Genomic DNA, 72089 nt, shown 5'->3' with positions numbered 1-72089 from the left:
AAAAAAAATGCTTTTCCTCAACATTTGGATGGTTCCTCTGAGCCCCATGTATCTTCTTCACATGATGGCAATAATTCGGGTCTCACAAGTTAAGGGTAGGGTAACCCAGCTTGGGGAGGTTAAATTTGAGGAAAGTTATTTGTTCCATCAAATGGGGTGTTAGTTGTGCACGGTGTGGATTAAGGATGTTCCCAGTAATAGAGAAAACTCTCTCACTTTGCACACTGGTTGGAGGACAGGATAGTAGTTTCTGGGCAACCAGGCAAAGACCAGGCCACACACTTTTCTTACCATCCCAATAGGTCAAAGGGTCCTCTGTAGGAAGCAAAGGGGCTTCATATAGGTAGGCCCTGACCATTTCAGAGGCACTGCTCTCCTCTCGATTACCTGCTGCTTGACCTGCATCCACCAGATTGTCAAGTGCCTCTACCCAACATGCACATGCTCCACTCAGTTGTTTTTGAGTGATGGTGTCAGGCCTTGAAATAGCAGTCATTGCAGGTGAATGTTCCAAATCGGCCTCATTCAGCATACCTCTTTGTTGCTGCAAATTATGGACTCTTTCAATGAGTTTTTCTTTCCAGTAGGAAAGGCTGTTGTCTCTGAGTGCCAGTTTACCTTTGATCCTGGGATCACACAGGGTAGCCAGCATGAGTTCAGGGCTTTTGCGGACACGGTCATTTAGCCGATCTTTTAAATTGTCTCGTAGCTTTCTGATGAAAGACGCTACATCGGCATGAAGTGGGCTGCCACAAACCGGCTCACTGCTTTCTAGGAATGATCGCATCTTATCAATGAGATAGGTAAACAAGGGTATGACCTGTCCTAGGCTGGCATTGCTCTGACTCAAGTTTTCCGTCACATTGCGAAAAGGTTTTAAGACAGAAACAAGCTGGCCAATTATACACCAGTCATCACGTCCCAGTGTGGAATCAATCCCAATGCTATGGTGAGATGATATATTGTGGATGGCTGTCTTTTGCTCCAAAATGCGTTCCAGCATTTCCAGGGTATAGTTCCACCGGGTGCTGACATCTTGTTTCAGGCGATGTATGGGGAGCCCTGATTGTTCTTGCTCCTCCCTCAACAGTTGACTAGCAACTACACTGCGGTGGAAATGCCCTGCAATTTTCCTGCAAAGGTCCAAAATGTGAGCAATCTTGTTGTTTTTCTCCACTGGGATTGCACCCTTGACCACTAAATGCAGTATGTGTGCAGAACAGCGCACACCGACAAAAGATCCATCTTGGAGTGCTTTGACCATGTTTGAACCTCCGTCTGTCACTATGAACCCAACAGAAACATTGGTGTCTGCCTGCTCTCCAAACCAATTGGCCAACATCGCTCTAATTGCCCGCAATATGTTGGCAGAGCTGTGTCTATCATCGCGGACTTCTGTGTGCAGCAGGTAAGCTTGATAACCCTGCTGGTCTTGAGCTGCAGACCTGCTTCCTGATGAAGTTTGAGCTCTTGCAGTAGTGCCACCACCAACAGGCACAGTGGCCTGCCACCAGTGTGCAGTCAAAGACAGGAAAGCATGTTGACCGCTGGGAGCTGTCCACAAATCAGTGGTCAAATGTATTGTCTGACCCTCAGCTTTGGCCATTTTTTCCTTTAGTAATGCAGCACACGAATGGTACAGTGCTGGAACAATCTTTCTGCTGAAAGTTGTTCGTGCAGGAATAACGTATCGTGGAGCAACGGCATGCATCAGCTGTTTAAATGGCTCCCCTTCAATCATGCGAAAAGAGGCTCCTCCAACAGCAATGAATTGGCCAATGAGGCGGGTGATCTTGTTGGCCTGCTGTTTTGACATGCCCTTGGAGCTAAAGCCAACAAAACTATCTAGGGTGGGCTGATAATGTCCTTGGGAGGATGAGGAGCCTGATTGGGCCTGCAGTGGAACTACTGCATGTGGACGGTTTGTCCTAATTGAACCCTCTCTATGGGCTGTGCTCTGAGTCTGTGGTGTGGCTGAGGAGGTACCACCAGTACAGTCAGAGTCTGTTATGCTGCTTCCTGCTCTACCATCTTTTTCTGCCTCTGCCCGCAGTAAAGTAGAACTGTGGTGATTTCTGAGATGCAGGTTCATACCAGCGTTGGTTAAATGTCCCAACTTTTTACCCCTGCTGACTTGCTTCCCACACAACTTGCACTTTGCAAAGAACCCGCCTTCCACTGTTTGGAAGTATTTCCACACATTGCTGCGGCGGGATGCAGCCCCTTTACCCTGATCACTAGTAGTAGTATGGGCTGATATAGCTGCAGCAGGTAGCACACCAGTGGTGGAAGCTGTTGCAGGGGTGCTGGGGAGGTCAGTGTTATCATCACAGGATTCTTCCTCTATAATAACAGAGGGAGAAGGGGAGTTAGCAGCAGATGAAAAAAGTGGACTGCTACCTGTCCTACTCCTCACAGAATATTCCTCTTGCACGTGCTCTACGTCATGCTGCAACTCTTGTGGGGTAAGAGTGTATAAAACGTCTGCAGTGGTTGGGGAAAGAGGAGCATCACATTCAGAATCATTCTCTTGGGACAATGATATAAAAGTCTCGCACTCTGTCTCTGCTGCTGTCTTCCTCAATTGCTTGTTTGGGGAGCTGGGCAGTGTCACTGGCTGTGTGATTGGTGGTTGTGAGTGTACAGGCAACGCCACTTGTTTTACACTAGGTTTCTTGCCTATCCCATAAAAATAAGAAGCCATGACACCTGTAGAAGCAGAAGGAAGCACTGCACTGGCAGTGGAAGCTGCAGCAGATGGTGGTCTGGCAGGAAAACTCATAGTAGAACTGGTGGTGGTGGTGGTGGCACCCACTGTTGTGGACAGCATGTTTGTGGTGGCAGAAGTGTCAGAGACACTAGTAGCAGAGACCTTGCCACTTCTTTTAGCAAGGCGTCCACCGCGACCGCGTCCACGACCACTACCTCTACCTGCCTTCGCGTTTCCAGAACGGTACATTGCTATTTCTGTATATATATTATATACTAGTACTCGTTTGAACAGAAACAGGTGGACTGGTGATAGCGATCACAGTGATGATGATCAGACAGGTAACACAAGTCTAATAGATCCCCACACAACACAGGCAGCCTCTGAGGCTATAGCAGCAACACTAGAATCACTAAGCTTCTCACACTAACACTATAGCATCAGATTTTTAGGAAAAAGCTAAGTTCAACTGTAGCTTGCTTCACTATTGTTCTGCTGCTGTGCTTATGCTTGATTGCTGAATGATTCAGGAACACAAACGGACTAGCTAAGATTGACTGTCTTCTGAAATAATTCAGTGTGTCTGTCTCTCTCTGCTAGCAAATCGTAAGTGAATGTAAGTTGGCTGTACACGTGTTCTGTTAGTTTACTGCTCCTCCTCTCTGGTTACAATCAGCCAATAACATTCATCATCATCATTATTTTGTTTTTATTTTACTTCCCCCACCCAATTCCAGTATCGTTTCTCTCTGTCGATTCTGTTCTCTCTATGTCGAATATTTACTCTCTGTCGAAGCTTTTCTATATAATAGGACTAATAGAGGTAAACGAAACTTAGGCACATTCGACCACAGGTTCAATTGACAACATATGGAGTCACGTCGAATCTCCTAAGGTAATAGAGGTAAACGAAACTTAGGCACATTCGACCACAGGTTCAATAGACAACATATGGAGTCACGTCGAATCTCCTAAGGTAATAGAGGTAAACGAAACTTAGGCACATTCGACCACAGGTTCAATAGACATATGGAGTCACGTCGAATCTCCTATTCAATATCGAACGGTCACTTCGAATCTCCTATTCTATATCGAACTGTTGTAACAACGAAAACGAAAAAAAGCATTTATTTATGTCGGATCTTTCGTTTTTCGGAATCTGCACTTTCGTTATCGTTTGTCAAAACGAAAACGAAAATACCTGAAATTCGGACGAAAATGCATTCGGACGAAAACGAATGCACATGTCTACTAATATCCCAGTACACACCTGACCAGTCAGTATGCTGTTGGATCTCTAAACCCAGACCCAGGACTGGGGATTTCATCCCACCCGGATCGCTACGAAATCTCCAGGTCCCAAAGTGGACTTTAGTAAACAATGAGGAAATTAAAAAGCCAGTTTCCTCCCAAATAAACAACTCCCCTGGAGCCCCTCAACCAGCCTTGTTGAGAACCCTGCATCCTTCTGCTGGTGGGGTAACATACTACCAAACTCCTTATTGAAACCTTTGGTCTGCAACCGCTTTACCACCTCGGTGCTACGTCCTCACCGTATACAGGTTGAGAACCAAGAGGAGTATGAAGTACAATCCATTGTTGACTCCCGTAGGTTCTGTGGGCACATACAATACCTGGTGCATTTGAAGGGGTACAGTCCAAAGGAACGCTCTCTGGTCTCATCCTAAGATGTACATGCCCCTGACCTCCTCCGTGATTTCCATAGATGTTTTCCCCTCAAGCCCGGTGGTCCTCCGAGGAAGAGGGGTCATTGAGGAGAGGTACTGTCAGGACTGGGCTCAGCCCTTCCTTCTCTGAGCTGGCCACTCAGCTGTCGGCTAATTGCCAGCTCCTTTCTCTCCACAGTGACTCAGCTGCTCGTCAGTCCTGCCTACTTAAAGCCATCCAGTTCACTTCATCTCTGCCTTCGCCTTTGGTCACATCTCAGAGACTTTTCTCCTGCGTTCCTGTTGAAGACTTGCTCGGCTGATGTCCCTTCTGGCTCCTGTACTACTACGTTGATCTCTGGCTCTCTGACATTGGCATTGGCTGACTACCCAATCTGGTTACTGAACTCTGGCTATGTATTGGCTATGCTTACTCTGTTATTATTATTAAACAAGTGTACTTCTGTCTCGCTCTGATTCATGGTTTCTGACAATCTCCTTGCAAGTAGGAATTGCAAGGCTTACTCACGAATGTTTAGTAACATTTATGGCAGAGGTTACAGCTATCACTAATGCCAGACCTTCATTCATTCATCAATTTCAAGTGGCTCTGAAGATCCCGTAGTTCTCACACATGTTACTCACGCAAAAGATTGGTCTTGTTGGTGGTCCAGCTGCAGAGTTTACTGAAAAGGAGTTTTGTGCACACGTTAAAACCCAACCTTAAACCTGGTGATGTGCTCATGAAAGATTTTCAGACACCATGGAATATGTGGCCTTTAGGTCTGATCACCAAAGTGCTGCCAAGCAAAGATAATTGTGTCTGTAAGGTCGATGTCAAGATCTTCCAACAGAATGAGGTTAAAGTATTTTTAAGACCAGTGACCGAACTTATTCTGTTGTTTTCTATAGAGGACTCTGCTAGTGACATCACTTGACGTCAGGCAGGGAGTGTTCTGTTCACCAGATTTCTATTCTGATTATCTGCATCAGTGTTGTTTGAAATATCATGTATGGTTCTAATTTACATAAGTCAATCTTATGCAGAGTGAAATCGCCATCTATCGTTCTCTCTTGGTATTGCTTCAGTTGTGCTGTTTACCTGATACATTTTTACGTTTTTTTTAAATAAAAGGCTTTTTTTTCAAGTGCGGCTGTCCAGAACCATTTTCCTTTCATTGCTATATGCATTGCCAGCACCTGTGGCTTCTTTAACTGGGTGAAGAACATTGTTATCAGATGATCCTCTTGGTGCGGTGACACTCCCTTTCTCTACATTGTGTGTGTAGTTAATAAAGTTGTTAGTAAGCCGCTGAATTCTTGGTAGAGTCTTCACAGGAAGCGAATCAGCCACCATTCTTTTAGAAGATACTGCAGGAAGCAAGACATGTCTTTCTCAATCCATCGCCATCACCCCTTAGAGAACTTAAAACTTTTTATTATGTCATTCTGCATTGTAGAACTTTGTTTCTTTAAGGTATGCAATACTGTACTTATTGAGGTCCATTTCTGTTAATTTGTAGTTTCACCTGGCTTGTTCTAATAAAACTGAGATCAAAGAAATATGGTATCTGAAGTTTTCTGAAATAAGAATGTTTAGCACCCTGTCATAGAGACAGAACAGGAGTGACAAGGAGCTGGTGGAATAGGCCGCTTTGGCAGCTGCGTTGGAAGGCAAACTACTCTGAGCCTGGGTGACAGAGGATGAGGAGGATGAGGACAGCTTTTGTTATCCACTCCACCAACTCTTCTGCATGTTGTGGCTCAATAACCTGGCCAGCAGCAGAAAAAAAGGACATGCGTGCCCCACGGCCACCTGCAGAGAATGCACCATGTCCATGTCCACCACTGTTGACTGTAGACACAGAGGCTGCGTGCCCTCTTTTAGTGGCCTATGAGCATCTGCCTCTCCTTGGTGGCCTTCCGGACTACACTGTATTATATACTGTGTATACCACCTGAAGTGTATTAGAAACTATAGACCACCGAATGCACTGTATATATAGGCTACACTGAATGTAGAGTATTTGTAAGAAGGCCAATATGGTGGCCTGAATTTATGGGAGGAGTATTTAACCAGCCCACTCATCTGTGGTCTTTGTCGGTTTCCTGTGCGCGATACTACGCCACTAGGCCGACTATTCGAGATTTGTTGCCATTCGTAAAAAACTTCCCTCTCCAGAAGTCTCGTGGTTTCGTTTCCCGATCGTGTTTTTGTACAACGTCTCTGGCTCGACTGCCGCAGGTAGGGGTCTTTCTGTTGAGTATCTTGCCACGAATCTCGGCGTTAAAACCCTCGAGTCATTCGTTATAAATCCTGCTCACGACAGGGTTGTTCACCTACTCGAACGCACCGTTGTCATAACTGACTTCATTTCATGGGCTTCACTTTGTTTCGAGTCGGTTATGCCTAAATGTCGCATCATTTCGGAGCTTGTTGTATCTCTGCCTCTGTACCATGTTCCACAGACAGGTCGTTGCCAGTCGCAACACGCGGCACAACGATTCATGCCTTCACCACGGCTGGCTCATTTCAATCATTTCAATCATTTCACTAATTTCTCTGTCACGTACCGTGCTCCGATTCGAATAAAGTCGTATCTGCAATGCGCCGATTCGTCCCGGTGTGCCCCAGTTGTTTGGCCTCATTTCAGTACATGCTCCAGTTCCCGCTCGTTGTTAGTCACAGTTTTCGGCTTATCGATCCGGGCCTCTGTCATGGGAATCATTTCACTGTCACCTATTACGCTCGGATTCAAAGCCAGTCGCATCTGTAATGCACTGATTCGTTCGGTGTGCCCCAGTTGCGTTGGCCTCATTTCAGTACATGCGCTAGAGCCCGTTCGTTGTTAGTCGCAGTTTGTGGCTTCTTCGATTTGCATCTCTATCATGGGGAAACATTTCTCTGCCATATAGTGCGCTCCGCTTCGAATCCGATCGCATTCCTATGCGTCGATTCGTTCGGACGTATCCCAGGCATTTTTTCATTTCGGCCTCATTTCAGTGGATGCTCCAGAGACCAGTTCGTCATCCAGTCACAGGTTGCGGCCGGCCTATCTAGGCCTCTGTCATGACATATGTTGTTCATTTCATTTCACTGCCATTCTCCGGTTCGAATCCAGTCGCACCTAAACATGCACCGATTCGTTCCGGTGTGCCCCAGGTTTTAGCCACATTTCAGTACATGCTCCAGAGTCCGATTCGTTGTCAGTTGCACTTGTGACACGACAGTTTCGTGCCTCTGTCATGGCAAGTTTCTGCTTAATTTCACTGTCACCTACCGCTCTCTGATTCAAATCCAGTAGCTTCCGTGATGCATCGATTCGTCTCGGCGTGCCCCAGATGGATTGGCCACATTTCACTTTCTTCCACAGGTTGCCTCATTTGATGTTCGAAGTTGCAGAAGTAGCTCGTGCCCCCACGATAGCACGAAACATTTCACTCATTTCGTCCGTTGCGCAACTGACACATCGAATTGGGACAGAATACATAAAAAAAAAAGAGAGAGAACTACTTCAAAACCGTCTATTCACCAGTGCACCTCGGTCATATCACTCAGTCATTTACGTCACCTTTTCAGTTACTTTATCAGACTCCTCATCAGTTCTCATCTGTCGTTTCTCTCTCCAGGTCAGTCAAGTTCAGTAGGTCCACCCTGCATCAGGTTGGACATTACTTTCTCAGGTAAAAAAAAAAAGAAAAAAAAAAGAAGGGAGGTAATATGACAGCAACCATGCAGGTATACGTATATATATATATATATATATATATATATATATATATATATATATGAGGACATACGATGATAGATATATATATATATATATATATATATGTATACATGTTCGCACCCGCCTTAGAGCGTAGCAGCGGGTGCGTATGCTTTGGTAGGATAGAGAAACAGTCTTGACAGCATACAGTCCCTCAGGGGTTGGACCATTCCCAAGCTGACGGCAGAGCTGAGGCGCAGGGGCATCCCTTTCTCCACCACGGCCAGGAAGGCAGAGCTTTTCAGGCTCCACCCCCCCCCGCCGGCCACGGCTGGGCCCAGTACCCCACCTCAGGCCTCTCTTCACTCCATTTCAGCAGCCATATCATAGCTTCATACAATGGTGTCATCTTTGGCTAACACGGTCACGGATGTCCAGGCCAGAGTGGCACTCTTAGAGGCTCACCCGGCCACAACCAACCCTGATCCAATCACAGTCCCCACACCACTTCCAACAGGTACCTCAGGGACAAGTCCCGTTGTCTGCCCAGCACATCTAGTTCCGGCCGGCATAAGGAAGGACATCCTGGATGGCAAGGATGTCAACCTTGCCTCCCTGCTCATTTCGGTCCACGATCTCGCATAGAACAAGGCCTATACCTAGGGAGATGTCTCGGTAGTTCTCAAGGCCAAAGATCCTAGACTGAACCGCAAGCTGTCTGTCTTAGAGTTCACCCTAGCCTTTGGTATGCTAAGGGACGTCATATGCTCAGCTGCCCCCAGCAGAAGGGAAGAGCTGGACTTATATCTTCACACCGTGGTGGACTTAGGGTACAAATACGGAGGCTTCTCTTTCTACGACTACCACCGTTCGTTCTCTGCCAAGGCAGCCGCCAGGCTGGCTCAATCTCAGACAGCCACAGACTGGAGCCTCATGGACACCGAGTTGTTCTGCCAGCTTACGCTCGCTACTATGTGCCATCTGTCATTTCTCCACCCACACCGCCTCCTGGTGCGCCAACGCAGCAGTTAGTCGCCCCTTAGAGTTCCCCTCCACCTCCGGTACAGCTCAAGGCCCATCAGCCCCCGTTCAGAAAACCCAGGTAGATAAGTTTGGACGCTCGGTTCGAACCATAGGGGGGGGCGGCTATTTGCAACAATTATAATTATGGCTCGTGCAATTTTAGCCAATGCCGCCTGCTGCACGTGTGCGTCTTATGTCACAGGGCACACCCCAGGAATCTCTGTAAGGTCAAACAGAAGGGCTCATGACTAAGCCACATAGATGTCCTGTGGTTGGGGTTCTATCTCACCTTGCACCCCACTCCCTCACTAGCCACCTTCCTCATCCGTGGCTTCACAGCAGGCTTTCATACTGGCCTTATCTCTCTGCCCCATGCAACCTATGAGTGCAGGAATCTTCGCTCAGCAGCTTCCGATGAGCAGGCCATAGGCCAGTTGCTGCAAACTGAATTAGAGTGAGACTTTGTCATAGGTCCCTTCACACAGCCCCCGTTTAGCACTTGGAGAGTTAGCCCTATTGGGCTTGTCAAGGGCAAGTTCTCAAATAAAGTCAGTTTGGTGTACGATCTGTCTGCGCCTCATTCTTCCCACGTTCCCAGCCTGAATTCCCTGATCCCCTCCGAAGAATTCTCGTTAAAATACGCCTCCGTCGACATGGCTATCCAGGCCATCCTTAAAGCATAGCTGTCTAAAGCTGACATTTCCGATGCCTTTAAACTTTTGCCTATCCACCCCTCCCTCTGGTGCTGGCACGGTATTAAATGGAGAGACCTATATTATTTTGCTACCAAACTGACATTTGGCTCTAAGAGCAGCCCCTGGCTTTTCAACACGTTCGCACAATCTCTTGCCTGGATCCTGTTGCACAAAGCTTGTTGTCAGCAAGTTATCCATTACCTGGATGACTTCCTGTTAATTGAGCAGCCGGGCGTACCGCCAGGGGACCTCAACAAGCTAAGAACCATCTTCGGGAAACCTCAATGTCCCCATTGCCGAACATAAGGTCGATGGGCCCGCACACTCCATCACTTTTCTCGGAGTCAATCTCGACACCTGCTCCATGCAGGCCAGCCTGCCCATTGACAAACTGACCCGCATTAGGTCAGTTCTCCGAGAATTCACCCGTACCAGAAGGTGTACAAAGAGACAGCTACAGTCGCTATTGGGCATGCTTAACTTTGCTATGCGTATCATTCCACAGGGGTCGCTCCTTTGTCTCGCGCCTGTTGGTCTATCTTTCTCAGGCACAAGACCCGGTTCAAGTCCTCAGCCTGGATACCGCAGCCATAGCAGACCTGTCAATGTGGGACCAGTTCCTGTCCACCTGGAATGGCATATCCTTGTTTATCCCATCTATCTCACCTCTGTCACCACAGGTAGTGACAGATGCCGCAGCCTCCACTGGATTCGCTATTTTTGGCCACCATTGGTTTGCCAGACCCTGGCCTTCTCAGATACTCTTGGTCCCCGTGTTTAGCCAGTCTTCATCCCTGTTCGAGCTTTACCCCATTGTAGCAGCCGCCCAGCTCTGGGGTCATACCTGGACAGGACAAACCGTAGGTTTCACTACCGACAACCAGGCCACAGCCGAAATCATCAACAAAGGCAGGTCTAAGTCTCTCACCGTGATGTCCTTCCTATGCAGGCTGGTGCAGCTGTCTCTGCAGCATCAATTTAATATTTACTATACGTTTGTCCCAGGAAGAAGCAACCTTGCAGCTGACGCGCTATCACACTTTAATTACCTCTCCTTCTTTCGGCAGGTTCCCGAAGCTGATACAGTGTCAGCTCCTATCCCACTTTGGTCTCAGCTGACCCTGGACTAGAGCCGCATCTACATGGAGCCACTCAGCTCATCAACCAATCTCTCTCAAGTAACACTCTGAAAGCCTACTGGGTAGCCTGGAACGTATTTAACAAAATTCTGGTTGCCTGCACAGTGGGTACCCCGACAGACACCAGGCATATACTAGCCTTCGCCTCACATTGCCATAATCAACTGTCCTTGTCCTACAACACTATCCGGCAATACTTGGCCGGCATACAGCACTTTCTCTCACTCCGGTATCCTACCAAACCGTCCATCTTCACATCCCATGCGATCCGAGCAGTCCTGCGCGGCATCCAGAAACAGCAGCCGCTAGTTAAAGCCAAACGGCTTCCTATCACCAGTACCATCTTTAGGGATATGTCCACCTTGCTTACCAGCTACCCCTTTGGTGTTCTCCCTAGCCTGGTTATACAAGCGGTCATTTATCTGGCCTACTATGGCTTTCTACGGCCCAGCGAGTTTACCTGCAACAACTCACACAGTCCAGTCCTTCGCAGACGCCACCTGGTTCGCTGTGAGGACCATTTCATCCTTCACCTCTCAGTGCCCAAAACCCAGTAGGCAGGTGCTGGCGTAGATATCCACCTCTATAAAACGGACAATGCCTGGTGTCCGGTCACCGTGCTCAATCAGCTACTCTCACTCCTGCCCGAGCAACCGGACTCTAGTCCCTTTCTGCCCTTTCCGGTCAAACCGTTAACTACCTGCCAGTTCATAAGGCATGTGAGGATTCTCCTTCGCAACTTGCTTCTCAATCCCGGTGAGTTCTACGGCCATTCCTTTCACATTTGAGCAGCCTCATCCACATCCCGGCACGGGTCCCAGACCATGTCATTAAAAGTTTAGGCATGTGGAAGTCGGCCTGCTTCGCCCGGTACATACCTAACCCTCAGGCAGAGATGTCTCAAGCATTCACCCAACTGGCCCAATAGATAAGGCTGGAAACAATAAAGATCCTTCATCCCTACCTAAGTGTTTTTGCCCCCTTATTTTGGTATACCGTCCATTAGACCAGGGCACACTTCAGGTCCATTTTGCATGATGTAGTTTATGGTAAGTTTGTCTTCTTCGGATACGTATTGGTCATAGGGCTTCGGCCATAAGTAAGAAGGCCAGTATGGTGGCCTGAATTTATGGGAGGAGCCCGGGGGGTATTTAACCAGCCCACTCGCCTGTGGTCTTTGTCGGTTTCCTGTGCGCGATACCCACCCTCCCATCTCCTTTTTAGGGCATTTCTCAGTCATTTCTCTTCAAACACATTCATTTCTAATCATTGGGTATGCCCCCTTATTTTGATATACCGTCCATTAGACCAGGGCACACTTCAGGTCCATTTCGCATGATGTAGTTTATGGTAAGTTTGTCTTCTTCGGATTGTGGCAGCACGCAGGTAAAGTCACCTGGTTGTATCCAGGATGGGAAATATGTGTGCCCTAGATTCAGGCTTTATGCAGACTTTTACAATTAGAGGGGAAGAGTTAATGAGCCCAGCTGAAGTAAGTGGGCTCATTAAGACCTCTACAAAAAACCCCAGCATGCTTAGGGAGATGCTCCATCCTGGAACCAGTTTTGTGTTGTATAGACTGGGGAGTGTGACACCTGTTCTGTGCGGTGAGTTAACGCCTGTGTGGCAAACCTCTACAACAGAGACGGGGACTGGTGCAGCACCAGGCTGCACTCAGTTGTTAGACAGGGAATCTAAGTGTGTAATTAGAGGTCAAGCTGACCAGGATTTATTTTCATGTTTTATTTTGTTTGGCTGTTATATGTTTCACTGCATGTAGCATAAATAAACCGCATCTTTTGTTTTTTGCACCTACAACGCTGTCTGCTGTGCCTGATTTTGTGTTGTGAACCCATCCAGGGGGTCACACACACCCGCTGCCAAGCTAACCCCTCACAGTTGGTGGAGAATTTTGGCAGTTTTTTTTCAATTTTTTTAAAGGCCAGCATGGAGGAGATACTGAGACAGCTGGCTCTAGCAAATGCAAATCAGCAGCAAACAAATGCGGCTTTACAAAAGAGCCTTGCAGCTCAACAACAGAGCCTTGCAGCCCAGCAGAAAGCTCACCTGCAGAGTCTGGAAGTTCAGCAACAAGCACAGCAGCAATCTGAAGCCCGCTTCATAGACCTGTTGCAGAAGCAAGAGCAGAGTTTTCAACAGAAAATAGAGACATTAATACAGCAACGTCCGCAGACCAATGAAGCAAGTGGTTACAATAATACCGCATCCTTTGGTGTGAGCCGTTTATTGACAAAAATGACTGGAGAGGATGATCCGGAGGTGTTTTTGACCACATTTGAAAGGACTGCTGAAAGGGAAAAGTGGCCTAAGGAGCAATGGGCTGGACTGGTGGCCCCTCTGTTAACTGGGGAATCGCAGAAAGCTTATTATGACCTAGAGCCTGACCAAGCAAAAGACTATGTGGTGCTAAAAACAGAAATATTGGCACGGCTGGGTGTCACCCTGGCCATTCGGGCTCAGCGTGTGCATAATTGGACTTTTCAGGTTGGAAAACCCCCCAGGTCTCAAATGTATGATCTTATTCACCTGAGCAGGAAGTGGCTGCAGCCAGAGACTTTGACCGCACCAAACATTGTGGAACGTGTTGTTATGGATCGTTTCCTGAGAGCTCTTCCTACTGCCATCCAAAAATGGGTAAGCCATGGAGACCCAGAAAATGCAGATAAACTTGTGGATCTGGTTGAGAGGTACTTGGCTACAGAGAACCTGACCACCTCTTCCAGGGACTCACGGACTTTCCACCCTAAGACCAGATCATCCCCAGTGGTGGGTAAGATGACTCCAAGGGGTGAAAGGTGGAGAGAGTGAGAGGGTGGGAGTTCTACCTAAGGTCTGGCGGGAGCAGCCCAGGAAGCCCATGTTGCAAGAGACAGCGAAAAAGATTATTTGCTACCGCTGCCGGCAAGAGGGACATATTGCAGCCAATTGCCCCGTTGTGGATGAGCCTATGCAATGTGACTTTATAAGGGAGAGACGTCAGTCGCTGTTTGCGACAGTTGCATGCACTGCCATTCGGGGACCTGAGAAACATTTATGTAAAATGTGTATTAATGGTAGAAATGTTGATGTGTTGCTGGATTCAGGTAGCCTGGTACCATTGATAAAAGCTGAATTAGTTACTACAGAGGTCTCTGGGAAGAACAGGGTGGCTGTTATTTGTGTGCATGGGGACACCCGAGAGTATCCTGTAACTTCAGTGTTTTTTGAGACCCCCAAAGGTAACCTCTCTCATCAGGTGGGGTTAGTGTCTCACTTACCACATGATGCTATTGTGGGAAGGGATTTTCCAAAATTCTGGGAACTCTGGGATTGTCCTGAGCCCCCCACTGGTGCCCCTATAAACCAGGAAGATGACCAGAATTCCTCTGGGAGTGGTGAGGACTCTCCTGAATTTCCCTTGTCGGTATTGGTGGGGGAAACTCGAGAAACTGGGGAGGAGCCAACATCCTCAGATGAAAACATGCCGTCTGTGGAGTTTTCGGATCTTGAGGTTCACAGGGAAAATTTTGCCACAGAACAGTTAAAAGACCCCACCCTAATAAAGGCACGGGAAAATGTGGTGAAAATAGATGGCGAGTTAGTGAACCCAGATAAGACTTGCCCTTATCCTTACTTCACTATGGAAAGGGACCTGCTGTATCGGATGACTCAAAGGGCCGAAGAAACCATTGAACAACTTGTAGTGCCCAAACCTTACAGGAAGTTGGTGGTAGAATTGGCTCATGGGCACCTTCTGGGAGGTCATCTGGGGACAGAGAAAACCAGAGAGAGGGTATTGCAGAGATTCTATTGGCCTGGGGTCATGAAGGAAATAGAAAATTATTGTTCCTCCTGCCCTGTGTGTCAGAAGTCGGCACCTATGCCACATTTCCGTAACCCGCTGGTACCTCTTCCTATCATTGAGGTCCCCTTTGAAAGGATCGCAATGAATTTGGTAGGTCCGATAATGAAGTCCGCCAGGGGGCATCAGTACATTTTGGTTATATTGGACTATGCCACCCGTTATCCGGAAGCAATTCCTCTCCGAAATACCTCGGCCAAAACCATAGCCAAAGAGCTATCTCTTGTTTTTAGCCGCGTGGGTATTTGTAAGGAACTGCTTACGGACCAAGGTACACCCTTTATGTCCCGGGTTATGAAAGAATTATGCAAGTTGTACAAAGTGACGCAATTGCGTACATCTGCGTATCACCCCCAAACAGATGGGTTGGTTGAAAGATTCAACAAAACCCTTAAACAAATGTTAAAGAAAGTGGTGGATAGAGATGGAAAGAATTGGGACTGTCTAATACCCTATCTAATGTTTGCCATTAGGGAGGTACCCCAATCCTCTACGGGTTTCTCACCCTTCGAGTTGCTCTATGGGAGACACCCAAGAGGGCTGCTGGATATCGCCAAGGAAACTTGGGAAAATGAGAGTTCTCCTCACAGGAGTGTGATTGAGCATGTCGCCCTGATGCAAGATAGAATTGCACAGGTAATGCCAATTGTAAAGGAACATTTAACCCAAGCGCAGTTAGCACAGCAGAGAGTGTACAACCGTGGGGCCAAGACCCGTACTTTTTCCCCGGGGGATAGGGTCTTGGTGCTAGTCCCTACGGTTGAAAGCAAATTTCTGGCCAAATGGCAAGGTCCATATGAAGTAATTGAAAAAATTAGTGAGGTGAACTACAGGGTTAGACAGCCAGGAAGGCGAAAGCCGGAGCAGAACTATCACGTCAATCTGCTGAAAGCCTGGAGGGATAGGGAATCCCTAGTCGCAGAGACTTTGTCACAAGTACAGCCTGATTGCTTAGTTCCTGAGGTTGGAATAGCAGACACCTTATCGAAACCCCAACAACAGGAGGTTAAAGAATTTGTACTTCGTAACAAAGAGATTTTCTCTGAGCTTCCGGGACAAACATCTGGCGTAGAGCATGACATTATCACCCCGCCAGGAGAAAGGGTAAAACTAAAACCTTATAGAATACCAGAGGCCCCACGGGAGGCAATACGTGGGGAGGTTCAAAGGATGTTGGAATTGGGTGTGATAGAGGAGTCCCAGAGTGACTGGTCCAGTCCTATCGTACTAGTGCCCAAACCTGATGGGAGCTGGCGGTTTTGTAACGATTTTCGACAATTAAATAAAGTTACAAAATTTGACACCTACCCCATGCCGCGTATAGATGAGTTGATTGACCGGCTGGGAACAGCCCGATATATGACAACTCTTGATCTCACCAAAGGGTATTGGCAAATTCCCCTGGCCGAGTCGGCCAAGGAGAAAACTGCGTTTGTAACCACAGATGGGGCATTCCAATATAAGAGAATGCCGTTTGGGTTACAGAATGCACCGGCAACATTCCAGCAGAAAATGGATACAATTCTGAGGCCCCATCAGAAATATGCTGCAGCTTACCTGGATGATGTGATTATCCATAGCACAGACTGGGTCTCACATTTGCCAAAAGTACAAGCAGTCCTAGACTCTATCCGGGAAGCTGGGTTTACGGCCAATCCAAAGAAGTGTACCATTGGACAGGAGGAGGCCAAATATCTTGGGTACACTATTGGGAGGGGGGTGATAAAACCCCAAGTCAATAAAGTCGAGGCCATACAGAGTTGGCCATGTCCCAACAGCAAGAAACAGGTACGAGCCTTTCTGGGAATCGCTGGCTATTATCGACGATTCATTCCCCATTTTGCTTCTCAGGCTGTGCCCCTCACCAACCTGACAAAAGGGAAAGAGTCTGTTATGGTTAAATGGTCCCCAGAGGCTGAAGAAGCATTTCAGTCCTTAAAAACAGCCTTATGTGCACTCAGTTGTTAGACAGGGAATCTAAGTGTGTAATTAGAGGTCAAGCTGACCAGGATTTATTTTCATGTTTTATTTTGTTTGGCTGTTATATGTTTCACTGCATGTAGCATAAATAAACCGCATCTTTTGTTTTTTGCACCTACAACGCTGTCTGCTGTGCCTGATTTTGTGTTGTGAACCCATCCAGGGGTCACACACACCCGCTGCCAAGCTAACCCCTCACAGGATACATATCAGTCATAGGGCTTCGGCCATAAATATTGTATACCATTAGCTCTCGTGGCAGATGTGTTTGTTAGTGATTCAAGCCAGTCATTATTTGAGGGCGTGGTAGCCCATTTTTATTAAAAAGGCAAATAAAAGTCTGTAACAAAGGTTTTCCACGTGGGTTCTTCTCCAGCAAATAAACACAACAGAAAATGCTAGCCCACCTGTCTCTCTTTAGGAGTACCTCTGCCCTTTATCCTGGTCACACTTGAAAAAAAGGAGAAAGTCTGAAAACTGCCCCCTAATATGAAACACCTCCATCCCTATATTATATAGAAGAGAAAAAACAGTCGCCCATGGGCCTTTAAATGAAGTGCTCATGATGATCAAAAGGTGAACAAATATATGAGTAAAAAAGTAACAAAGTATATTTGAATGGTAAAAATATCATCCAATACAGGACATGAGCATGGGTGACAGATTCATAAAAACAGAAACATAGCATAATAGTCCTCTAAACATAGCTATAATGATATAACACCACAAAGTGTTAACAATACAGATATGCATGATACAGCTCTAACCCGACGTGTTTCATTTCCTTTCGTCTTGTCCCTTCAACACACAGGCGAGAGATTCAACCACACTGGTAGGCACGTTAATATATTTTTTATACTTATATACATTATCTCACCAGTACACTCATTTATCTCCACATATACACTCTATGGCATTTTATCCACATCCTATACACATTTTTTATCCTTTTAATTTTCTCCCTTTTTCCTTGGATTTTTTCGTTATACTCCAGCTTACTCATTTTCACCTCTTACCTTTTTATTTTGCTACATTTATCTACTGTTTCTCTTCACTTCTTCACTCCTTTCCTACATTTCTTTCTTTCACTTGACACCATCTCCCCCCATGCTCTGCAGGACACCTCTGAATACCTTGTACCAAGTGTATAACCTTTTACTCTTAGGACATTGCTATTTTAGCTCTCTTAGATTTACATACATACTTATACTCATATATCTTATATAGTGAGTACGCCCTGCAAGATTATGGGAGATGTTTGGGTCCACACTTTCTTTTCCAAATCTTTGCCATGCCTGCCCTACATCTGGCCTCAGTCCTCCATGCTGTGGTCTCCGTCCCTTCAGCTCCCGGAAGAGATGTCCTCCGCTGACCCCTGTTTGGGATCAGCCTTTGAAGCCAATTGTCTGACAAGTAAATATGGGATGATCGGTTCAGGCTTCATGCTCTTGTCCAAATCATAACCTATACTCCAAGATATACTTTACTTGTTTTTACAGACATCAGATATGCACATCAGCCCCTGAGGAAGCGAGGAAAGCTAGCAAAACGTGTCGGGTTAGAGATGTATCATGTATATCTGTATTGATAATACTGTGATGTTATATCATTATGGCTATGTTTAGAGGACTATTATGCTATGTTGCTGTTTTTATGAATGCCCATGCTCATGTCCTGTGTTGGATGATATTGTTACCATTCAAATAAACTTTGTTACTTTTTTACCCATATATTTGTTCCCCTTTTGATCATCATAAACACTTCATTTAAAGTCCCATGGGCGACTGTTGTTTCTCTTTTATCCTGGCCACACAGACCACAGGATTCCTGAATGTGGATGGCTTCACTTTAGCGCCCACAGCTCCGCTCTGGCCTTAGTCTTCAGGCCATTGCACTGCCTCTTGCAGTCACATGTTCTGGCTGCCTCCTGCAGCCCCTCTGACTCCTGGAGACTTCCTGTCTCTCTTGGTGTGGAGCAGTCTCCAACTGGGAGCCATGAGGTCTTCCCATACTCTCATTATAAGTGCTGTGCTCACCTGAGAACAGTCTGGACACAGGGTTCGAGATCCCGTCCCACCCAAGCCACTATGGAATCTTCACACTACAGAGCCCCATGCCAGAATATCAAAACCTGGAGAAAGCTGTGAAAGCAGTTTTCTCCAGTCCACATCTATGCTCTATAAACTTGAACCAAGTAAAAGGGAGTCCCGGAAACGCAGGCTAGACAGAGGTGCAGGGCTGGCATGACAAATGCAAGGGAGCCCCTATAGGGTTAATTTTAGAGAATAACAAGGAAGGGGTGGAGCGGCAGGAAAGGAAGAAGTGAGGGCGGAGCAATATATAAGGGGGGGAGGAGCAAAGGCAGCAAGCGTGGGGTCACAAGCTGGAAGTTGGCCTGCAGTGAGGACGCTGAGTGCAGGCGCAGGGCAGAGCGGCGGTGATTGCGGGTGGAACGGGTGGGTTTTTTTCCGCGGGTGGGTCGGTCCTGGACTGGTGGTGCTATGGAGGACGTGGCTGAACTGCTGGAGCGGCTCCGCGTGGCGGCGGGAGCACGCGGGACGGACTGGCTGCAGGCACAGGTAGCAGCCATTACGCGGGAAGCGGCGGGGGGGCCTGTGGAAGGGGGGGATGTCACACCACGCGCTCGGCGGTCCAGACCGCCGGAGCGCTTCTCGCCTGGCCCCTCCACCAGAGTCCAGCGCTCTCACAGGAGCCCGATAGCGGACCCGCCGCAAAACGGTCTTCAGCGGGGGCTCGGGGGGGGTCCGGGCGGAATCCTCTTCGTGGGCGGGGCTCGGGGAGCGGGGGTTGGAGCCGGATGTCACCCCCTCCCCACCGGCGCGCGGTCAGGAGATGGACAGAGCACGGTTCCCCTTGCGGCCGCGGTGCTGCCGCCGCAGGGGGAGACCCGGCGGAGGAGACAAAGTGCCACACCTGCGCATCAGCTACCAGACGCGGCTGGCAGGTCGGGGTGGAGCGGAAGTGGAGCCGTGAGGGTGGACGAGGACAGGCCTACGGGGCCCGCACGGGGACGCAGTGCGGGCGCCTTGCTCGGCAGGAGGGACGGTCGGGCCTATGGCGACGGCAGAGCATCTACCAGCACCGCTGACGCACCCCCGGGCCGCCCTGCGACCGGAGGGTCTGCTACGCCTATGCTACCCACGGCAGATGTGCGTTCCAAAGGAGAGCTGTCGGGTTCCGAAGAGGAGGTCCTTGGTCGGGTGGAGGCTGCAGGAGCATCCGGAGGGACGGCTGATGGGAGGGGACCCACGCAGCCAGGTAAGGGGCTTAATTTTACTGATACTGCTTTGCCTGATGCTTTGGGGTGTATGTCGGGGGGGTGGTTGGGAGCGCGGCGTGGGGCCGCGCGGGGGCGGTACCGCTGGAGGCGGGCGGTCGGCCTGCCTCCGGCAGGACCCAGGACTCGTTGCAGGCGTTGTTGGGGGGTTTGAAGGATCTGCTGCAGAGGTTTGCTGACGGGGCTTCCGGGGGACCTCCGCAGGTTGCGCCCTGGGTGGGAGGCCTGGGGGCGGGGTCGGGTTTGAGTTCCCTTCCAGGGGGCGGGGTGTCCTGCGGGGGGGGGGCCTCACAGGGGCCGGGGTTTGGGGCGGGCCCGGGGCAGACGGCGTTCGGGTCGCTGGGTTTAGGCTCCCCATCGGGGGTTCAGGTGCAGGCGTCCGGGAGTGTGGCGGTGGAGGTAAGTTCGCAACAGGAGGCGCCGGTGGCTGGAGCATCCTCGGTAAGTACGAGGGACGAAAAGGCGGCAAAGGAGGCCGCGGCTCGGGTCGATTTGGTTCAGCTTGCGGACGCGGCTAAGTGTGAGGTTTATGTCTGTTACGAAGGGCCCTTGGGAGCGCATCTCAAGCAGGAGGTACGGGACAAGATCAAGAAGGGTGAGTATGTGGAGATCTTTTCGTTGCTCCCCTTGGAGAAGTTCAATTTGGATAGGGTCAAGCCTGATGGCTCTAAGAAAGATGATGAGGAAAAGAGGCGGTATCGGCTGATACCGCGGACTTTCCCTAATTGGCTGCAGGCGTTTGCCATTCTGGCTAGCGTGATTGGCGAGACGGCGCCGGAGCATTGCTCGGCCCTGTTTTGTTACATGGACGCCATCGGGGAAGCACATAGGGCAGTGATGGCGAACCTTGGCACCCCAGATGTTTCTGAACTACATTTCCCATGATGCTCAACTACACTGCAGAATGCATGAGCATCATGGGAAATGTAGTTCCAAAACATCTGGAGTGCCAAGGTTCGCCATCACTGGCATAGGGTGTATGGGGGTACGGCTTGGCTGCGTTACGACGAGCAGTTTAGGCAGCGGAGGGCAGTGCGGCCTGATATTCGGTGGGATCACAAGGATATCAGCCTTTGGATGCGGTTGATGGCTTCGGTGCGGACGCCTTCGCAGTTTTTTCAGGGGGGGGCGGGGGAACCCCCGCCTCAGGACTTCCGGCCGGGAAAAAACTGGGCGTGTGCTGGCAGTTTAACGAAGGGGCCTGCAAGTTCGGGGGGTCCTGTCGATTTAAACATGAGTGTTCCGGTTGCGGCGGCAATCACTCACTCTCCCGTTGTTTTAAAAAGGGCAAGCGTGCCGGGGAACCTGCGTTCAAGAGGGACAACCCCGGTGAGGGTGGAAAAGATGCGGCCTTTTCTAAATAGGTACCCGGACAAGGGGGCTGCGCGGGTGCTGGGGGAGGGGTTTGCGGTGGGTTTTCGGATTCCGTGTTCCTTGCAAGTGGTTCCGCCGGTGGCCAAGAACTTGCGGTCCGCCTTGCGGCATCCGGGGGTGGTCAACGAAAAATTGGCGAAGGAGGTTTCGTTAGGGAGGATGTGTGGCCCGTTCGAGGAACAACCGTTGCCGGATTTGGTGGTGTCTCCGTTGGGGGTGGTGCCTAAGAAGGAGCCTAACAAGTTCCGGCTTATCCATCATCTGTCCTTCCCGAAAGGGGGTTCTGTGAACGACGCCATTGACCCAGAGGCCTGCACGGTGTCTTACACGTCGTTTGACGCGGCTGTGGGCTGGGTGCGGCATTACGGGAAAGGGGCCCTTATGGCGAAGTCTGACATCGAGGCGGCGTTTCGGCTGTTGCCAGTGCACCCGGAGAGCTTTTGGCTCTTGGGGTGTTGTTGGCAGGACCGGTTTTACATGGACCAGTGCTTGCCCATGGGCTGTTCCGTGTCCTGTGCCTTGTTTGAACTGTTTAGTTCATTCTTGGAATGGGTGGTGCGCGATGTGTCGGGCTGGGCGTCTGTGATTCATTACCTGGATGACTTTTTAGTCGTGGGCCCCCCGTCTTCCAATGTGTGTGCGATCCTTTTGGCCACGTTGCAGCACATTGCGGAACGATTTGGGGTGCCGTTGGTGGCCGACAAAACGAAAGGGCCTGCCATGGTTTTGAGTTTTTTGGGCATTGAGGTGGACACGGATGTCATGGAATGCCGCTTGCCGGAAGACAAAGTCGAGGGACTAAAACGAGAGCTGCGGGAGTTGGTCGGCGTGCGGAAAGTGCAACTGAGGAAGTTGCAGTCGGTCCTGGGTAAGTTGAATTTTGCCTGCCGGATCATTCTGATGGGTCGGGTTTTTTGCCGACGGCTGTCGGCGGCTACGGCGGGTACGCAGGTTCCGACCCACTTCATTCGGTTAACTAGGGAACTTAGGGAGGACTTGCGGATTTGGCAGACATTTTTGGAAGGCTTCAATGGACGGTCAGTGTGGATGAAGGGGCCGGTGAGTAACTTTGACGTGGAATTGGTGACGGATGCGGCAGGGTCCACGGGCTATGGGGCCTTTTTTCAGGGTCAATGGAGCGCGGAGGCCTGGCCCCGGTCGTGGGTGGAGGCGGGGTATACGAAGAACCTAGTGCTGCTGGAATTGTTTCAGGTGGTGCTGGCGATGGAGCTCTGGGGTGGGACGTGCCGGGATCTGAAGATCAGGTTGCACTGCGACAACATGGGAGTGGTGCAGGTGATCAATCGGATGTCGGCGTCTTCGCAGCCGGTGATCCGGCTGCTGCGACACCTGGTGCTGCGGTGTTTGCAGGCGAACATATTTTTGTATGCCGTCCATATCCCGGGGGTGGACAATAACGTTGCTGATGCCTTATCTCGATTCCAGTGGGAGAGATTTCGGGCTTTGGCTCCGGAGGCGGCGAGAGAGGGGATCCCCTGCCCGGGGTGGCTCTGGGAGGTTGCGTTGGAATCGCCACGGAATGGATCAGGAGGTCGGTGAGCGGTGCGACCTGGGGCGGCATGCAGTAAGGTGTGGAAGGACTGGCTGGATTTTACACGGCTGGCGGACGCTGTGCTGGGTGGGGGTGGTGATCAGGGGCTGTTGGTGTTGTGTTTTGTTTCTAAGGTCATGGAATGTGCGGGGTCGGTGTCCTCGATTGAGCGTAAGCTTGCGGCGCTGGCTTTTTGGTTTAAGTTGCGTGGGGAGGTGGATCACACAAAAGGTTTTTGGGTCAAGCAGGCGGTCAAGGGGTACAAGAAGGGCAATCCGCGGAGTGATATGAGGAGGCCGGTGACCTTCCATGTCCTGCAGGTCATTTGCGATCGATTGGGGGAACAGTGCACTTCCAGTTATGAGGTGCGGTTGTTCCGAGCGGCTTTTTCGTTGGCGTTCTTTGGGGATTTTCGGGTGGGGGAGTTGGTTAGTCCGGCGAAGACCGTTGGGGGAGGCCTGTTGGGTCAGGATGTGACCTTGGGGGCCGATAGGGTGCGTTTGCGGCTGCGTAGGTCCAAGACGGATCAGACGGGGAAGGGGGTGGACATATGGTTGTTTGCTTTGCCAGGATCGGGGTTGTGCCCGGTGCGGGTGGTCTCTGAGTTTCTGGGGGTTAGACCTCATGGGGTGGGCCCTTTGCTGGTGTATCGGGACGGGACCTTTTTATCCCGATTTCAATTTGTGGCCGTGTTTGGGAGGTGTTTGCGGGCGGGGGGTTTGGATTGCTCGCAGTTCGCCTCCCACTCCTTCCGCATCGGGGCAGCCACTGAGGCGGCCAGGTGCGGGTTGGACGAGGCTGTGGTCAAGAGGATTGGGCGCTGGGAATCGCGGAGGTTTAGGTCGTACGTGCGGCCACATTTGATGTAGGTGGAGTTCAGGGTTTTTTGGGTCCGTGTTTTACAGGTAGGGGGGGCGGATGTTTTTTGGGCTGGACGGGGGGACACGGACGGGTGTTGCGTAGTTGCTTTAGTACTTTATCTTTTCCTTTCAGATGGAGGTCGCGAACGCCTCGTCTAGATATTGGGGCACTCCTACATTTTTTGGGGTGCCAGGAGAGCGGATGTCAGGCCAGAAGGAAGGCAGCTGGGGATTTCTCGTGGGGAGGCGAGCACAAGGTGGTTGGGGATCCCTGGGATGAAGTGGAACAGGGTGGTGCCGGAAATTCATTGGTACGCCAGACTGGATAGGCCCCCGGATGTGTTGGTGTTGCATGTGGGGGGGTAATGACTTAGGGGTCCGGTCCACTAGGGACCTCGTTGCGGACGTCAAACGGGACTTTCTCATGCTTCGGAGGGATTTTCCGGGTATGGTGGTGGTCTGGTCCGACATCGTTGCACGGACCGCGTGGCGTATGGCTCGCTCTGTGGTTCGGCTCAATAAAGCCAGGATTAAGGTTAATAAGGCCCTGGGGAGGTTTGTGTCACGGAATGGGGGATTAGTGATACGGCACACGGAGTTGGAGGTAAATGTGGGCATGTACCTTAGGGGGGATGGCGTGCATCTCACGGCGGTGGGGACTGACCTTTGGACCCTGGGGGTGCAAGATGGGATTGAACGGGCTCTGCGGGTGTGGAGGGGCCCTTAAGGCTAAGGTGGTCATCCTTGCGGGCAGTGGCGGTGTCTTTGGTCTTTGACGGGGTAAAGAAAATTAGGTGATGGAAGTGTGTGGGGGGCTCATAGGTGGTATGTGCCCCTTTTGGTGTATCCCAGCGGAAGGGTAGGCTGGGATACGGGTTTGGTGACACTGCGGGAAGGTGGGGTTGTCCCGCAGTGGTTTGGGAAAAAGGTAACGTTAAAATGGAACCGAGGTACTGTCAAAGACCAAACGACTGGGAGTTGTAATTGCTGTTGCAATATATATAAGTATTTTTCTATTATAACATTAAAGTTATTTATTTTATTTTGGTTAAAGTTTTGGTTAAATAAAAGGCTGCTATGGCCAATTTATACTCCAAACTCCGGTGTGGTCTATTTATTGGGAATGGGGAAGGTAAAATGGGAATGGTAAAGGTATGGGTAGTAAAAGGGAATATTTACGGAAGGGGTAATTACCGAATGCATAGGTCATGTGCATTTCCTGTGTCCCCCAAACTATCAGCATCTCCTACTGTCAATATATATATATATATATATATATATATATATATATATATATATAGAAAGGCCAGTATGGTGGCCTGAAATTATGGGAGGAGCCCGGTGGAGTATATAACCAGCCCGTTCGCCTGTCTTCCTCGTCGGTTCCGGTGCGCGATATCTGATACGTCAGACATCAAGGGCCGACTATCCAGACCAGAGGCAGTGAGCCTGTTCGTGAGTTCCCGCGTTATTCGTTTCCGTCTTGACAACTCGTCTACCCGTACATCAGCATCCGTGGGTTTCGCCGTCGGAGTGTCGTCGTACCCATCGAATTTGTCGTTTCACGTTGGGCCGGCTGTCGCAGGTTTGGCTTCGGCATCCCCTTTTCAGATATGTATTTCGATGTACCATCAACATTCCCTGTACTCTCGACCCGCTCGCTTCTTTTAAATCGAATGTTTTACTGTGGCCCTCGTACGCATGTCACTATTTTCTATTTTCGATGTAGTCGTTATCACTTTTCGACACGTTCGATTACGCCACGTCAGGCGATTCATTCGCAGGTACGGCATTCGAAACCATTCGTCTGCCCGAGCATTTCTATTAGTATCGGTCGAATCGTTCGACTCACAGCCGACTGCTTGTTACGACAAGGCAAGCAGTCCGCACGTTTCGCTTTGTCTGCTCCAGTTCGAATATATGTCTCTTCATTCATGCAGTTATGTTATGTATCTTATTTTATCTCATGTCAAATCATTTCACTCCCAGTCATTTCTACCGTTTCAAATCACGTCTGTCACTAGTCGCGCTCCGGCGCGAATCTTGTCGCACCTCTGGTGCACCGATTCGCTTTGAAGTGCCCCAGGGTTCGGCCTCATTTCTGTACATGCTCCAGAGACTGAATCACTCGCAGGTTCACGCACGGTCCCTGATTCTCGTCTCTGTCATGGCATACCATTTCTGTCACTTATTACGCTCCAATTCGAATCCTGTCGCATTCCTCTATGCACCGATTCGTCCTGGTGTGCCCAGCTGCTACGCCTCATTTCGGTACATGCTCCAGAGACGGATTCTTTGTAACCTACAGTCCAGTCGTTGAATCCTGTCTCTGTCATGGGACATCATTTCTGTCACTCATTACACTCCAATTCAAATCCTGTCGCATTTTTTATGCACCGATTCGTTCTGGTGTGCCCAGCTGCTACGCCTCATTTCAGTACATGCTCCAGAGACGGGTTCTTTATTGCTACTATCAGTCCAGTCGTTGAATCTTGTCTCTGTCATGGGATATCATTTCTGTCACTTATTACGCTCCGATTCGAATCCTGTTGCGTTTATTTATGCACCGATTCGTCCCGGTGTGCCCAGCTGCTACGCCTCATTTCAGTACATGCTCCAGAGACGGATTCTTTGTTGTAACCATCAGTCCAGTCGTTGAATCTTGTCTCTGTCATGGCATATCATTTCTGTCACTTATTACGCGCCAATTCGAATCCTGTCGCATTCCTTATGCACCGATTCATTCTGGTGTGCCCAGCTGCTACGCCTCATTTCAGTACATGCTCCAAAGACAGGATTCATGTGTTTGGTTCATGGGCTCGTCCTCTGATTCTTGTCTTTGTCATGGGTTTTTTCATTTCATTTCACCTATCACGTTCCGGTACGAATAGTCACATCGGTGTACCAAATTCGTCTCGGCGTGCCCCAGGAATGGCCTCATTTCAGTACATGCTCCAGAATCCGTTTCGTGCTCGGTCGCAAGTTGTGGCATGGCGATCCGGATCTCTGTCATGGCAGGTTCTCTCATTTCACTGTCACATACCGCTTCCCGGCTTGGGTCCAGTTGATTCTTCAATGTTTGGATGCCTGCCGGGGGGCCTTGCTCCTCGGCCTCATTTCATTATAGATTGCCTTCAAAAGGGAAACACAGCTTCGTTTAGGCGTGTCTCGCTGTTTTCTCCACATACAAGCGCAGACTTCTTGCAATCGTTGCAAACATACATCCAAGCGTAGACTTCTTGCAATCGTTGCAAGCATGCATCCAGACATAGACTTCTCGCAATCGTTACAAGCACGCATTCGAGCATAGACCTCTTGCACTTATTACTAGCGCGCATTTGAGCATAGACCTCTTGCAATCGTTGCAAGCACGCATTCGGGCATAGACCTCTTGCAATCGCTGCAAGCACGCATTCGAGCATAGACCTCTCGCGGTCATTACAAGCACGCATTCGAGCATAGACCTCTTGCAATCGTTGCGAGCACGCATTCGAGCATAGACCTTTTGCATTCATTACAAGCACGCATTCGGGCATAGACCTCTTGCAATCGCTGCAAGCACGCATTCGAGCATAGACCTCTCGCGGTCATTAAAAGCACGCATTCGAGCATAGACCTCTTGCAATCGTTGCAAGCACGCATTCGAGCATAGACCTTTTTTGCATTCATTACAAGCACGCATTCGGGCATAGACCTCTTGCAATCGCTGCAAGCACGCATTCGAGCATAGACCTCTCGCGGTCATTACAATTACGCATTCGAGCATAGACCTCTTACACTCATTACAAGCATGCATTCAAGCATAGACCTCTTGCAATCGTTGCATGCAGGCATTCGAGCATAGACCTCTGGCGATCATTGCAAGCACGCATTCGAGCATAGACCTCTTGCACTCATTACAAGCACGCATTCGAGCATAGTTCTCTTGCAATCATGGCAAGCACGCATTTGAGCATAGACCTCTTGCAATCGTTGCAAGCAGGTGTCCAGGCACAACTTGTTGCAATCATTGCTGGCAGGCACTTCTGGCTTGCTCAATAGATTGCTTTAGGGAAGACCTGGATACCTTCCTAAATGTACGTTGTATTACGGGGTACTTATATTTATAGGTATAGTTGATCCAGGGAAAAATCCGATTGCCTCTCGAGGGGTCAGGAAGGAATTTTCCCCGGCTGTAGCAAATTGGCCTATGCTCTGTTGGGGGTTTTTTGCCTTCCTCTGGATCAGCTGCGGGCGTAGAATTGGGTGTCGGGTTGTGTGATACCTTATTTATTTTGATTTGGTTGGACCGGATGGACTTCTGTCTTTTCCGGCCTGGCTACCCATGAAGCCTACCATAATTCATTGCAGTCGTTGCAGGCACGAGTCCTGGCACAACTCCTTGCATTAGTTGCAGGCACGCATCCTAGCATAACATCTTGCAGTCATGGCAAGCACGCATCCTGGGTAACATCTTGCAATCATCGCAAGCACGCATCCAAACATGCATTCAAGCACAACTCCTGTAGTCTTCGCAGTGCACATGCGGTAACACGAATGGCTCACAGTCACTACGTATACATCTCCAGTGACAAACTCCCGGGCAATTGTCGCAAGCACATGTTTAAACACAACTTTTAGTCACGCCAAGGCTCGTGACTTAGCATAACTTCTTGCAATCATTCATTGGCAAGCACGTTCTCAGTGGCACACAAACTGGCTACACGTCATTTTCAGCAGCACTTAATTGGCCTCTCGTCTCCCGTGGCTTTCTTACAAACCATTCACTGTTGTCTGTCTATCCGTCTCTTCCTTAGGACAGTTGAGTTCTACTTCCGTCCGCACCAGGATCATGTTGACACACGCGACTGGCTTCTTCCTGTAGCACGCCCAGGCTATTTCTAGCCAGCGTTCAACATTTCTTATCCTTACAATGCTCGGAGAGCCATCTGTTGCTACGGCCCATACAGCAAGATCCCCACTACGAGGCGTCCAGAGGCATCAGCCCATAGCCATCGGCCAATGCTCGCCCATTACAACTGCCATCTTTACGGACATATAATATCCTCGCATATTCCCCAGTTTAGTCATCCGAAAGACACCTACAGTCCCTTCACGGCATGTCGAGCGTCGCTATGCACATCATCCCTCAGGGGTCGCGCCTTTGTGTCACGCCTATTGGTCTTACTGTCCCTCTCACAGGATCCAGAGCAAGTCCTCAGCCGGGTTCCCGCGGCAATAGCAGTCCTTGCTATGCGGGAGGAATACCTATCGTCTGGGAATGACGTCTCCCTGTTCATTCCCTCCGTGTCTTCCCTTTCTCCCCAGGTGATGACCGACGCAGCGGCCTCCACGGGCTTGCGGCTGTTTTTTTGGCCACCTCTGGCTCGCAGCTCCCTGGCCTCCCCAGTTACTGGCAATTCCTGGCTGCGCCAAGGCGCCCTCTCTGTTGGTTATGTCCTTCCTACGTCGACTGGTCCAGCTCTTGTTGTTGTTTCAGTTCAACATCCATTCTTCCTTTATCCCCGGTAAAGTCAATCAGGCAGCGGACGCCCTCTCCCGCTTTTAACCTTGTCTCGTTTTCGTTCAGGTACCCGGAGCCGGACTAACATCAGCAGCTATCTCAGACTGGTCTCAACTGACCCTGGATTAGCCCCTCACCTCCTAGCGGCTACCCAACTCATTTGATCACTCCCTTTCCCGCAATACCCTCAAAGCCTATCAATCAGCCTGGAGGGCCTTTAACCAACTTCATCACGTATCACAGTACAGAGACGTCCCGTGTCAAGCAAGTCATAGCCTTCGTTGCCTACTGCCACTCGCAGTTGGCGTTATCCTTTAATACGATCCGGCTATACCTGACCGGTGTACAACATTTCACGTCCCTCCAGGACCCTACCGTACCCTTCCTATTTTACCACGCCGTTCGGGCTGTTATGCGCGGTATCCAGAAAGCGCCAGCCGATGGCCGGCACCAAAACGACTGCCTGTTACAGGAGACGTTTAGAAATACGTCAGATTTCCTGGCCACTTCACCTTTTCGGTCTCCACATTAGTGTCATTTACAAGCAGCCATACACCTGGCCTTCTACGGCTTCTTACGGCCAAGCGAGTTTTACTTGTTGTAGCCTCACAGCACGCATGCTGTGCGAGCACCACCTGGTCCGATACGAAGACCATTTCGTCTTACACTTAGCAGTCTCCAAGACGCAGCAGCTTGGCTCGGGTTCGGACATACACCTTTATAAGTCCAACAACCGCTGGTACCCGGTCGCCATTCTCACGCGCCTGTCGGCCCCTTTTTTGGCTGATCAACCAGGAGTTAGTCCTCTTCTGCCATTTCTCACTAAACCTCTGAAACGCTGCCCGGTGGAACGTGTCAGGATACTCCCGGGTATCCTTCACCTCTGTCCTACTCACATTGTCAAGAAGTTGGGCAGATGGAGGTCCACCTGTTTCGCCCGCTACATACCCATTCCGCAAGCGGAGATGACCCAGGCCTTTGTCGAGCTCACCCAGTAAACAAACTTGGATCAATAAAATGCAACCCCTACCTGAATGTTTTTGCCCCCTTATTTTGGTATACCGTACGTCAGACCAGGGCACACTTTCAGGTCCATTTCAAGTAAGCGAGTTTATGTTAACCTTGTTTGTCATCCTTAACCGTATCGGTCAGAGGGCTCCACACCATAAATAGAAAGGCCAGTATGGTGGCCTGAAATTATGGGAGGAGCCCGGTGGAGTATATAACCAGCCCGTTCGCCTGTCTTCCTCGTCGGTTCCGGTGCGCGATACCCACCCACCCATCCCCTTTTTCAGGGCATTTCTCAAGCATCATACTCCTCATGAGAGTACTCATTTCACTCCATTCATATTCATTTCATTTATCACCCACTTTCTATCTAAGGTATGCCCCCTTATTTTGGTATACCGTACGTCCGACCAGGGCACACTTTCAGGTCCATTTCAAGTAAGCGAGTTTATGTTAACCTTGTTTGTCATCCTTAACCGTATCGGTCAGAGGGCTCCACACCATAAATATATATATATATATATATACACACATATACACATACATACATACATACATATATATACACACACACATACATACATACATACATACATATATATATATACACACACACACACACATATATATATACACATATAGTATCTCATAAAAGTGAATACACCCCTCACATTTTTGTAAATATTTTATTATATCTTTTAATGTGACAACACTGAAGAAATGACACTTTGCTACAATGTAAAGTAGTGAGTATAACAGTGTAAATTTGCTGTCCCCTCAAAATAACCCAACACACAGCCATTAATGTCTTGACTAGTGTAGTCTGAATGTTCCCCTTATATTATTCCTTACCTATTAGAAACGAGACCACACCATAGGTTGGAGTAAACTGGCCACAACAGCCTTTATTAAACATAACTCAAAATTCGAATTAAGGTATCCCCACGCTGTCGTCAAGGGCCTAAACTATTTATAAGGGTAGGTTGCAGCAAATTACCGACAGGGGTATGAACCCTAACCCCCAGATAATAAATTAAAAATCAAACAGATGGTGTTGCGCTACCTGAACTAAATATAATTAAAGTGCCTTATACTAGAAAAATAAATTCTATCTAAAAACCAGCTACCCTATCTTAAATGCAAATTAAGGTGCCTAGTGCTTTGTTGATAATATTAAATGGGTGACATATTTATAACAGCAAGAAAAAATAAATAAATAAATAAATAAAATTTTTATCTTGCTCCACCAAGTTAGTCCAAAAAACAAAGAGTATCCAATGTGTTATAAAACATAAATTCCAGAAATCATGTGTTATATATAGACATAAATAACTTCAAGTAGAAGGAAAAAATATTCCATAAAGTGAAAAATATCTTATATTAAAACGTGCAATTCATAGTGTATACTTAAACACAGAAAGTTTGTAAAATACAATCTTTAGTGAAATTAAATAAAGTGACCAGTGATTGTTAGTTCCGTAATCTTCTTAATAATAAAAAAATATATATAAGTAAATAAAACAGTCTATATGTGAACTGGAATAAAGTGCTCAGTGACTTATTCAGTGCTTCTCAAAAAACAGGTGCCAGCAATCGTGTTTTGTGATTCCTGTGTCTCCAGTATACACGGCACACCAGGTAGAATGGCCCCTTACCTTACTGCTGTAAGGTAAACAGCAAATCAAGCAGCCAAAAAAAGGGGTCCAGGGATTCTATCCCAATTCCTAGCCGATGGATATTGGCCCCCTCAATTAGGTTTTTTCCTCAGACAGTTTCCATAAGAATCTTTGACTTCAATGTAACTCCCAGAGGTCTCATAGGAAAGAAAGAGGTATACTCCGATGGTGAAGTACGTTCGTAAATTTTATTGTAAAGATATATAAAGAGAGGTACTCACAAACATGTAGTAAAATACAGCTTAAAAACGGACGAGCGTTCCGCTCGTGTTTGCGAACGTCACTTCCGGTATCCTTGTTCCGACGCGTATCGTCACTGGTCACGTGACTTCATCAGGGAAGTCACGTGACTAGTGACGATACGCGTCGGAACAAGGATACCGGAAGTGACGTTCGCAAACACGAGCGGAACGCTCGTCCGTTTTTAAGCTGTATTTTACTACATGTTTGTGAGTACCTCTCTTTATATATCTTTACAATAAAATTTACGAACGTACTTCACCATCGGAGTATACCTCTTTCTTTCCTATGAGACCTCTGGGAGTTACATTGAAGTCAAAGATTCATATGGAAACTGTCTGAGGAAAAAACCTAATTGAGGGGGCCAATATCCATCGGCTAGGAATTGGGATAGAATCCCTGGACCCCTTTTTTTGGCTGCTTGATTTGCTGTTTACCTTACAGCAGTAAGGTAAGGGGCCATTCTACCTGGTGTGCCGTGTATACTGGAGACACAGGAATCACAAAACACGATTGCTGGCACCTGTTTTTTGAGAAGCACTGAATAAGTCACTGAGCACTTTATTCCAGGTTAACATATAGACTGTTTTATTTACTTATATATATTTTTTTATTATTAAGAAGATTACGGAACTAACAATCACTGGTCACTTTATTTAATTTCACTAAAGATTGTATTTTACAAACTTTCTGTGTTTAAGTATACACTATGAATTGCACGTTTTAATATAAGATATTTTTCACTTTATGGAATATTTTTTCCTTCTACTTGAAGTTATTTATGTCTATATATAACACATGATTTCTGGAATTTATGTTTTATAACACATTGGATACTCTTTGTTTTTTGGACTAACTTGGTGGAGCAAGATAAAAAAAAAAAAAAAAAAAAAAAATATTTTTTTTTTCTTGCTGTTATAAATATGTCACCCATTTAATATTATCAACAAAGCACTAGGCACCTTAATTTGCATTTAAGATAGGGTAGCTGGTTTTTAGATAGAATTTATTTTTCTAGTATAAGGCACTTTAATTATAACTCAAAATTCACTCCAATAACTTGTAAATATGAAAATATATAAATATATATAAATATATAAATATAAATAACTTTATTAACAGTAAACCACATTAAATAACATTAACTGCCCATTCTGGTGATCTCTGACGGTGACCCCACTTAAGCCAATACCAAATCACTGCGGTACACCTGACCAACTTCCCAAAGGCCTCCACCTGTGACCGGTCGGAGACAACTTCCGCCAGTGAACATAACCGTATTCCCTCCAACGTTCAGGAATACCCAGAGGGGCCGATCGTTAGATGAGCCCCCCACACCCTCAGATCCCTTCTGAGTACCTGTCTACCGTCAGAAACCACCAGAAAACACACCGCCAACACAAAAACTTTCAGCTGCCGTGACAACCGATGAAACCTGCAAAAGAAGAAAACACCAGCAACAAACGACACAACAAAACAAACACATAACATTAGGGCGGGAGGGTGGGAAAAACTGCCTCCTCTGTGTCACACTGGGCTCCGAATGATCCCTTAAAGCCACACCCCTCCCTTTTATGTGACCCCTCCCCTCCCCTGAACTTGTTTCCTGCAAACCTTTTCCTCAACTCCACCCATAAAGCTTAACCCTCTGTGTCCCTCATCCACACTGTCATGTCCAGCACTCCTTATATCATTTCATTCTTAATCCGTGCTTCTCTTGACTAGTGTAGTCTGAATGTTCCCCTTATATTATTCCTTACCTATTAGAAACGAGACCACACCATAGGTTGGAGTAAACTGGCCACAACAGCCTTTATTAAACATAACTCAAAATTCACTCCAATAACTTGTAAATATGAAAATATATAAATATATATAAATATAAATAACTTTATTAACAGTAAACCACATTAAATAACATTAACTGCCCATTCTGGTGATCTCTGACGGTGACCCCACTTAAGCCAATACCAAATCACTGCGGTACACCTGACCAACTTCCCAAAGGCCTCCACCTGTGACCGGTCGGAGACAACTTCCGCCAGTGAACATAACCGTATTCCCTCCAACGTTCAGGAATACCCAGAGGGGCCGATCGTTAGATGAGCCCCCCACACCCTCAGATCCCTTCTGAGTACCTGTCTACCGTCAGAAACCACCAGAAAACACACCGCCACAGCCCGAAAGGGTGACCCCCTCAACCTTGAGGGCCACCCCACACCCGAGGAGCTTTTTGTATCCCCTCCTGTAAGCCCAAGGACCAGAGGTCAATCCCCACATCCGATAGGTGAACGCCATCCTGCCGAAGATAAAGCCCCACATTCACCTCCAACTCCCGATGTCGAACCACAATGCCCCCGTTCTGCACCACAAACCGCCCAACCACCTTATTCACCCTTATCCTAGTTTTTTTCAATGCTGGCTAAAGACCTAGCCCACCGCCACACCGTTCTGGCCACAATGTCCGACCACACCAAAATGGTGCCCGGGAAAAGGACTCGCAGGCGCAACACATCCGCCTTAATATCCGCCAAAATGTCCTTCACCTTCCGAACGCCCAGGTCGTTGCCCCCCGCATGAACCACCAGCACATCCAGGGGCCTGTCTCTCGAAGCGAATCGCTCCACCTCCCTCATGACACGCTCCCACCTCATGCCCGGGAACCCCAACCCCATCACCCTAGCCACCCGCCTGGGGATACCCAATTGCCTGCCTGCTGGTAGAGAATCACCTCTCCTGGCCCCCCAGCACACGTACGAATGCCCCAGGATCCAAACGAGGCGTGGAGAACCTCCATCTGGAATGAAAACAAAAGAAATAACACAACAACCAACGGAATGTTACAAGCACAGTACTCCCCCCCCCAGAAATCCCAACACCAAACAACACCCCCAGCCGCACCCACCTTACCCCAGTATCAACTGCGGCCGGACATAGGACCGGAACCTCCGGGACTCCCACCTACCAATCCGGCGAACCACCGCCTCCTCCAGCCCACATCGTGCCGCTTCCGTTGCCGCCCCAATCCGGAAAGAGTGGGACGCGTATTCCCGCTCATCCAAACCCACCGCTCTCAGGCATTGCCGAAAAAACCGACACAAACTGAAACCGGGATAGAAAAGAGCCCGCCGCATGCACCAAAAAGGGGCCCGCCCCCGCAGGCCGTACCGCCCGGAAAGCCCGTACTGCCGCCACCGGGCACACTGCCGAGCCCGGAAGGGCGAGCAGCGTAATCGCCACTCCCTTGCCCCATTGATCAGTCTTAGACCTACGCAACCGTATACTCACCCGATCCGCAACCACCTGCACATCCTGATCCAACAGACCCCCAGCCACCCGTTTCGAGCGACACACCAACTCCCCTATCCTAAACGCCCCATAAAACGCCAACGAAAAAGCTGCCGTAAACAGAACGGTCTCGTAAGCAGACGAGCAAACGTCCACCAGCCGAGAACAAATTGCCACCAAATTGTCAAACGACACCGGCCGGCGCGCATCCCGACCCTTCCGATCTCTCCTGTACCCCTTCAACGTTTGCCGCACCCAAAAATCCTTCGTCCCGTCCGGCTCCCCCCACATCTTAAACAAAAAGGCCAACCCAGCCAGCTTCCGCTCAATAGACGCAGGCGACAGACCCGTCTCAATGTTCCTGGCCACCCAGTACAATACCACCCAGCGCTGGTCGGAGCCCCGACCAGCTACACCAACCTCCCGCAGTAACGCCCACCATTCCGCCCACACCCTAGAATAAGCGGACCATGTAGCCTCACTCAATGACCTTTTCAACCAACCTGCGGCGATTCCAAGGGCAGCTCCCACATCCACCCGGGGCAGGGCGCCCCCGACTCCTCCGCTCCCGGGCGCCAGCTGCCGGAACTTGTCCCACTGAAAACGAGAGAGCGAGTCAGCCAAAGAATTCTCCACCCCAGGTATGTGCACTGCATAAACGTAAACATTGAGCCGCAAACAGCGAAAAACCAGCTGTCGCAGCAGCCGGATGACCGGGGGCGAGGAAGCAGTCATCCGATTGAGGACCTGCCCCCATGTTGTCGCAATTGATGCGCAACTTCAAATTACGAAACTCCGCCCCCCACAGCTCCAACGCCAACACTATCGGGAATAATTCTAGCAAAACCAAATTGCCCAACAACCCCGCAACCGCCCAGGAGCGCGGCCAAGGTTCAGCACTCCACCGGCCCCGAAAAAATGCCCCATAACCCGTAGACCCAGCCGCGTCAGTAACCAACTCCACATCGAAGTTGCTCACCGGCCCCGACATCCACATGGCCCGCCCGTTATACGACTCCAAAAATTCATGCCATGCCCGCAGGTCCTCCCTGTGTTCCTTTCGCAAACGCACAAAATGGTTAGGGGCGGTCACCCCGGCGGTGGCCCCCGACAGCCGTCGGCAGAACACACGGCCCATAGGAATGATCCGGCAAGCGAAATTCAGCTTGCCCAACAGGGACTGCAGGGCCCGAAGCTGAACCTTCGGCCGGCCCTGCATCCCCGCCAGCTCTGCCTGCAGATCCCGTAATGTATTCTCTGGCAATCGACACTCCATTGCCAGCGAATCAATCACGATCCCCAAAAAACTCAATTCCGTAACCGGGCCTTCCGTCTTATCCCCCGCCAACGGCACCCCGAACCTGCCCGCAATGTGCTGCAATGTGGACAGAAGAATCACACACACATTGGAGGCAGGCGGGCCCACGCACAGAAAGTCATCCAAATAGTGGATGACCGACTCCAGGCCCGAAACATCTCTCACCACCCATTCCAAAAATGAGCTAAAAGCCTCAAAATAAGCGCATGAAATGGAACAACCCATGGGCAGGCACAAATCTACATAAAACTTGCCCCGCCAATGGCACCCCAACAGCCGGAAGCTGTCCGGGTGGACCGGCAGAAGTCGAAACGCCGATTCCACATCCGCCTTGGCCATGAGAGCCCCACGACCATACCGCCTGACCCACTGTACCGCCGCGTCAAAAGACGTGTAGGGAACCGTACACGCCTCCGGGTCAATGAAATCATTGACCGACCCCCCTATCGGAAAAGACAGATGATGAATCAAGCGAAACTTCCCCGGCTCCTTCTTAGGAACCACACCCAACGGGGAGACCAACAGGTCCCCCCACGGCTGTACTTCGAAAGGCCCGCCCATCCGGCCCAGCGCCACCTCCTTACCCAATTTGTCATCCACCACCCCCGGGTGATCTAAAGCCGAGCGCAAATTCCTGGCTAACGGCGGCACCCCTTCCAAAGAACAGGGACTCCTAAAACCGTCCCGAAAGCCCGAAATCAACCCCCGCGCCGCCTCACCATCCGGATACCTATTTAGGAAAGGAAGCATCCTTCCCAGGTTCACCGGCGTCATCCCTTTTGTGACCGGCGTCACCGGCGCGCTTACCCTTTTTGAAACAGCGGGACAGGGGGTGGGTGCCGCCGCACCCGGAGCACTCATGTTTGAAACGGCACGCGCCCCCGAATTTACAAGCCCCCTCATTAAAGGGCCAGCACACCCCCCACTTTTTTCCGGCCGGCAGTCCCGAGGACGACGCACTCCCGGCCCCCCCCTGAAGAAACGGAGTGGGCGTCCGCGGAGCAGACATTAACCTCATCCATAGGCTTATGTCCTTGTGATCCCAGCGCAGTTCAGCCCGCACCGCCTTCCGCTGACGAAACTGCTCATCATAGCGCAGCCACGCCAACCCCCCATACACCCGATGAGCCTCACCAATCGCGTCCAGGTAACAAAATAACGCCGAGCAATGCTCGGGGTTCTTTTCCCCTATCACACTAGCCAAGATAGCGAACGCCTGAAGCCAATTCGCAAATGTGCGCGGGATCAGCCGATACCTACGCTTCTCCTCGTCGTCCTTCTTGGAACTGTCCGGCTTGACCCTTTCCAAGTTAAACTTCTCGAGGGGGAGCAAAGAGAAAATCTCCACATACTCACCCTCGCCGATCTTGTCCCTCACCTCCTGCTTCAAACGCGCCCCCAACGGGCCCTCGAAGCAAACATAAACTTCGCACCGGGCAGCATCCGCGAGCCTAACCAGATCGGACCGCGCCCCCGGGTCCGCGGGCACCGGGGGGACCCCCGAGCCCCCAGCTCCCGCATCCACGCTCCCCGACGCCACCGCAGGCGGTGCGTCCCGTGCAGGCACAGCCTCCCCCCCCCGGCCCCCCCCCCAGTACTCAGCCAGGGGGCCACCTGATGCGGCCCCCCGAGCCCCCAGCAAACTTACCAACAAGGGCCTGCAGCCCCTCCAACAGCTCCTGCAGCGTACCCGAGGGGCCCCCCGGGGCAACTGGCCCCGCCCCCCCAATGGACCAGCCGAAACCCCCCCATGTCATCCCGGGACCCCATGGGCCCCGCACCCCCATCAGACCCCGCAAAGCATCCGCCAGCAATATAGACTCGCGCAACTTACCCGGCCCCCCCGGGGCCCCGGCGACCTGAACCGGTCCGGGCGCAGACAAGGACACCTCCTCCTCCTCCTGGGACAGCTCGCTTTCTGACCCAACCTCACCGGCGCGCACCGGGGACGCCGCCATCCCCCTGTGCTCCGAGCGGTCACTCCGGTCCATGCGATCCGGGACTGCAGGCAATGTCCTTCCCCCCCGCCGCCCCCGGCATGCCGGCGTCTGAAACCGGCCCTGCCAGGCACCTTGGCGGCCTTCTGCGACCCGCCCCCCCCCCTCCAGCATGCGGCCCCCCGAGGCGCCCCCCGCCCCCCCCGCCGCGCGGATCACTGCTCCTGAGCCAGCAGGCCGCTGATCCACCGCCATGTGCACCCCCCCCTGACCCCCAAACCCCGAGCCACCCGCACTCCCCCCCTCCCCCACCGGGCCCCGTTCAGGCCCGGCGCCATTGCCATGCTGCCGCGAAGTCCCACCCCCCTCCGGTCGGCGGCGCAACGACCGCCCGGACCGGGGAGAGCCGAGTACCGGCCGTTTCGCCGGGGGGACCGAACGGTCCTCCCCCGGGCTCCGGGAGTCACGAGGCGGTCGAGGTGTAGGCCCAGGCGAAAAACGCGCCGGAGGCCGAGACCTCCGCGCGCGCAGCTGTACCTCACCTGTCCCGCCGCCGTCCTCATCGCCGTCCGCCAGGTCACCCACGCGGTCCCGCAGCCAGTCCGCCACATGCACCTCCGCTGCCCGTCGCAGCCGCGCGAAGAGTCCCTCCAGGTCAGCCATAGCAGAGGAGCAGCGAAAAACTGCCTCCTCTGTGTCACACTGGGCTCCGAATGATCCCTTAAAGCCACACCCCTCCCTTTTATGTGACCCCTCCCCTCCCCTGAACTTGTTTCCTGCAAACCTTTTCCTCAACTCCACCCATAAAGCTTAACCCTCTGTGTCCCTCATCCACACTGTCATGTCCAGCACTCCTTATATCATTTCATTCTTAATCCGTGCTTCTCTAAACTGCTGGCAACAAAAGTGAGTGAAAATGTCCAAATTGGGCCCAAAGTGTCAATATTTTGTTTGGCCACCATTATTTTCCAACACTGCCTTAACCCTCTTTGGCATGGAGTTCCCCAGATCTTCACAGGTTGCCACTGGAGTCCTCTTCCACTTCTCCATGACAACATCACGGATCTGGTGGATGTTTGAGACCTTGCACTCTTCCACCTTCCATTTGAGGATGCCTCACAGATGCTCAATATGGTTTAGGTCTGGAGACATGCTTGACCAGTCCATCACCTTTACCCTCAGCCTCTTTAGCAAGGCAGTGGCGATCTTGGACGTGCGTTTGGGGTTGTTATGTTGAAATAAAAATTCAACCTCCCCCATGCTCTCTGCCACCCCCCCCAGTGCGCTCTACCTCCCCCCTGCCCTCTGCCACCCCCCCAGTGCGCTCCACCTCCCCCATGTCCTCTGCCACCCCCCCAGTGCGCTCCACCTCCCCCATGCCATCTGCCACCCCCAGTGCGCTCCACCTTCCCCATGGCCTCTGCCACCCCCCCAGTGCGCTCCACCTCACCATGCCCTCTGGCACCCCCAGTGCGCTCCACCTCCCCCATGCCCTCTGCCACGCCCCCCAGTGCACTCCACCTCCCCCATGCTCTCTGTCACCCCCAGTGCGCTCCACCTCCCTCATGCTCTCTGCTACCCCCCCAGTGTGCTCCCCCTACCCCATGCCCTCTGCCACCCCCAGTGCGCTCCACCTCCCCCATGCCCTCTGCCACGCCCCCCAGTGCACTCCACCTCCCCCATGCTCTCTGTCACCCCCAGTGCACTCCACCTCCCTCATGCTCTCTGCCACTCCCCCAGTGTGCTCCCCCTCCCCCATGCCCTCTGCCACCCCCAGTGCGCTCCACCTCCCCCATGCTCTCTGCCACCCCCAGTGCACTCCACCTCCCCCATGCCCCCTGCCACCCCCTCAGTGTGCTCCACCTCTCCCATGCTCTCTGCCACCCCTCCAGTGTGCTCCACCACCCCCATGCTCTCTGCCACCCCCAGTGCGCTCCACCTCCCCCATGCTCTCTGCCACCCCCTAGTGCGCTCCACCTTCCCCATGCTCTCTGCCACCCCCCCAGTGCGCTCCACCTCCCCCATGCTCTCTGCCCCCCCTCCCAGTGCGCTCCATCTCCCCATGCTCTCTGCCACCCCCCCAGGACACTCCACGTCCCCCATGCTCTCTGCCACCCCCACAGTGCGCTCCACCTCCCCCATGCCCTCTGCCACCCCCCAGTGCGCTCCACCTCCCCCATGCTCCCTGCCACCCCCTAGTGTGCTCCACCTCCCCCATGCCCTCTGCCACCCCCCAGTGCGCTCCACTTCCCCCATGCTCTCTGCCACCTCCCCTATGCTCTCTGCTATCCCCAGTGCTCTCCACCTTCCCCATGCTCTCTGCCACCTCCCCCATGCTCTCTGCCACCCCCCCCCCAGTGCGCTCCACCTCCCCCATGCTCTCTGCCACCCACACAGTGCGCTCCACCTCCCCCATGCTCTCTGCCACCCCCACAGTGCGCTCCACCTCCCCCATGCTCTCTGCCACCCCCCCCAGTGCGCTCCACCTCCCCCATGCTCTCTGCCACCCCCCAGTGCGCTCCACCCCCCATGCTCTCCACCTTCCCCATGCTCTCTGCCACCCCCCCCAGTGCGCTCCACCTCCCCATGCACTCTGCCACCCCCCAGTGCGCTCCACCTCCCCCATGCTCTCTGCTATCCCCAGTGCTCCACCTCCCCCATGCTCTCTGCCACCCCACCCCCCCCGCCAGTGCTTTCCACCTCCCCCATGCTCTCGGCTATCCCCAGTGCTCTCCACCTCCCCCATGCTCTCTGCCACCCCCCCCCCCCCCAGTGCGCTCCACCTCCCCCATGCTCTCTGCCCCCCCCCAGTGCGCTCCATCTCCCCATGCTCTCTGCCACCCCCCCAGGGCACTCCACGTCCCCCATGCTCTCTGCCACCCCCACAGTGCGCTCCACCTCCCCCATGCTCTCTGCCACCCCCCAGTGCGCTCCACCTCCCCCATGCCCTTTTCCACCCCCCAGTGCGCTCCACCTCTCCATGCTCTCTGCCACCCCCTAGTGCGCTCCACCTCCCCCATGCCCTCTGCTATCCCCAGTGCTCTCCACCTCCCTCATGCTCTCTGCTATCCCCAGTGCTCTCCACCTCCCCCAAGCTCTCTACCACCCCCCAGTGCGCTCCACCTCCCCGTGCTCTCTGCCTCCTCAGTGTGCTCCACCTCCCCCATGCTCTCTGCCACTCCCCAGTGCGCTCCACCTCCCCATGCTCTCTGCCACCCTCCGCCAGTGCTTTCCACCTCCCCATGCTCTCTGCTATCCCCAGTGCTCTCCACCTCCCCCATGCTCTCTGCTATCCCCAGTGCTCTCCACCTCCCCCCATGCTCTCTGGCACCCCCCCGTGTGCTCCACCTCCCCGTGCTCTCTGCCCCCTCAGTGTGCTCCACCTCCCCCATGCTCTCTGCCACCCCCGCCAGTGCTTTCCACCTCCCCCATGCTCTCTGCTATCCCCAGTGCTCTCCACCTCCCCCCATGCTCTCTGGCACCCCCTCCAGTGTGCTCCACCTCCCCCATGCTCTATTCCACCCCCCCAGTGTGCTCCACCTCCCCCATGCCCTCTGCCACCCCCCTAGTGTGCTCCACCTCCCCCATGCCCTCTGCCACCCCCCTAGTGCGCTCCACCTCCCCCATGCCCTCTGCCACCCCCCCCCCAGTGCGCTCCACCTCCCCATGCTCTCTGCCACCCCCCAGTGCGCTCCACCTCCCCCATACTCTCTGCCACCCCCCAGTGCGCTCCACCTCCCCCATGCCCTCTGCCACCCCCCAGTGCGCTCCACCTCCCCCATGCCCTCTGCCACCCCCCAGTGCGCTCCACCTCCCCCATGCCCTCTGCCACCCCCCAATGCGCTCCACCTCCCCCATGCCCTCTGCCACCCCCCAGTGCGCTCAACCTCCCCCATGCCTTCTGCCATCCCCCTGTGCGCTCCACCTCCCCCATGCTCTCTGCCACCCCCCAGTGCGCTCCACCTCCCCCATGCTCTCTGCCACCCCTCCAGTGCACTCCACCTCCCCATGCTCTCTGCCCCCTCAGTGTGCTCCACCTCCCCCATGCTTTTTGCACTCCCCAGTGCGCTCCACCTCCCCATGCTCTCTGCCTCCCCCGCAGTGCGCTCCACCCCCCCATGCTCTCTGCATCCCCCACAGTGCGCTCCACCTCCCCCATGCTCTCTGCCACCCCCCCAATGAACTTCACCTCCCCCATGCGCTCTGCCACCCCCCAGTGCGCTCCACCCCCATGCTCTCCACCTTCCCCATGCTCTCTGCCACCCCCCCCCCAGTGCGCTCCACCTCCTCATGCTCTCTGCCACCCCCCAGTGCGCTCCACCTCCCCCATGCTCTCTGCTATCCCCAGTGCTCCACCTCCCCTATGCTCTCTGCCCCCCCTCTCCCAGTGCGCACCATCTCCCCATGCTCTCTGCCACCCCCCCAGGGCACTGCACGTCCCCCATGCTCTCTGCCACCCCCACAGTGCGCTCCACCTCCCCCATGCTCTCTGCCACCCCCCAGTGCGCTCCACCTCCCCCATGCCCTCTGCCACCCCCCCAGTGCGCTCCACCTCCCCCATGCCATCTGCCACACCCCAGTGCGCTCCACCTTCCCCATGCCCTCTGCCACCCCCCCAGTGCGCTCCACCTCACCATGCCCTCTGGCACCCCCAGTGCGCTCCACCTCCCCCATGCCCTCTGCCACGCCCCCCAGTGCACTCCACCTCCCCCATGCTCTCTGTCCCCCCCAGTGCGCTCCACCTCCCTCATGCTCTCTGCTACCCCCCCAGTGTGCTCCCCCTACCCCATGCCCTCTGCCACCCCCAGTGCGCTCCACCTCCCCCATGCCCTCTGCCACGCCCCCCAGTGCACTCCACCTCCCCCATGCTCTCTGTCACCCCCAGTGCACTCCACCTCCCTCATGCTCTCTGCCACTCCCCCAGTGTGCTCCCCCTCCCCCATGCCCTCTGCCACCCCCAGTGCGCTCCACCTCCCCCATGCTCTCTGCCACCCCCAGTGCACTCCACCTCCCCCATGCCCCCTGCCACCCCCTCAGTGTGCTCCACCTCTCCCATGCTCTCTGCCACCCCTCCAGTGTGCTCCACCACCCCCATGCTCTCTGCCACCCCCCAGTGCGCTCCACCTCCCCCATGCTCTCTGCCACCCCCTAGTGCGCTCCACCTTCCCCATGCTCTCTGCCACCCCCCCAGTGCGCTCCACCTCCCCCATGCTCTCTGCCCCCCCCTCCCAGTGCGCTCCATCTCCCCATGCTCTCTGCCACCCCCCAGGGCACTCCACGTCCCCCATGCTCTCTGCCACCCCCACAGTGCGCTCCACCTCCCCCATGCCCTCTGCCACCCCCCAGTGCGCTCCACCTCCCCCATGCTCCCTGCCACCCCCTAGTGCGCTCCACCTCCCCCATGCCCTCTGCCACCCCCCAGTGCGCTCCACTTCCCCCATGCTCTTTGCCACCTCCCCCATGCTCTCTGCTATCCCCAGTGCTCTCCACCTCCCCCATGCTCTCTGCCACCTCCCCCATGCTCTCTGCCACCCCCCCCCCAGTGCGCTCCACCTCCCCCATGCTCTCTGCCACCCACACAGTGCGCTCCACCTCCCCCATGCTCTCTGCCACCCCCACAGTGCGCTCCACCTCCCCCATGCTCTCTGCCACCCCCCCAGTGCGCTCCACCTCCCCCATGCTCTCTGCCACCCCCCAGTGCGCTCCACCCCCCATGCTCTCCACCTTCCCCATGCTCTCTGCCACCCCCCCAGTGCGCTCCACCTCCCCATGCTCTCTGCCACCCCCCAGTGCGCTCCACCTCCCCCATGCTCTCTGCTATCCCCAGTGCTCCACCTCCCCCATGCTCTCTGCCACCCCACCCCCCCCGCCAGTGCTTTCCACCTCCTCCATGCTCTCGGCTATCCCCAGTGCTCTCCACCTCCCCCATGCTCTCTGCCACCCCCCCCCAGTGCGCTCCACCTCCCCCATGCTCTCTGCCCCCCCCAGTGCGCTCCATCTCCCCATGCTCTCTGCCACCCCCCCAGGGCACTCCACGTCCCCCATGCTCTCTGCCACCCCCACAGTGCGCTCCACCTCCCCCATGCTCTCTGCCACCCCCCAGTGCGCTCCACCTCCCCCATGCCCTTTTCCACCCCCTAGTGCGCTCCACCTCCCCCATGCCCTCTGCTATCCCCAGTGCTCTCCACCTCCCCCATGCCCTCTGCTATCCCCAGTGCTCTCCACCTCCCCCATGCTCTCTGCTATCCCCAGTGCTCTCCACCTCCCCCAAGCTCTCTACCACCCCCCAGTGCGCTCCACCTCCCCGTGCTCTCTGCCTCCTCAGTGTGCTCCACCTCCCCCATGCTCTCTGCCACTCCCCAGTGCGCTCCACCTCCCCATGCTCTCTGCCACCCTCCGCCAGTGCTTTCCACCTCCCCCATGCTCTCTGCTATCCCCAGTGCTCTCCACCTCCCCCATGCTCTCTGCTATCCCCAGTGCTCTCCACCTCCCCCCATGCTCTCTGGCACCCCCCCGTGCGCTCCACCTCCCCGTGCTCTCTGCCCCCTCAGTGTGCTCCACCTCCCCCATGCTCTCTGCCACCCCCGCCAGTGCTTTCCACCTCCCCCATGCTCTCTGCTATCCCCAGTGCTCTCCACCTCCCCCCATGCTCTCTGGCACCCCCTCCAGTGCGCTCCACCTCCCCCATGCTCTATTCCACCCCCCAGTGTGCTCCACCTCCCCCATGCCCTCTGCCACCCCCCTAGTGTGCTCCACCTCCCCCATGCCCTCTGCCACCCCCCTAGTGCGCTCCACCTCCCCCATGCCCTCTGCCACCCCCCCCCCCAGTGCGCTCCACCTCCCCATGCTCTCTGCCACCCCCCAGTGCGCTCCACCTCCCCCATACTCTCTGCCACCCCCCAGTGCGCTCCACCTCCCCCATGCCCTCTGCCACCCCCCAGTGCGCTCCACCTCCCCCATGCCCTCTGCCACCCCCCAGTGCGCTCCACCTCCCCCATGCCCTCTGCCACCCCCCAATGCGCTCCACCTCCCCCATGCCCTCTGCCACCCCCCAGTGCGCTCTACCTCCCCCATGCCTTCTGCCATCCCCCTGTGCGCTCCACCTCCCCCATGCTCTCTGCCACCCCCCAGTGCGCTCCACCTCCCCCATGCTCTCTGCCACCCCTCCAGTGCACTCCACCTCCCCATGCTCTCTGCCCCCTCAGTGTGCTCCACCTCCCCCATGCTTTTTGCACTCCCCAGTGCGCTCCACCTCCCCATGCTCTCTGCCTCCCCCGCAGTGCGCTCCACCCCCCCATGCTCTCTGCCACCCCCACAGTGCGCTCCACCTCCCCCATGCTCTCTGCCACCCCCCCCAATGCACTCCACCTCCCCCATGCGCTCTGCCACCCCCCAGTGCGCTCCACCCCCATGCTCTCCACCTTCCCCATGCTCTCTGCCACCCCCCCCCAGTGCGCTCCACCTCCTCATGCTCTCTGCCACCCCCCAGTGCGCTCCACCTCCCCCATGCTCTCTGCTATCCCCAGTGCTCCACCTCCCCTATGCTCTCTGCCCCCCCTCTCCCAGTGCGCACCATCTCCCCATGCTCTCTGCCACCCCCCGAGGGCACTGCACGTCCCCCATGCTCTCTGCCACCCCCACAGTGCGCTCCACCTCCCCCATGCTCTCTGCCACCCCCCAGTGCGCTCCACCTCCCCCATGCCCTCTGCCACCCCCCAGTGCACTCCACTTCCCCCATGCTCTTTGCCACCTCCCCCATGCTCTCTGCTATCCCCAGTGCTCTCCACCTCCCCCATGCTCTCTACCACCCACCAGTGCGCTCCACCTCCCTGTGCTCGCTGCCTCCTCAGTGTGCTCAACCTTCCTCATGCTCTCTGCCACTCCCCAGTGCTGCCCACCTCCCCATGCTCTCTGCCACCCCCCACCAGTGCTTTCCTCCTCCCCCATGCTCTCTGCTATCCACAGTGCTCTCCACCTCTCCCCATGCTCTCTGGCACCCCACCAGTGCGCTCCACCTCCCCGTGCTCTCTGCCCCCTCAGTGTGCTCCACCTCCCCCATGCTCTCTGCCACTCCCCAGTGCACTCCACCTCCCCATGCTCTCTGCCACCCCCGCCAGTGCTTTCCACCTCCCCCATGCTCTCTGCTATCCCCAGTGCTCTCCACCTCCCCCCATGCTCTCTGCCACCCCCTCCAGTACGCTCCACCTCCCCCATGCTCTCTTCCACCCCCCCAGTGTGCTCCACCTCCCCCATGCCCTCTGCCACCCCCCTAGTGTGCTCCACCTCCCCCATGCCCTCTGCTACCCCCCTAGTGCGCTCCATCTCCCCCATGCCCTCTGCCCCCCCAGTGCGCTCCACCTCCCCATGCTCTCTGCCACCCCCCAGTGCGCTCCACCTCCCCCATACTCTCTGCCACCCCCCAGTGCGCTCCACCTCCCCCATGCCCTCTGCCACCCCCCCAGTGCGCTCCACCTCCCCCATGCCCTCTGCCACCCCCCAGTGCGCTCCACCTCCCCCATGCTCTCTGCCACCCCCCAGTGCTCTCCACCTCCCCCATGCTCTCTGCCCCCCCCGCCAGTGCTTTCCACCTCCCCCATGCCCTCTGCTATCCCCAGTGCTCTCCACCTCCCCCATGCTCTCTGTCAACCACCCCAGTGCGCTCCACCTCCCCATGCTCTCTGCCAACCCCCCAGGGCACTCCACCACCCCCATGCTCTCTGCCACCCCCCAGCGCGCTCCACCTCCCCCATGCTCTCTGCCACCCCCCAGTGCGCTCCACCTCCCCCATGCTCTCTGCCGCCCTACCTGTACTCTCCACTTCCCCCCATGCTCTCCCCTGCCCTCCCTGTGCTCTTCACCACCCTCCCTGTGCCCTCCACCTCCCCCCATGCTCTTTGCCACCTCCCTGCGCTCTCCATCTCCCCCGATGCTCTCCACCAGCCCCCCTGTGCTCTCCACCTCCCCCCATGCTCTCCACCTCCCCCCATGCTCTCCGCCACCCTCCCTGCACTCTCCACCTCCCCCCCATGATCTCCACCGCCCTCCCTGTGCTCTCCACCACCCTTGCTGTGCTCTCCACCTCCCCCCATGCTCTCTGCTGCCCCCTGTCCTCACCCCCTCCCCCCATGCTCTCCGCTGCCCCTTGTGCTCTTCTCTTCCTCCCTGTGCTCTTGCCCCACCCCATGTTCTCAAGGTTCTTCACTGTGCTATCCATCCCCCCCATGCTCTTTCCTGGTCCCACCTCACCCCCCCCCCCCACACACACACACCTCTGCTGGGTACCCCCCTCCCCTCTCTCAGGTGATCTGTCAGGGTGGACAGTGGGGAAGGGGCCAGTTAACATGCCATGGGCTGCTCAATCCAAAATGCCCAGGCCTATTTTTTGTCCCAGTCCAGGCCTGTGTATGTGTGTGTGTGTGTGTGTGTGTGTGTGTGTGTGTGTGTGTATATGTTTTTCCCAGATTAGATTTTAAAAATACTCCTTGTTTTCCTGGTTCTCAAAAGCTGTTGAATGTTTTAGGCCTGTGATATTTAAGTTACTCTTTCGTTGTCATATCAGACTTTGTGCCCCCACTTGGTTGGGGGTCTTTTGAAATGCTAATGTCGGAACTTACAGGGTTGGGGATCAAAGGAGGTTGCTTAACATACATAGACAGAAAGGCACCGGAAGTTTTTAGACCTGGGCATAGTAGGCAAACAGGCTTCAGGTGCAGCCAATCAGAATTTGAGGCAACTATAAGCCAATGAACATTTAGGAGACTTCAGAAGTAGCCAATGCTTATGTGAGCTACGCTAGACCAATGAGGTCATCCCAGGGGGGTAGAACCTGGATTAGTGGGAATAGGGGCATGGGGGGGGGGGGTATAAAGCAGTCAAGAGAGCTACCCCTGCTCTCTTCAGCTGATAATAAAGATACAATGTATCTGCATTATCCCTTATGTCCCTTTTTGGGAAAAGTCAGCCCCTTCATTAGGAGGGGTCAGGATTTTGGCTAGTACCTTCCGAAAATAATTAGGTAGGAGTTATGTGAGTGAGGGGAGAGTATAGAGAAGAGTGCTGTCCCTGAGCTTCTGCCCCTTTCAGTTTTTCGGTTGGGAAAGCCTGCCCATTTTCGGTGTTATTGAGGGGAATTGGCTGGTACCACCGAATATAATTAGGTGGGAGCACTGGGACCTATGGGAGAGTTTGTCAGTTTACCTCCCCATATGGCGCTCATGATGTTCTGATACCTTCCTGTCTGGGGTAGGACTGCATCAGTCTGGGCTGTCGGTCAGGGTTGTGACGGAAAGCCAGTGGTGAATGTGCCCCTGAAACGGCAGTCACTGTGATGGAGGTCACTTTGAGTTATGGCACCATGGTCACTTCACCACAACACACGTTTCTTCGCACCTGCCGCTAGGGCCGAGCCTTTTGGCTAGGACCAGAGGAATTTTTTATTCCTGGCCGGAGGGCCAGCCATTGTATTGCACAATGGTTACTTTCACTCTCTCCCACTTCCTTCTCCCCCACTTTCTTTTTATTTATCCCCCTATGTTTGTCACTGTTTTGTATTTTTTTTTTTTATGTGTTACACATTTTGTCACAGTCTGATGAGTAGGGTGTGGGTCCTCGGACCAACCCTGAAAGTTTTGGGAGGATGTGGACATGGCCTTTTGGCTTGGTTCGCCTTCTCTCATGGGTTCTTCCTTCAGGGGAGCCCCACCAAGTACTTGGGTGGGTCTTTTTTCGGCAGACCCTCCAGAGAAAGGGGGACCATCTGGTTTCGGCCTGATGGTCCCATGATCTTATGTTTCTTTTCTTCTCTCAACCTTTTCTACCATAGGATTTTGCCTTAATACATTATTAATCTCTTGCTAGCATATGTATGACCATTATAGCAATATTTTGTATCATTGTGTCGGATTCATCATCATTTGGGCTACTTTCCAACGGGACCCCTAAGACAGAGAAGCGAGCAGGTGAGGTAACGGTAAGCCCAAATAAAACCAGCAGCTCCTTCGGGGGTTAGTGCTACACACACACATTATATATATATATATATATATATATATATATATATATATATATATTACACTGCCTCTAACAGAATAACTTGCCTGCTTAATCTAAATCAAGCTATCTATCCACGCCGAAAACACTACACATGTAAGCAGCCTCACATTATGTGGGGCGTGGACTTAGTCCCCTTGAGCCATGATTGGCCAAAAGCACTCTGCCTCTGGCCAGTTATGGCCCTCTCAGCAGAGCGCGCTGTGATTGGCCAACGCGTGCAGGTCAGGTGCAAGCTTTGGCCAATCATTATACAGCAATGCACTGCAATCTCACAGTGCATTATGGGGTGTTTCGTGATGCTTCAATTTCCCGTGAATATGTTAGGTTAGTTTTTTAAAAAAATTGATAGCAGAGAAGAAACGATCCTGCGCACAAGTGGATAACCAGAAATGTAGTATAATGACACATGCCTTGCTGCCCTCAAGGATGGGGAATCCTAATAGTCAAAGATATAAAAGAAAAAGAATGGGCGCACCAGCCTTGTGCATTATCCTTTGGATTTATTAAAAACGATAGAAAGAAAACTACTCACAAACAATTGTGGAGATACTTGCGATATGAATAGTTATCAAATAACAGCATTCAGTCTAGGATGAACGGAACTCTCCAAAGGTCACAGAGGAACTCACAGGGATCACTGCCAGCTGATGCGTTTCAAAGGGAACATCCCTTCTTCCTCAGAGCTCAGCACAGGATAATGTACAAGGCTGGTGTGCCCCTTGTTTTTCTTCTATAGTTTTAGAACACACTTAAGTTCGACTCAAACAACTGGCTCATCCCTACAAATGAATGCAGGGGGACATGCTCTTTAACACCTTCCGGAAACATGTACATATTGAAGTGGTTCTTCTGTGAGGCTGCATCTACATATACATGTACATGTTTTTGTGCTGGTAGCGCACTGCACAGAGCGCCTCACCAAGAATCCCGCTTCACCTGATCGTTGTCATCACTGTGCAGCCTAGGCCTGTGGAAAAAGCTAGTGGAAAAAATGTAAACAAAAACAAATGTGTAAAAATAAATAAAAATGTAGATTAAGGTTTGATCTAGGTCAGTGCCAGGGTCAAAAATTAGGGTCCCGGTCAAAGGTCAGGGTCAGTGTAATTTTGCTAGGATTTAAAAAAATATATTTTAAAAAATTAGTATCAGTATGTTTTAGATCTGATAAAAAAAAAGCAAAGTGTGCACTATTGTTTTTTTTAGCCTTACTACGGGTACACATACCATACACATACTATAAAATTGCTGGGATCATCAGGAGCAGAAGAATACATTTTTGGTTGTTCTTTGGTGGTAGGTTATGGCAAGAAATATACAACTATACTTAAAATATATATATATTTTTCTTACTATTTTGAGTCGATTTTCCTTTCATAATAAAAAAACTAACAAAACAGTAATTTATCACCAAATGGAAGTTCAATTTGTCCTGAAAAAACAAGGCCTGCTCCGCCTGAATACAATAATATGTAGTTTTACTAACACATGTAACGTTGCAAAATAGTGTTTAGGTGTTTTACCTGTGTTCAGGATTTGTTTTACCCATCATGATGGGGTTAAAGATACAAAAAGTATCAAAAAGTAGGAAGTGATGAAGACCTGAAAGAGCACCATAAAAATGTAGCAGCACCCCCGTAGGAGACGCTAGGTAGGATGGGCTCTCTGTTCTTTCTCTTAAAGCGGGGTTCCACCCTAAAGTGGAACCTCCGCTGATTGGAACCCTCCCCCCCTCCGGTGTCACAATTGGCACCTTTCAGGGGGGAGGGGGGTGGAGATACCTGTCAAAGACAGGTATTTACACCCACTTCCAGGCATAGACTCCCGTGGGAGTCTACGCCATTTCCTGTCCTGCCGCGCTGTCTGCTGGGACACACACGGGTCTCAGAGACAGCGCAGAGAATTCCTATTGCGCTGCGCGACTCGCGCATGCGCAGTAAGGAACCGGGAAGTGAAGCCGATTTGCTTCACTTCCTGATTCCCTCACCTAGAATGGTGACTGCAGCAGCCGAGAGCCAAGCAATCGATCGGTCTCGGCTGCAGGCATCGCTGGAACCCGGGACAGGTGAGTGTCCATTTATTAAAAGTCAGCAGCTGTAGTATTTATAGCTGCTGGCTTTTAATATTTTTTTGGTGGAATCCCTCTTTAACCTTCACAAGAGCCTCAGCCCCTCTGACACACCAGGTTGAGTGTACAAACATACAATGGGCTCCATTCACAAAGCGGTATCTTACCGCATTAAAGTAAGCAAGATACTGTACGTGTTTCAAAAAGTTTTAGTATGCATTATAAAAATGCTACTAGAATACTGCATGTGTTATTTTATGAAGTAATGCAGTACTTTAGTAATTAAAGCCTATGGCAATATACCTCCGGTGGTAGCCAGCATCCTTACTACAGACTGACAATAGCTGGTTGTCAAGGAGCAGGTAGCTGCCGGTGTCCTTAACCAGTAACTGTCATGGCTGTTAAGAAGCACATCCTCTACAACCAATGAGTCATCAGCTATCAGTGAAAAATTCAGAAGAAAAACAGTGTTGCCCCCCAATCCATATAAGGCCTTTAGAGTCTGGTATGGATTTTGAGGGGATCCCCCACATCAAAATGTTTAAATGGGGTGGGGTCCCCTTCAAAATCCATACCAGACCCTTGTCCGAGCATGCAGGCCAGGAAGGTGGGAGGGGGGGGGCAATTATTACTGGAGGAGAAGTTCTTTGAGATGTTTTTCTGCAAGCTATCAATGGCAACCTTTAAGAGCATCTTGGCACTTAGCAGCAACGACAGTATCAGTTTACCAACACGCAGTATAGATACAGTATAGTCTCGGCACAGGTACAAGCAGTGGCGGAATTATAGGGGTCGCTGAGATCGCCAAGGCGACCGGTCCCCATGCTGCAGGGGGCCCTTGAGGGCCCCCCTGTATATCTGAAGAAGCGGGCGGCTGAGACCGAGCTCCTCGGTCTTCAGCCGAAGTGTAATCGGCACTGCGCAGGGAGCTCGGAGTCATCACACTGCTTGTAACTAAAGGGAAAGCAGTGTGTGCTCTTTTTCTCCCCCTACAGTGCAGTACCCGGCAGGAAGAGGTAAGATAAAGCACTGCCGTTTTTGAAAAGACTTTGTGTGTGTGTGTGTGTGTGTGTGTGTGTGCGTGCGCATGTGTGTGTATGCATGTGTATGTGCATGTGTGTAGATGGCGAGCGGGCGGGGGGGCATTCAAGGGCACACTAGCAGCATTTGATGGCAAACTGGCAGAGTTTAATGGCACAGTTGTAGCATTTGAGGGCACAGTGGCAGCGTTAAATGGGCACAGTGGCAGCGTTAAATGGACACAGTGGCAGCGTTTGATGGCACGTGGCAGCATTTGATGGCACAGTGGCAGCTTTTGATGGCACAGTGGCTGCAATTGATGGCACAGTGGCTGCAATTGATGGCACAATAACAGCGTTTAATGGCACAGTAGCAGCGTTTGGGCACAGGGGCTGCGATTAATGGCACAGTGGCTGCATTTGAGGGTACAGTGGCAGCGTTTGATGGCACAGTGGCTGCATTTGATGATTTTGTTTATAAAAAAATTTGTGCCCCCCAAAAATTTTGAGCACCAGCCGCTGCTGTTTAGATGTATGCATGCACATTTTATGTATCTGCGTTTAATCCTGCCTCCCCTTCCCATATTAGAGCTGGGTGATTTTCTAAAAAAAAAAAAAATTTGTCATAAAAAAAAAAAAAAAAAACTCGATTCACAATTCGAATCAAGTTTTTTTTTATGGACACAGTGCCAGTCCTGAGGAGCTGCGGGCAGGAGTTTTTAGGTGAGGCCCTGGCTTCGTCCTAGTCCGTGGGTCCGGCCTCGCGGACTAGGCCGAAGCCGCGGCCTCACCTAAAAACTCCTGCCCGTTGCTCCTCAGGACCGGTGCGGTGTCAGCACAGATCCTGGTGAAAAAATAAAGATCTAAAAAAAAATATTTGCTGAAAATTTGAACCGATTTGACCTCTCAACTCGGTTCAAGATTCAAATCGATTTTTTCCCCAGCCCTACCCCATATGTGTACAATCAGAACTGTTTTTTTTTCTTGCTTGTTCAAAGTACCAGCAAAAAAAATGCTATTCCTCTGAAAAGCGATCTGTGCTCAGATCGCTTTTCAGAGGCATTTGACAGCTGGTAAGGGGCAATATGTTGCCTCCTGACTGAAAGGTTATGTTAAGCATCCATCTTGTTTCTGTCAGCCATCTTAATATTCACAAACTTCCATTTTACAATATGTACAGTTTGAACACCCCTTTAACTTCTCAGATAACTGTCTCAACATGAGATTCTCCTAACTCATTTGTTCTCACACACTTATCTATAACTTTCACACATTTTCTCAGCATTGCTTTAGCTACAAAAGAAATCATGTACTGTCTCTTATCTTTTTCTCATATTAATTTAGCTAGCTTAGAACAAAGAACAATAGCGTTTTGTCTTGACCAGCTGTAATCGTCATGATGTCTACTGCGCATGTCTTATTCTGTGTGACGTGAAATTTACTATATCAATCGCTTTGTAATAACTCAATACAATTAGTTCTCGAAGGACGCCATGGTGTGTGTGTGGTTTTATTTGTCCTTTGAGAATTGATTCCAGAGCGCTCTGAATTTATACAATACATTGGATCTAAGGTCTGAGAGGTTGAAGGGACCACCCTAGACACAGGATTAACCCTTTCAGCACTGGGGGCTTGTCCTGGGATGGATGTTTATTTACCCTTAACGGACGTGGAAAGCTACTTTTAACGGCTCGGTAAGTGAATTCTATTCTTATTGAGTGAAATTGACTTGCCGGGGTCCGGGTGTCAAGTGTGTGTCTTGGCTTCCATCCCACAGAGATTGCTGTTGGGTTATAGAACCTCTCATAAGTATAGATAAGTTGACCGGTCATGACCTTAGGGGTCATATAGTGTTTTGGGGACACTTGTAAAGGTCTCGGTGACCTTAGAAGAATAGGTTTTGGTGACCTAGGAAAATTTACAGAGTACTCTAGAGTTTTAGTTCTGTTCGGGACAGAACTGGTGACTGATGATCAATGTATTGTGTAAACTTTGTGTATGATTGTATAACTGCTTTGCTTTAAAAGTATAACGCTGAATGAATTGCGCTGAGTGTGTATATGTGAACTACTATTTTGTTTCCAGAACCAAAAGGCATACTTGGTGAGTAGTATTCCTGGAGGTTATAAAGTTACAATTTGGGTAAAGCTATTTTGGGAAAGGTAAACAGATTAATGTACATTGCAAGTTAATTTCATAGAAGATTTAAATTTGTCTGAAACAAAACAGCAGGTCCATGAGCAAGATTGTGCGTTTATTGTATCTGAAATACTCTTGAACTTGTTCCAAATTTATTCTGCTAAAGTCTTGAAGTGATTGTAGCTGTATTAGTATAAAAAAGTATCACGGACAGTACTGATAGTTTTTGTTAAAGGAATCTAAGTTGAGGTATTGTCTGATTCACACCGTTGTCTGATTGTCTGCACCGCTAGGTGGCAGTCAAGCACGGTAAATTGTTTTGCTTTCATAGGAAAATGAAATGTACGGAGCAATACCTAGTTAACCATTGGGTGGATCATATGGCAGGATGGACAGAAAGCCGGTTTGGGTATTGTGCCAATTTTGGATCCATTATTGATCCAGACTTTCCTGAGTAATCTCAAACCCCATTTAGTGGTCCCAGTCAAACAAATGATTACTGAATGGTCAACACTTTCTAGAACTGACTTTGGCAAAGCTCTTTCACAGAAAGATGAAGCAGGTTGTTTTGATATACCAAAGCCGTCCCCTGTCTCCACACAACATTTCCAAGGGAATACGAAGGGGAACTTTAGAGGCAGAGGAAATTTTAGAGGCAGATTTAAAGGCAGAAATGGAAGAGGGATGAGTCGCTCTAGAAACAATGGATGTTTCAATTGCGGTGCTGAGGATCACTGGGTGAGTCAGTGTCCTCACCCCACCCCTCCTCAGACTCCCGATTCCAGCTCTGTCCCTAACCAGACACAACAACCACAGGCATCCATCCAACAAGGTCCAACATTTCCAATCAAATGGGGAAATCAACAACAATGATGGGGCCCGGAGGGTAGTGTCCCAGCTTTTCCTTTTGTCTCAGATGATTTCACTGACAGTCCAATGGTTGCTATTTCAATAAATGGGAGACTCCTCCCCTATCTCGTTGATAGCGGGGCCACTAGGAGTACTATTTGTGAAGCTCATTTCAGAGGCAGGTGGGAACCAGCAGAACCCTCTTTGGAAATTAATGGGATACTGACAAAAACATATAGGACCCCACCCCTACCAATAGAAGATGATGAAGGGTACACCATATGCACACATTCTTTTAGGATAATACCAAGGTGTCCTGTAAATTTGTTGGGAAGAGACTTGTTTGGGCCACTAGGAATCACAATTAGAACCAACTCAGAAGGAGGTCTAGACATTTCCTCAGATAAAATCACTATAGTAGCATGCAAACCAGGTTTATTGATGCTGTCACAACAAAATAGTGAAGAAGATTTTGAGGATATAGACCCCCAGGTCTGGTCTACATCAGATCTGGATGTAGGACTTGTTTCATGCACACCATACAAGGCCACTCTCAAAGAAGGTGCATTTCCTATCTATCACAAACAGTATCCACTCTCTAAAGAAAAGATGGATGGCATAGTGCCAATGGTGAAAAAGTTTCTGCAGGATGGAATCCTGGAAGAAATTATTTCTCCATACAACACACCTGTTAACCCTGTAAAGAAGCTGGATGGCTCCTTCAGATTTGTACAGGACTTGAGGGCCATAAATGACCTCATAGTCCCAATAGCACCCATTGTACCTGATGTTCCATCACTACTGTCCTCCATTCCAGCAACAGCCAAATGTTTTACTGTAATTGATTTAAAGAATGCTTTTTTCTCTGTCCTTGTAGACAAGGAGACAAGGCCACTCTTTGCTTTTACTGTGTCGATTGACCAACACAATCGCCAGTTTATCTGGTGTAGAATGCCCCAGGGATATATAGACTCACCTGTGGTCTATTCTATAGTACTCCAAGCCACCCTCAGGCCTTGGACTGCCCCTCATGGTTCTGTATTGCTGCAATATGTTGATGATCTTTTGATTTGTAGTTCTTCAGAGGAGGACTGCCGAGCTGATAGCCTATCCTTATTGAAATGGTTACATACGTGTGGTCACAAAGTGTCTAAGAAAAAATTACAATGGTGTAAACAGGAGGTTGAGTACCTAGGGTTTGTGCTGTCTCCGGGAGTTAGGAAAGTCAGTCACAAAAGAACTGTTGCTATAGTGGGTCTGCCCCGTCCACTTACCAAGAAAGACCTGCTAACCTTTCTTGGAATGATTGGTTACTGCCGCCAATGGATACCTGACTGTTCTTTCTATGACAATATATTGAGACAAGCAACCCTCTCTGAAATGTCTGACATTGTAAAATGGTCTGATGAAATGTTAAATGCTTTTACCATGTTGAAATGTGTAATGGTTACCAGCCCGAGCCTCGGCCTCCCTGATTTTAGCAAAATGTTTCACTTGTTTGCTAGGGAAAATTGCAGAACCATGGCAGGAGTACTGGCCCAGGAACATGGTGGGAGATTGCGCCCTGTAGCCTTTTTCTTAAAGGTGGTTCCAGTACAGGCGCAAGGCATACCTGCTTGTCTCGTTGAAGCTTGAAGCGTTGGCTTCTTGTTCTATGGTTGTAGAGTTGGCAGCACCATTTACCTTGGGCCATAACACTACTTTACACACCTCACACAACGTTACCACACTCCTCAAAACTTTACATACTCAGCATATGTCAGCACAAAGATTGAGTGGGTATGAAGTCATCCTCCTGTCCAATCCAAACCTGAAAATAAAAAGTTCAAACATAAACTCTGGCCCAGCTCCAATTTTGAATGCCTTATTAGGTCTTAAAGGAGAACAGGATGACTTACCACCACCTCATGACTGTACACAATCAATACATCAGGACACTTCACCTAGAGCAGATATGCTTTCAGTACCAATTCCTACTGCACAAACAGTTTTTGTTGATGGCTCTTGCAGCAGACCAAGTGATAATGTCTATCATGCAGGATATGCTGTTGTCCAACTGCCGGATACTGTCCTCGAGGCCAATCCAATACCCTATCAGTCTGCACAAGCTGCTGAATTGATAGCATTAACCCGTGCATGCCAGCTGTTTGCAGGAAAAGAGGTAAACATTTACACCGATTCCAGGTATGCTCATGGTGTGGTTTGGGACCATGGTGTAATATGGCTTCGCAGAGGATATGTGTCAGCAGATGGAAAGAGCATCTCACACTCTGACCTAGTCACAGCATTACTAGATGCAATTCAGTTGCCTTTAAAACTAGCTATCATGCACTGTAAGGCACATACAGGCTTAATGACTGATATAGCCAAAGGTAATGCACTAGCTGACAGAATAGCTAAAGAAGCTGCATCTACACAAAAGGCAAACATTCAAATGCCCATGCTAACACCTCAGCCATGTTCCCTGAAAGAGACACATTGGCTCACGGAACTACAGGCTTTTGCCACCCCTGATGATATTGCGCAATGGAACTGTGATGGGATGGTACAAAAGGATCCTAAAACAGGATTAATCTGCAAAGAGGGGAAGCCGTGTATTCCTGTTGCTAGCGCCCCCCTGTTCATTGCACAATACCATGGACCGGGTCACAGGGGATGGCAGGCCACATGTGAACTTCTGGATGCAGATTTTTTCATTGCAGGATTACCTAATCTAGTCAAAGCTTTTGTAAGGAGATGTGTCACTTGCATTAGGAACAATCCAACAAACCCAAAGAAATCAAAGCATGAACATCTTGAATACCCAACAACACCGTTTACCCATTTACAGATAGACTTTACACATATGCCCAAAGAAGGAAAGAAACAACAATATCTTTTGGTTATAGTGGACATGTCGCAGTGGCCAGAAATGTTTGTCACCAACAATGAAAACGCACAAACTGTAGTGAAGATCCTCACACAGGAAATTATTCCTAGATGGGGATGTCCATTGCAAATAAATTCAGACAATGGCCCAGCTTTCACAGCTAAAATCTGCCAAGATCTTGTAAAAGTACTAAAAATAGACTGGAAATTTCACCTCCCCTACCATCCACAGAGTTCAATTGTAGAGAGAATGAATAGAACAATTAAAGACAGGATAAGGAAAGCTACGGGTGGGAATTTTGGCAAGTGGAAAATAGTTCTCCCAGCTGTATTAGCTGAAATCAGAATGACCCCTCACGGTGTGACGGGTTATTGCCCCTTTGAGGTACTCATGGGTAGGCCATTCCCCACACCGTGGACTAAGCATCCCTTGATGGTAGAGAAAGGTGATTTGGAACAAATACAGGAGGAATATGTAAAAAAACTGATTGAAACTCTTGATATTGTTGAAAGAAGAGTTGCTCGCACCTCTCCTTCTTCTTCACAGGTACCAACCCACCCGTTCCAGGTCGGTGATCAAGTTGTGGTCCAGAAGCTTCAGAAAGGTCGAAAGCCGCAAGAGGTTCCATTCGGACCTGTGACCAAAGTGGTAGCCGTCACCAGGACCGCCATCCTTACAGAGGAAAGCCCTACTTGGATCCATGCCAGCAGAGTAAAGAAGGTTGATCTAAGCCCAGGAATTCAAGAAAGGCTGAAAAGAGGTGAAGCAGGTGTTTTAAGTCCTCAAAAGACAAGCACGGACATAAAGGACAGTGATGTCACTCATTTCACCACAGACTTCTGGGAAGGCCTTTTGCCTTCTGGTGATGTTTCTACTTCTGATCTTTGTCCCAGTGTGGATAATAACTAACTGTATCTTTCATCCTGAAGACTTAGGTGCCTTGAAACTCATATGTGGTAAAAGCGAAATACACACCAACCATACTGACTTTCACCTCAGAAATCGCAGTAAAAGAGATGTCTCTAATGAATTGATCAAAGTTTTTCTGGAAAAATGTTACTGTTAAAATTTAAATATGCTTACGCTAGAAAGTCAGGATATGAAAAATACTGGATTTGTAGTAAGTTGCACCCAGAAACTGCTAAAATCCCACTTTTAGCTGTCCCTCTAAACCTCAAGTCATTATTGGAAAATGCTCTAGTCTTAAGTATTAAGAATGTCTCAGAAGGGTACCGCAATCAGAGTATTATGTTTTACACTTTAGGAAAGACACATGAACCTGAGTGGTGTGTTCAGTTAGGCAATACATCCAACGGAATAGGTATGTGTTCCAAGTCAGTATTTAACATTTCAAAGGGTATTCCCTTCCACACCAGTAACATTATCATAAGTCATATGTGTAGTTACAAAAATCAATCCCTTAACAAGACCATTAGTGAACTTACTACATACAGGAACACTACCTCTGGGATACTTGTGAGTAAACTTGTTAGTGCTGCATTTGAGGCTGGAACTGAGCCCCAACGTAGTTCTCTAAGAAGTTTTTCATTGGGAAACAATACATACGTATGCTGTGCTAAAATTTGTTACCCATGGATCCCCGCAGGAGTGAAAGGATGGTGTTATTTAGCACAGTTGGTACCAGTCATGTCAGCCCTAGGCCAGAATCAGGAACATCACATACAAGTTACTTCAAGTCCAGTACATAGGTTAACTTATAAATACAAGAGAGAAACCCCACCTATGTTTTCTACTTCAGATAAGTCATGGACATGGTTTCCATCCTGGACAGGATGGGTGTTAGAAAAGTTTTAAATGTTTATTGTGTGACTATTAGAAAAACAATAGTCCTGAGACTGATTTGTTAAAAAGCTTACTTCTGAGCACATTATTGTATTAACTCATTGTATTGTTTTGTCCTAATTAACTCCATAGTAAGTAGGATGATTAGATTTAACTAAATATGATAGCCTAAGAATGTACGGAACATGGATAGCTAATAAAGGTACTAGTTCGTACCATGACAACGTTATTTATGTTCCCTCAGCCAATAGAAGCATAGAGATGTTATTCTTGTGGGGTATGTGAAGGCGGGACACTTTCTTTTGTTGAGACTTTTTTCCTGCAGCTTGTCCTGTAAGCATGTCTCCCTGTTGTGGGCCACATCAGAAATAAATTGTTTGCTTCTCAAGAACACCTGGAGTTTTTACTGATCACAAGGGAAGTTCCTAACATTTTTGGTCTTTCGAGCCGGAAGCAACACGCTGGTTTTCAGATCAGACTGCCCCGACAAAACTTCGGTGAGTAGTGGACTTTGAAGCTCACCGAACGCTTAAAAGTCCCCCCGATCAATGTTATTTGGTGAAAAAGGGGCGGGGTGCAAAAAGATCTGGATTCCACTGTCTGTTTCCGAAACCTTGTGTGATCCAGTCCAGGTGTTTGAGAGGTAAGATAATTTAAATTATTCTTAATTCTTTCTAAGAGTCTTTTCTTCTCTTTCTCTTTGCTTCTGGTTTAATGTGTTGTAATTGCCGACATTGGTATTGATCATATAATATCTAGATGATCCAGTGCTCGTAGACAGAGACACTTGGGGACGTTGTCTAAGGTAAAAAATTACGTCGCCCGCTGTCCGGACAGATAACAAAAAGATTTGAGGTATACCGAATGTCAGAGGTTGAATGCCTGACTGTTTAAGCGCTGTTTAGTTAAGTGATCTAAAAAGATCGCAAGGCTAACTTTCTTCTGTGTGTGTTTACTTTATCTTTGTTCATGTTTAACCCTTTTTGATTCTCTCGATAGTGTGGGGAGTGCTGATGTTTTTTCTCTTGTATTGCTTTGTTCATTTACATGTTTTTGTGCTGCGTATTTCTAAGAAGATAAGAAGGCACTGAACTCTCTCCCCCTCCCCCTCCCCTCATGTAAGGAATGAGGATTTGCTCCTGCCAGAATTTGTAAAAGTTAACCCTTGATTAGCTATGACAATACAGAAGGGTTATATTGTAAATATTGAAACTTAGCATAAAAGAAAAAGAAGGTAGATTGCACTTTGGAGTAAATAGAATGTTGTAGAATTAATATCAGGTGGCTTGATGAATGTAAAAAGAACAGAAAAAAAAAGGCTGAGAATGTTTTCATTGCTATGAAGGTCAAGAAGCTGTTTCTCGGAAACAAGAAAATGCAGATTGCCTGACAGAGGTTAATTTGTGCATCTGTGAAAATATTAGGACTTTTGGTGGGAAAGAGTCTGAATAATAGTCTTAAAGTAAATATTTATATTGGATTGGAGTTATTTTTAGAATTCATAGACTTTCAACTGTGAAGTGTTAATGATGCAATGCTGTTTATATTTGGGTACATTTATAAGTCAAAAGGCTAAGTTCTGAATCAGAATACTAAAACAAATTTAAAAAGAAAGAAAGTTCTATTTTGGGGCCCTGTGGATAAGCTTAAAATGTCAGGACCCAAAGTTCAAAAAAGGTATGGGTTGGAAATGGCGGAGTATTGGCTTCAGCATGCTAGAATTAGGGTAGAAGGAAGAACAAAGGAAAAATGCCAAGCCCAATTGCCCCTAGTGGACAAAGAGGATGATCTCATCTGCTACACCCAGAGACCACCTCCCTATAATGGTCCTCCCCCTCAGGTGCAAGTAAATGCCCAGAGTAACACCTTCCCTGTGACATCCACCCCTGTCAAAGGAACCGCCTCTGAACAAAACCCCAACTCTGTCAACATAGGAAATTCCTGATTAAATGTCTTGAGTTTTGCTTGAAACACAACTTTTTTTGGCATAACCAAACCTATTACAGACAAGCAGTTGGGATAGCCATGGGCGCTAAATTTGCGCCCAGTGTGGCCAATGCCTTTATGGCCCACTGGGAAGAGAAGGCTGTATATCAAGACATCCCAGCAGAGTTGACGCTCTATAAAAGATTTATTGACGATATTGTTATTGTCTGGAACGGTAGCCGTGAAGCATTGGAAAAATTCCTTACCAAATTGAATAATAATGATAAAAATATCCATTTGGAATGGATAATAGATGAAAAAAGTATTAATTTTTTAGATTTAATCATCTCCCTGGATAAGAACACAGTAGTTACAAAAACGCATTTTAAAAGTGTCGATGCGAATAGCTATATCTCCATTAACAGCTGTCATTTTAAGCCATGGTTGTACAACATACCTAAAGGACAGTTGGTCCGAATAAGAAGGAATTGTACTAAAACCGATGACTTTTTAGAACAGGCTAACTTAATTGCCACCAGATTCAAAGAAAAGGGCTATGAAGATTTACAACTAAAAAGGGAAATTGAACATGTTAAATGCATGGATAGATGTACTATGCTCCAAGATAACGTTAACAAGAGACTCAAATACAATTATGAGGTTCCTTCTATTATTCTTGATTATAACGTACAGTACAAAGAGGTTTCCAGAGTATTAAGTCGGCATTGGCATGTCCTTAAAAATGATAGGGACTTGGGCAAAATCCTACCAGAAAGACCGAATGTTATTTATAAAAGGGCTCCCACCCTGAGAGATATTATTGCCAAATCTGTTGTCGAACCACCCCCCAAAAGGGATTTTTCTTTTTTTACAGGGAAAGGTTTTTATCCATGTAAAAACTGCTTTGCATGTAGACATGCCAAAAAATTTCAAAATAAAAAAATTTATTTTGTTAGTACTATCACTGGACAAACACACGATATACGTGATTTTATAGGATGCCATACGGAGGGTGTAGTATATTGCCTCCAATGTAGTTGCAAGTTGCAATACATTGGGAGAACAAAAAGAGCGTTGAAAGTTAGGCTAAAAGAGCATATACAGAACATCCTTAAGGGGTTTCCCAATCATAGTGTGTCTAAACATTTTGATCAGGTACATAATCGAGACCCCTCCCACTTGCAGTTTTGGGGCATCGAAAGATATAACCCCACCTGGAGGGGTAGCCACAAAATCCGAACTATTAGTCAAAAGGAATCTAGATGGATTTTTACTATGAGGTCTTTTTATCCTGATGGTCTTAATGTAGATTTTGATCTGAAGTAATTTTTAATATTAATGGTATTAATTATTAATCTTTTTATCTTTTTAATTTTTATGTTTTTTTTTTTTTTTTTTTCTGTGATTATTTATTGATGAAATTGTGGATAGATTATTATATAATAATTTTTGTAAAGTCCTACTCTATTTCCGGTATGTGACTCTATTTATCTCACGTATTCATATTTATTAAATTATTAATTATTAATAATTTAATTTTAATTTTTAAACAAAAAAAAAAAAATTTCTTGTATTAGTATGATTATTATTATACATTGATATACTGATTTTTTATATAGTAGTCCCAGTTTTTGCAGCGGGTTTGCCATTTTGCAATCTATATTTATATTTTTATCCTATCTCCCTATTATCCCTCTTTAGCAAGCTTGATCATTCAGTCAAAATGATGTCATGCTTTTCTTAATCTCAGATTTAGCGTTTTGCTTTTTAGATGCATTTGGGATATAATATGTATGTTAATTTTATCATTAAAGTAATTTATATTTTTTTGAATATTTTATTAGCGCTGTTTTTGTCTATATTGGCGATTCTGTGTTTTTCTTCTACTCCAAGATGGTGGTTTTCTACACTTCCGTCTAGCAATGTTGGAGTAGCAAGATGGCGGAGACAGCACTTCCTGTTTTCGCTTATTTACCTCTATCCTTGCCCTTTTCCAAAATGGCCGAACTGGCATTTCCGGTTCCTGTTCTCATTATACTTATGGAGGCCAGCAAGGTCCTATCAGCATCCCCATGAAGAAGTCACATGACGTAACGCGTAGGGATTGGCCAGAGGACGAACCGGAAGTAGAGTAAGGCGGGAGGAAGTTGTCATTATACCCTCTTCCTGATTGTGCTTGTTTTTGCAATTAAAATGTGAGAGTCTTTACTGCTTTTTAATAAATCTACCTGCCGTTTTTTAAACTACTACACTATGGAAGTCTCCTGTTTCTCTCTCTCCCCCCTCCTCTCTCTTATTTTGAGCCATACACTGTGAAATAGAAGTGAAGATCCATTTCACCTGTTCTGGAAGCTGGGACTGGCCCTCTAGTGGCGGAATTGTATCATTGCATCCCTCCTTTGGATTTCCTGATGGCTATTATTTATTATTTATGAATGAAATAAGAGAATCCTGGAGTTTGTTTGATTTGCTTATTCACTTCGTTTAAAGGTGAGAGTTCTGGGAGCCTTGAGTAGCGGACATTTTATTATTGTTCTATCATTAAACCTTTTTTCCATTTTTTTATATATTTTTTATATATTTTTATGCGTGCTGTTTTTTGGACTATATTTTTTTTCACGGCATTGTATGTATGCACATATTTATATTATTTTGAATTTGTGTATTTTATTTGAGTGGCACGATTTGCGCAGGACCCACCCCTTTATATTCATTATTTGATAGTTTGTGCTCACTATTTTGTCCTGCTGCATTTTTTAGTTAGCATTTGCACTTTATATCATTCAGGCTCTTTTTCACAGCATCTGTGTTTCATTATATCTGATTTTGGATTTTGTTCCACTTTAGTCACTTATTACCACTTAGCCGCGCGAAGGCTGACCACTTTTAAAACCCCAACTCTACTTCCTCAATCTCTCCAGACAGTAGTTCAGTCCTGGAGATGAACAGATCGATCCTTGAAACATTAACTGATGCCATAACTCATGTACTAGGTGGCCCAGCAGGAGCCAAGAGACTAAGTAAACCTCCTATTAGGTATGGTGTGGAGGACGGTGAGGAATACCCCTGCGCCCCAGAAAATGCACAGGGACGGGGGGATCCATTGCCTCCAGAAAGCCCAGACTTAGGGAACAGGTTGACTGCCTTATTGAACAGATGCCAGCTTAGATGGGTACAACGGACTGATTGGCAAAAAAATAAATATGACAGTACAAGAAGACAAAGAAAGTGTCAGTGACTACCTAAATAAATTACGAGAGATTTTTAGAGTGTTCTCCGGGCTCCCCAAAGCTGAGGATGTGTATAGTGCTTATTAACAACAGCTAAAGATTGTTTTTTTTTAAATGGATTGAAACAGGATCATAAGGATTACATTGTTAAAAACATGGTTACTTACCGAACTGCATCAGTTTTAGATGTTTTACAATATGCTTAGCATTCTGAGAAGTGTTTGAAAGCAAAAGCAAAAAAGAATGTGAAAGTAAAGGTTCTTATGCAAGGTGATGAAGGAGAGGAGGATACAGAAGAGTACACTGCTGAGGCAGAACCAGAGGGGTCTCATAGAGGAAGAGGCACAGGTGGTTTTAGAGGAAGGATTACTCTACAGAAATAGACAGTGCAACGAGAGTACTTCCACCCTGTGTACAAGCACTGGTAGCATCAGCGGTGTAGTGGTTAGCACTCTCGCCTAGCAGTGAAGGGGGTCACTGGTTCGAATCCCAATCATGGCGCTGCCTGCCTGGAGTTTGCATGTACTCCCTGTGCCTGCGTGGATTTCCTCTGGGTGCTCTGGTTTCCTCCCGCACTCCGGGGACATGCAGGTGGGTTGATTGGCTTCTGTCCCGGTTTGGCCTTGGTATATGAATGGGGACGTTGGATCCTTGGGGGTGGAGAACGATGTGGGTGTACAGGGGTAGGGGCTAGACACTCACTCAGGCTGAACCGGATGGACTGGTGTCTTTATTCAACTTTACTAACTGAAAAGGTACCACATGCAGTGTTTGTTATCCTGTTACAACAAAAGGTATCACATTTGAGCCCAGCACGACACCTTTCCTGTATGACAATACTCTTGACACAACCTCACTTAACAATACAGAGGTGTACTACATTAAACCCATCCACGCTACTACCACTTCCTACTGACGGGTATAAACATGACTGCACTGTTGCCATCGCTGAAAAGGTACTGCCACGAAGTGATCTGAAAGATGTACCATTATCTAACCCTGACATGATACTTTTTGTTGATGGTTCTAGTAAGAAAAATCCAGATGGCACAAATGCAACAGGATATGCAGTAGTGACACAGGATGAGATTTTGGAAGCGGGGCCACTACCAAAACATTATTCAGCACAAGTTGCAGAACTTGTAGCATTGACAAGAGCATGTATACTGTCAGAAGGAAAATCTGTAACCATATACACTGACAGTCAATATGCCTTTTCAACAGTGCATGTTTTCGCACAACAATGGAAAAACAGGGGGATGATCACCTCCAGTGGTAAACCAATTTCACATACGGACTTCATTTTAGAACTCCTAGATGCAATACAGTTACCAAAAAAGCTTGCAATCTGTAAATGTCAAGCACACACAAAATATACAGACCCCATCTCAAAGGGAAATAAAAGGGCAGATGAAGCTGCACATAAAATAATGACGAGAAATCATAGTGATAGATCATACAGTCCTTACTGATATGCAGCAAAATGCCCCCCTGGGGAAAACAATATTGGAAAACAAAGGGTTGCATAATAATTGATGACATTTACACATCACCTGAAGGGAAACCGGTATTACCAAAATCTTTATTTAGGTATGCAGCAGTATTGACACATGGAGTAACGCATGTGTCAAACAGGGGGGTGACTGAGATGTTAAATAAAGTATGTACAGCCTATGGATTCACAAACTACTCAAAAACTTTTTGCTCTCAATGTCTTATATGTGCAAGACACAATGCTCAGGGAGGTATAAGACCACAGAAAGGGAAGTTCCCTACACCACAATATCCATTCCAACACATTTGCATGGATTTTATTGAATTAGACAAATGTGAAAGGAAGAAATATTGTTTGGTACCCAGGCACCCTGACCAAATGGGTGGAGATATTCCCGACAGGAAGTGCAGATGCACAGACTGTAGCCAAAGCATTACTAAGAGATATTATTCCTAGATTTGGAATCCCTGAAAGGATTTACAGTGATAATGGACCCCATTTTGTAATTAACAAATATACAACATTTGACAGAAGTGATGAGAATTAAAGGGAAATACCATTGTGCCTATCATTCCCAATCAGCTGGATTGGTAGAAAGACATAATGGCATTCTAAAAAGCAAACTGAGAAAAGCTATGGAAGAAATAGGTAAAAATAATTGGATGTATTGCCTACTAGTAGCTGTGACCAGTATGTATATCACACCCCCAAAAGAAGATGAAAAAGGTGCATGTGGGAGATTGGGTCTCAATAAAAAGTAATAAGAAAAAAGCAGTGGTACTCCCCAAGGTGGGATGGTCCTTTCAAAGTCCTTTTAACTACCCCTACTGTGATAAGGATTGCAGAGAGGTCTACCTGGATTCACCAGTCCCATTGTAAAAAGGTTTTACAGGCAGAGTAGGGCCAGATGGCTACCAGAGGTTCAGAAAATCCGGCTACAAAGGGAGGTCTCACACAAGGTGGGACTTGTCTCAAACCGGTGAAGTCTCCCTCCCCTTCCAACTCCCCTATCCTATCCGCTGGAACTCTGTAGCTGGTTAGGATGAAAGGGACAGTAATTATCCTTGGGTTACTGGTGACTCTAGGAGAGGCATCCATAAGAGGGGTTATACATTATGGAAGAGTAGAGGAACCTTTGGATTGGGAAAGAACAGGAAAAGCATTAAATCTAACCTTTATAGAGGGAATAACTAGCACTATACTGGTAGACTTCTGTCAGATTGCAGATTGTGGGGATACAACTGGGGCTAGAGGACTTCTATGGGCAGATAAATATATCTGCTGGCTCTGGAATAAGGCAGGATGTCAAGCATGGGATCAGGCCCTGTGGACTACAGCTCATCAAGATTGGGGGTATAATCAACCAGGGGCTAAAAAGAGTGGAATAAAGGAGAGACTCATAATCACAAAAGCGGCCAACTCCCCCTGCACAAATAGTAAGAACTGTAACCAACTATTAATAACATTAAAGGAGCCGAGGAAGGAAGATCAGCGGTTGTATTCCATGGGAGCATGGGTGTCAGGAACTGATCCCTCAGGAACATTTTTCCTTGAGGTATTACCACCAAATAAAACTAGACAACAGGAAAAGGTAGACTCAGAAGGGAAAGAAGATGCCATAGCTTTGGAGACGGGCTACCAAGAAAAAAAAAAATGAGTGGTTAGAATGGTTGAGGTACACGGTTAGAACTCTGAAAAAGGAAAACTGTTTAGTTTGTGCCGGAGCCAGACCACATTTAGCAACAGTTCCTTTTCCTCTAGATCACAATACAGATCCAGAAGGTTTAAAATGTATGTTGCAATTATATAATAAGAGCTATAAACCTGAAGCAAATTCTACTTGTCACACATTGAGTTTGTTGTTTCCCCCAGTACAGAGACCTCAGATACCTCCAGCGGTTACCGCTTATCCGGGCAACTTTACTTGTTTTGCACTCCCAGGGAACCGTAGCGCGGTGGATCTTGGGTCACTACCTGATGACTACTGTGTGGAGAGGATTAACACGGACAACGGTGACTGGGTTGAACATGACATTCAGAGAGCTGATGTCTGGTGGATGTGTGGGGATAAGAAACTGCGAGCTAGACTACCAGCCAATGCCCAAGGGGATTGCGCTATGGTCCAGCTGGCTATGCCCCTGAGAATCCTGTCAGAATACCCGTGGACTAAGAGTCACCGACAGTATCGTAGGGACACCTCTCCCTTGGGGTCATTTGACTCTCAGATCTACATAGATGAGATTGGGGTTCCTCGCGGGGTGCCGGACGAGTTTAAAGCCAGGAATCAGGTGACAGCTGGGTTTGCGTCTCTTCTCTGGTGGGTGACTATAAATAAAAATGTTGACTGGATTAATTATATATATATTATAACCAACAACGATTTGTAAACTATACTAGGGATGCTGTGAAGGGCCTAGCAGAATAGTTAGCCCCCACATCTCTAATGGCCTGGCAGAACCGAATGGCTTTAGATATGGTCTTAGCTGAAAGAGGAGGGTATGCAAAATGTTTGGTAGCATGTGTTGTACCTTTAACCCTACAATACAGCTCCTGGAGAGACAGTGATCAGAGCCTTGGAAGGACTGACTGCGCTATCGAATGAATTGGCAGAAAACTCAGGTATTAATGATCCATTCACAACTTGGCTTGAAGGATGGTTCGGTAAATGGACTGGATTTATCACATCATGTTTGATCTCAATCGCTGTGGCTTTGGCTGTTTTGGTCACTTGCGGATGCTGCTGCATTCCCTGTATTCGAGGACTTTCACAAAAACTCATTGAAACTGCAGTCTCAAGAACAATGTATCAAACCCTCTCTACCTCTGAGGATACCTATGTGGACATTGAAGCTCAACTTAATGACATACAGTCCGAAAGTGTATAACACAGGGACTTTCATCGAAATGTGTTGAGATCAAATAGTCACACAAAGAGGAGGGAATGTTAGAAAAGTTTTAAATGTTTATTGTGTGACTATTAGAAAAACAATAGTCCTGAGACTGATTTGTTAAAAAGCTTACTTCTGAGCACATTATTGTATTAACTCATTGTATTGTTTTGTCCTAATTAACTCCATAGTAAGTAGGATGATTAGATTTAACTAAAAATGATAGCCTAAGAATGTACGGAACATGGATAGCTAATAAAGGTACTAGTTCGTACCATGACAACGTTATTTATGTTCCCTCAGCCAATAGAAGCATAGAGATGTTATTCTTGTGGGGTATGTGAAGGTGGGACACTTTCTTTTGTTGAGACTTTTTTCCTGCAGCTTGTCCTGTAAGCATGTCTCCCTGTTGTGGGCCACATCAGAAATAAATTGTTTGCTTCTCAAGAACACCTAGAGTAGCGGGCGATTTTAATGTTCCCCTGGAACCTACTTTGGACACCTCTAGAGGGGGCTCCTCGCTTTCCGGCAGGGGAGTGGGGTATATACGTTCTCGACTCCATGACCTACAGTTGATGGATGTCTGGAGAATTAATCACCCGCGGGAAAGGGACTTTACCTACTATTCTCCGGTGCACCAAACATACTCTAGAATTGATCTATGCTTCATTGATCACCAGCACCTCCCGCTCATAGTGAAGTCAAGCATTGACTCATCCCCCATTTCGGACCATGCTCCGATTTCCTTAACCATTAGAGTGGCGTCCGTACCCCTGAAATCCACTAACTGGAAGTTGAACGAGGAACTTATAGCCGAGGAGGCGGATAAAAAGGTGATGGGTGACAGGAGTTTTATTTTAAGACTAATGTCAGTCCTGAAGTTTCGCCGGGAGTGCTATGGGAGGCCCACAAGGTGTATATTAGGGGAAAGTTCATGGAATTGGGTTCTAGGAAAAAGAGAGAGCGCTTACTACAACAGTCCGACTTATTACGTGACATTACAGACTTAGAACGCCGGCATAAGCTGAACCAGACTCCGGCCCTTTTCCACGCCTTAACGGAAAAACGGGAGACCCTGAAGTCCCTCCTTCATTTAGATCAAAAGCGACGCGCGCGGATAGTAGCTCACCGATTTTATGAGTGGGGAGATAAGCCCAGTAGGTTGTTGGCCAACTCGGTGCGACAGCGTAAAAACGCTGCGTTTATTGCCAAAGTTAAGACCCCCTCGGGAGACCTGGTGTTCGAGACCCCCCGTATAGCCAAGACATTCAGGGACTTTTATCAGCGTTTGTATCAGGTGCACCAGGGTGTCCATGATAGAGATGCTCGGGGACGCCTTTTTGGGGACTATCTGGCCCGTGCCGCCCTCCCGAAGCTCTCCGAGGAGGTTTTGGCTTCCTTGGAGGGGGAGTTTACGGCTGCGGAGCTTCTGGGCGCCATGAAAGCTATGGCGCGCGGTAAGGCACCGGGACCAGACGGCCTCACGGTATCTTATTATAGAGCGTACGCTGACATACTGTTTCCGTATTTGACCAGTTACGCTAACGTGACCTCGGATGGCGGGGACCTTCGCCCGGAGACCACTCATGATAACATCACGGTATTACCCAAGGAGGGCAAGGACCCTAGTGACTGCGCGAGCTACCGCCCTATTTCGCTCTTGAATATTGATGCGAAGATTTATGCTAAAGCCATAGCGAATAGGCTGCTCCCCTTGGTGCCACAGTGGATTTCACGGGATCAGACAGGATTCATCCCCGGGAGGGAAGCGCGGGATAATTCTCTCCGCACACTTTCCTTGATGGCTTATGTGCGGCGGACTTCCCAGCCCACCCTGTTACTTTCCACGGATGCTGAGAAGGCGTTTGACAGGGTGGACTGGGACTTCCTTATGGCTACGCTGGCACACTTGGG

The sequence above is a fragment of the Lithobates pipiens genome, unplaced genomic scaffold (assembly GCF_037356315.1).
Source record: "Lithobates pipiens isolate NorthernLeopardFrog02 unplaced genomic scaffold, aLitPip1_a1.2 Scaffold_28, whole genome shotgun sequence".
NCBI lineage: Eukaryota > Metazoa > Chordata > Amphibia > Anura > Ranidae > Lithobates > Lithobates pipiens.
This window is presented reverse-complemented; position numbering follows the sequence as displayed.